The sequence below is a fragment of the Daucus carota genome, chromosome 1, assembly GCF_001625215.2.
Source record: "Daucus carota subsp. sativus chromosome 1, DH1 v3.0, whole genome shotgun sequence".
Classification (NCBI taxonomy): Eukaryota; Viridiplantae; Streptophyta; class Magnoliopsida; order Apiales; family Apiaceae; genus Daucus; species Daucus carota.
Window position 1 is genome coordinate 54697554 of NC_030381.2, and position 68634 is coordinate 54766187.

A 68634-nucleotide genomic window follows, 5' to 3' on the forward strand; every position below is an offset into this window, starting at 1 on the left:
AAAAAATGTGAATCCATATTTTAACAAAAAAAATCATTTATGATAATAAAATTCAGTAGGTTAGAGCTTAGATATTTGTCAAGTGATAATGGACCAAAAAAAAATTAATTTAAACATTTTTAATAAAAAAAAGCTTTGAAAGATAATATGATATTAAATATATATTGTGAAAATATAAGATTAGAAATTTGAGATAGGAAAAGAGGTCACAGCAACAAAACAAATTAAAGCTCTGGACGGTTGGGCCTCATCTTCTAGAGGAATTTTGAGTCGTCCAGTTATGTTCGGCCTGTGTGGTTAACTCGTTAACAAATGAGGCCTTAAACTCTTGAGCAAGGCCGGTCTAGGTTAGGTTAGGTTTGTATAATATTATATATATAATCGGCGATCGGATCATCTCTGTCTTCACAACACACACAGGTTTGTTTATTATCCCCTCAATTGAATTCCTTATGTGATTTTCAATCTTAAAATTATTGTTTGAAACGTTTGTTATGCTTCCTGCAGATTAAAATTCATTCTGTTGAGAGTATGGAGAAACTTGATGGATCTGAACCTGATGATTTTAGCTTAGCTATAGTTGAGTGTCTTGAATCTGTCTATGATGGATTTGAATCTGATGATTATGTGGCGGTGAAAGAAGAAGGACGAGAAGTAACTGAGTGGCCAGGATCATTAAGCAGCTTATCCATTGCATCAGATCAGTACATCAATGCAAGATGCGAGCCTGTTATCGAGATATTAGATGCTAAAATTTATACACATGACAATGTAAGCCTTGATGTTTATGGTGATATCAGAATTTTTGATTTGAAAGAAGGCAGCACCAATGATTTCATAGTTTATGAGCGAGATCTATTTGATTCTCCCCAACACATTAGCCCTCTTAACAGATTCTTACAATTATCAAGTCCCGGAGAAATCCCCTTTTATGATGACCCTCACCTGGCTGTTGATATAAAAAATGTCCGCAATGATGCTGTTATTGCTTGTGGTCAAAAGCCTTTATTCAAAACAACCCATCACCCCTTCAAATCTGGTGATTTTGAAAACTTATATACCCTTCAATTTCAAGGCGATGCAGGTGCTTTTGTTGAAGTACAGTGTCTTGCTTTTACATTTGGGGTATATGCTGAAGTGGAAATAGTTCTGTTAAGAGATAGTGTTGAAGATGAAGGGGAGGAGGATGGAAAAGGGGTTGAAGTCTTCGGTCTGATTTGTGCCAAGTGTGACCCACTGATTCTACCTAAAAACTGCTACACTAATAATCTGTTTAACGTGATTCAAGAGGAGAGGGAATGGGTTGCGTTGGGAACTGAAATCGGGTTGTCCAAAAGCCTTTTGCCTGTGCCAGCATATTCACCACTTGAAATCTCACTTGACTTGAGAGGGAATGATGGAATAATCGTTAACGGTACTGCATCTTTTGAAGCTTCTAATTATAGTGGAAAGAAGTACATTCGAGGACTAAATGGATTCTATGTGTGGGTGCATGTTGACTGGTGCGAACCATCACTACTAACCAGGCTTAGCTGTAACGAAGACAGAATTGATGGCTTTTGTTCTGTGGTATGTTTTTTGTTAATGTGCTGCTTGTATTTCGTCGATAAGTCTTTATCATCTGTGTTCTTAGTGCTTTTAACTCTATATTTGCAATCATGCCGTAACATATCGTAACATACATATCAGTATTATGTATGTTGTCACGAATATGTGTACTATTTATATTCGTTTATCATTGCTGTAACATACATATCAGCATTATTGTATGTTGTCACGAATATGTGTACTATTTATATTCGTTTATCATTGCTATATATTGACTCTATATTTGTCTTTTTTCCCTCTTTCCATTTTGTACTATTTATGTGTTTGTTTGTACATATATCATTTTTTTTGGTGAGTTGGGATTTTGATTTTTGTAGTGGTTTTGATTTTTGTAGTGGTTTTGATTTTGTTTAATTTAATTCGTTTACAAATATAATATATTGATTGAATGGAGCTTCTGGGTTTAGCTGATAAGAGATTGATTAATTTAGCCGACTTGCTTATGCTTTTAGTATGTCTTCTTCTGTTGTTGATTTGGTTTTAGTATGAGTTTGGTTTCGTAAAGTTTAATTGATATGTTTAGGTATGTTTTTGTTTATTCGTTGTAATGATGTGGAGAGTTTGATGCCTGCTTTTAGATGAGTTCAAGCATTTAATTATAATTTAGTTTTAACACTTCTTTTATTGATTAATATCTACAATGGAGTTAGTGACTTGCTATAATCAATTCAGCTTGTACGACATCAATGTGGTCTGGAGTTTTGGTGCCTGTAAAATTGTTTTCTGTTTTTGTGCCCATTGTACGGTAGTGATTAATGTATTGTTGGAGTTTTTAGGAGGATTTCGTAGGAATGGTGTAAATTATGTGCCTTTTTCTGGTTAAAACAAATGAACACAGAACATATGATATATGTGTAGAGATAAAGTTTATATATTTGAGACTTGAATACAATGAGTGTACCTGATTTGATTTGGTTGTAAAGAATATTGTTTGCTGGAGTAAATGTTAGGTTTTTTTCCTTAAAAGGTTTTGTGGCCATACAAGCTTAACATGTACAGTATTCTTTTATGAAAGCATTCTGGCTGTGTTGAATGGTGTCTGGACATGACTACCCAGTTGTGTCAGATCCTGACCTGTAATAGTCATGGTTCTATTTTATGGCAATTTCCTCTTCCATAAATGCACTCATTTATATTATAAATTGATACATTTTTTTTCTCATTTTATTCTATTATGGTATTTGTGATGCTATTTAATATAATTCATTTAACTCTTTTTTTCAGCCTCACTGGCCTAGCTTATATGCTTCACAACTTTTAGAGGTGTTCTCATTGTTTATCTCCCGGCCAAATGAGGAGGAGGTGAATTTATATGGGTCTGTTAACATTTTGGATTCGAGGGGCTGGTGCAGTATCTTCAGTTGTAGTAAGAAAGAGGCATATTGCTTATCGCGGGGTTCCAATTTCTTACCTGTGCGAGGGCCAACACGAGCTATTACACCAGGGTATTTTTTTTCCATGGAAATTGATCTCAGGGACGTTGATGGACATGTGAACATCCAAGGATATGTCGCATCATCTCCTCTAATTGGTGAACGTCAAAGGCCTTGGTTTGATAGGCGACTTCGTTCAGTTGTTAAGAGTGTCAACGAGAAGAGTTTTGCTGCTGTTAATTATACCTTGTTCTCGTTTGCTGTTCTGGCAATTATTGAAGTCCGTCTCGTATTTCATCGCGGATCTTTTGCTCATGTCAAAATTTATGGTGACATTACTGCCTCCCTTGGAAAGCTTTTGTACTCGACAACTTATGATGTAGAGTTCTTTCAAAGGGTACTGTTTACAAGGAAGAAAGAAAACTTTTTAGAAGTGGAGGATAATTTAAAACTTTCAACAAATCACGTAGCGGTGCCAATGGATTCCTCCCTGCTTACTAAAGTAAACCTGTCTTTACAAACTAGTGTACACACTCATCATCTTGCGGGGCTCGTGAAATTCCAGATCGGAGAACCTTGTAAGGTCATTAAGAGTGATTTTGTTGACATTTGTATTGATGTCAAATGGAAAGGTCTTCCATATGTTTGACATGAATTTTGATTACATGATCTGCTGTTAAATATCCTCCTGTGGATTTCTTGTGAAATGGCTATATTGCTCTTTAATGAATCTTATGTATATATGCATGTGTTAGACACAATGATACTACGGAAGTCACTTGGATTAGGATACAGGATTTGGGCATTATGTATCCCTAATTTATTATGACGATGAAATTGTTTTTTCTTCAGTTTTAAGGTTACCGGTGTTTTTGGCTGTAGAATTGATAAATATATAGTTCATGAATTGTTTGGATTTTATGGACTGATTAGCTATTGATCTTGATTGCTTGCATGTTGATTAGTTATTAATGTTAATACCTTAATGGAGGGAAGTTTGAATCTGTCTTTGTGGACTTGGTTAAGTACAGTAATTGAATCAATAGTAAGACGTTGTTGCTTATACTTGCTGGTTTACAATTTGTTTTGTATGTCATCTATTCTTTCTATATCTACTTGCACAACATGGGCTTTCTTCGAGATGATTTATTTACTTCATTAGCCATGTATCAGCTACATGTCCTCAACTTCTCATATTAAACCTAGTAAACCTGCTCCGCTTCCGTAACTGTTACTATTACTTTACTCCATGCATATCACTGCAGACATAAAGTATGTTTCTTTTTTTATCATTTCCTCTTGCTAAACAACTCAATCTGAATTGTGTTTTGCCTTGTATCAACATATCGTAAATGAGATGAAAACAGGTTATAAGATGAAATACAGGTTCTTAATTACCTGAAAAATAGCCAGACAGGTTGAAGGTTTGGACGGAAACAAAAAAGATGGATCTTGTATTTTAAAAGCTTATCCTCTCCCTCCCTCTCTCTCTGTCCCTCCCCCCTCCCTCCCTCCTCTCTTCCCCCCTCTCTCTCACACACACACTGCTATTACTGCAGCGACACTGCGTAGATCCACCAATGGAAAGAGGATAAGCGCCCCCCCCCCCCCCCCCCCCCCCCCCCCCCGGTTCTCTCTCACACACACTGCTATTACTGCAGCGTACATCCACCAATGCAAAGAGGATAATCGTATAATCTCTTCTGTACCATATGTTCTAGTCTTTAGTTTAAGTTCTGGTGTTACAATGTTTGATATACCAATTTGTTGTCTTACTGGTAATTGTATATAGAGTAAACTTCAAAGTTGTGACCAAAATTTACACTGAGTTTTAAAAAGTTGGTCAGAGTTCCAAATTCTCAAAAAGATGGCCAAACTTTGGCTCCACTTTTTAAAAATGTGGCTCCCGTTAAATGTCACTAACGGGAGCCCAACGGTGAAAAGCGGACCAAAGTCTGGCCACTTTTCTGAGAATTTGGAACGAATAGAAGGGTAAAAATGAGTTTCAAATTCTCAAAAAAGTGGCCAAACTTTGGTCCGCTTTTCAAAAATGTGGCTCCCGTTAGGCCCCCGTTAGTGACATTTAACGGGAGCCACACTTTTAAAAAGTGAAGCTAAAGTTTGGCCATCTTTTTGAGAATTTTAAACTCTCGCCAACGTTTTGAAAATCGATGTAAACTCTGGCCACAACTCTGAAGTTTACTCTTGTATATGATATCCTATCCTAATTTTGTGTAATTATTATCCCACTGTTGTCTGTTGGTAGACAATGTTAGTGTTTAAATGTATTACATTCTGTTTGGTTTCCCAAAAACATTTCAACGCTTCAGAGTAATGCTCTCTAAAATTGTCCCGATTTCAAGGAAATTGCTGCTGCAAAATGTTTACACAGCATATGCTTAGTTGCTTGATATATATAATTAGAAGATAAGTAACAGGAAAAACAAATTTTAATGCTGCTTACATGATAATTATCAGTCATTGGTGTTCCATTATATATATTCTTAACTCTGACTAAACATTAGGTATAACATGTCTACCTGTGGATCTAATGATTTCTTTCTTGAAGACGTCATAGGTGTTTCCTTTGTAGCAACGTAAAACTTGCAGGTATATTATGAGAGCATGACCAGCAGAGAAGGTTACTCTCTGTATTAAATCTTTTTATTTAAGTTCTATTTGAATATTAACAACAGTGCTCTGATTGCACTCGCAGTTCTGATTAATAGTTCTAAATTTTCTTTATAACACTTGTTTTACCTTTTCTTTATATTAAGGTTTGGCTCTGCTAGAGCAGTGAATCTCCGGTATATCAGTGACTGCGTGCACTCAAAATCCGAATGCAGGCTTCAGCAGGATTCGTTAGCGCGAGTGCTCTTGGAATGGCATGTGGCCCTGCACTTGCTGGTCTCCTTCAAATTAATTTTAGGTTTTACAAGCTCACCATCAATCAAAACACACTACCCGGATCCGTGGGATGGTTGGTTTATTTGGTATGGCTGTGGATATCATTTAGAGAGCCTGCTTTCCCGACTGAGGAGAATGATACTGCAGAAGCTAATGCTGGTCTGTACATAGTTTCAGTTTGCTACCTAGTGTAATTTATAAATAACAGATGTTATATCTTTTGAGAGCAACCCGAATAATTATTAATTAACTAATGTGGGTTACAGGCCTCCAGAAGCTACCACTATTTAGGTTTGCAACTAAGTAATACTAAGGATTTGCCGCAGTATGTCCAAGATCCTAAATCACGATGTCTGTAGTATCACAATTATTGTATGCCTTTTTGGAAGCTGAAAGTTATTTAAATAACAGACATAGGTCATTACTACAGGTCCAACAGAGGGTGAAGAGGTTGAAAAGGGTCTTGTTTAGCCATTGATCTTGAGTTTGGATCAAGCTGCTGGAGGTCAGAAATTTGGATCAGAATTTAGATCAGTTGGTGATCTAAATTTGGATTTTTATCACAACTGCTGGAGATGGCCTGATTACCGTTAAACTTCAAATTGTGATGGTAATTATCATATCCTCATATCATTCATATACTACATGACTACTAATTTAATAAGACTTCTAAGTTCTAACTCCTAACACAATATACTATGATGTTATTAGGTTCAACTGTTGATATACTTCATGCTTAAGTATGTGATGGAAATTTTACTCTCTGAATCGAGTATTACACCACATACTACTTCAGTTGGTCTACCAGCGAAGTTGCAATATTTCTTGCATGCCTTGGGTTAAAAGTTCTTCCAGTTAATATTGTTGTTGGGAGCTAGAAGACAGGTATATTTTAGAGAATCAAATGCACTACATCTGCTCATCAAATCATATGCCAATCACTAGTCTTTAGTAGTATCATGTGTGTTTCTTCCATCTAAAAGAAAAATGAAAGCAAGTTGTATACTCCCTCCGTCTCCTTTTAGTAGTGACTATTTTTGCACAATTCTAAGATGTATAAATTAACACTTTATATTTTAACTCTAAAACTATATATATTAATTTTATCCACTTTAAAATGCGTGTCAAAAGTCAATTGAACTACTAAAAGAGGACATGAGGGGTTGCACCAACCTTAATCACTTTCTTGTGCATTCTCTAGTTTTTAGGCATTGTAACTGTTTATTTGTAATTTTACTGTAACTAAGATAATTTAAGGCTGTGACTGCCAGTTTGCAACTTTGTATACTTCTGTAAGTGTAGCTGTGGCGAGTATGAAGTATGAAGTTAATTCATGGGCTGAAATTTATGGCTGTTTCTCAAGCTCATACCATACCACTATACCAGACAGCAGCACTATTCTACCTTAATTTGATGGCAATAGACATAAGTAGCTTTAGTTGGAAGAACCGAATTACCGAAGGACTAACTTATGCTTTAACCAAGTCTTGCGTGCAGGCAAATTTTTTTTTTTTTTTGACAAAAAAAAAAAAAAAAAAAAAAAAAAAAAAAAAAAAAAATTTGCCTGCACGCAAGACTTGGTTAAAGCATAAGTTAGTCCTTTGGTCTTTTTACTTTTTAGGCATAATCCTAAGCTTTTCCACATTTTCGTGCCGTATTCATTGTCACAATAATTTCGAAATGGAAAACTACCGTTTTCAAACTTTTTTCAATATATTCAAAATTTAAAAAGATAACTTATATTTCAGAAAATTATAAAAATAAAACGGAGTTATGCGACTTGCACGTCTCTCACTTCTCTTTTATAAGTATATTGATATAGTGATGATTAGAACATAAAATAGGAAGTAGAATAAATAGTTATTGATTTATATTAAAAATCATATTCTAATTAAAAAACATCTTTTATTTGATTTAGAAAAAACTAAATTCATATTCTAAATACAAAACCCACTTCTATTTGATTTTTATAAATTTCCTTTTATTTGCTTAGAAAATATAAATAATATGGGACGAATTCAATTTACACAATCCTCTTTTATTTAATTTAGATTATTAAAAGTATAATTCTAAATTATATTGAAATATTAATATTTATTATAATTATGTAACTTTAATTGTTTATCAAACAACAAGATATAATAGTTCATATTTATTTTGAAGTATTTAGACTATATAAAAAATAAAATCATATTCTAATCACAAAACATACATCTATTTGTTTTTTTACAAACTTCCTTTTATTTTGTTTATAACATAAATGAATCGTAATATTATCCTGCTTTCAAAAAAGATATGTGTGATGTTTTATCGAATTTAAAATTCCAGAAAATAAATTAGAAATAACTTATTCGTATTTTTGTGTAGGAAAAAATCTATAAATAAACTTTTGATTTATAAGCGGAATATGAGAAGTTGAAATTTCTAATTTTCTTGTGCTAATTTTATTTTTGAAATTTTGATTTTCAAACATATAAAGGATCACTTAAAAAAACAAATTTATCATATTTTATTATTATATTTTTAATTTTTATACCTGATAAATTATGAATATCAAAAAATTAAAATTATTTTCGCTTATAAATAAATATTTATTTTAAAATAAACTGAAGAGTTCCATGATTTTCAACTTCTCGTGTTAGAAATTTAATTATAAACTCCTGAGCAAAGCGGGCAGAGGTTTGGTTTGGTAATAGATCCGGCGGAGCAAACTGGTGCTGTAGGGCGGCGGTTGGATTATCTTAATCTTCACAACACACAGGTTTGTTTATTATCTCTCTTAATTGAATCTCCGTATGTGATTTTGTTTATTATCTCGCTCAATTGAATCTCTGTATTTGATTGGCTGAAAATGTTTTCAATCCGATGATAATTTTTTGAAAACTTTATTATGTTGCGTGTAGATTAGAGTATGGAAAAACCTGCTGGATCTGAATCTGATGATTTGAACTTTGGTTTATTACTATCTGATGTACTTGAACGTCATGGTTCAAGCTTAGATTTACTTGAATCTGATGATGATGATTCTGTGGTTGTGGAAGGAGGACGACAGGACCTAACTGAGTTAGGATCAACCAGCGTAGATAATAAAAGCCTATCCAAAACCATTACATTAGATCCATTGGTTGAGCAGTACAGCCATGTAAGATGTGAGGCTGTTATCGAAATATTAGAGGCCAAAGTTGTTTATAACGACAATATAAGCCTTGATGTGTATGGTGATATCAGAATTTTGGATTTGAAACAAGGCAGGGAGTTCATAGTTTATGAGCGAGATCAATTTGATTCTCCCCAAGGCATTAGTACTATCAACAGTTTGTTACAATTATCGAGTCCGGGAGAAATCCCCACTTTTGATGACCCTCACCTAGCTGTTGACATAAAAAATGTCCACACCGGAGCTGTTATTGCTCGTGGTCAAAAACCTTTATCTAAAACAACCCATGAACCCTTTGATTCTAATGATTTTGAGAAGTTATATACCCTTCAATTTCAAGGCGATGCAGGTGATTTTGTTGAATTACAGTGTGTGGCTTTTACATTTGGGGTATATGCTCAAGTGGAAATAGTTCTGTTTAGAGATAGTGATGCTTCTCATAGTATGTATTTAATTGAAGATGAAGAAGGGAAGGATGGTAAAGGGGTTGAAGTCTTTGGTCTGATTTGTGGTGAGTGTGACCCATTGATTCTACCTAAAACATGCTATACTAATCATCTATTTAACGTGATACAAGAGGAGAGTGAATGGGTCACGTTGGGAACTGAAATCGCATTGTCCAAGAGCCTTGTGGCTGTGCCAGCCTATTCACCACTTAAAATCTCAATGGATTTGAGGGGGTATGATGGAATAATTGTTCAGGGTACTCAATCTTTTGAACCTACTAATTATGATGGTGGAAAGAAGTGCATTCAAGGACTGAATGGATTTTATGTGCGGGTGCATGTTAAATGGTGCGAACCATCACTCCTAAACAAGCCTTGGTGTGATGATGACAGAATTGCACGCTTTTGTTCTATGGTATGTTTTTCTGTTTATGTTCTTGTATTTCGTCGATAAGTCTTTATCATGTGTGTTTTTAGTGCTTTTGACTCTATATTTGCAATCCTACCGTAACATATCGTAACATATCAGCATTATTGCATGTTGTCACGAACATGTGTAATATTTATATTTGTTTATAAATAGTACACATAAATGTACTATTTTCTATTTATATTTGTTTATCATTGCTTTTGACTCTATAATTGTCTTTTTTTCCTCTTTCCATTTTGTACTATTTATGTGTTTGTTTGAACATATATAATTTTTTTAGTGAGTTGGGATTTTTATTTCTGTGGTGGTTTTGATTTGGTTTAATTTAATTCGTATACAAATATGATATATTGGTTGAATGGAGCTTCTGGCTTTAGCTGATAACAGATTGATTAATTTAGCCTACTTACTTATGCTTTTAGTATGTGTTCTGTTTTTGATTTGGTTTTAGTATGAGATTAGTTTCATAAAGTTTAATTTATATTGTTTAGGTATGTTTTTGTGAAATTTTTGTAATGATGTGGAGAGTTTGATGCCTGCTTTTGGATGAGTTTAAGCATTTAAGGATAAATTTAGTTTTAACACTTCTTTTATTGATTAATATCTGTGATGGAATTAGTGACTTTCTAGAAACACTTTAGCTTATACGACATCAATGCGGTCTGGAGTTATGGTGACTGTAATATTGTTTTCTGTTTTTGTGCGCATTGTACTGTAGTGATTAATGTATTGTTGGAGTTTTTAGGAGGATTAGGAATGATGTAAATTATGTGCCTTTTATTGGTCAAATTAAATGAACACAAAACTTATGATATATGTGTAGGGATAAAGTTCATATATTTGAGACTTGAATACAATGTGTGTACCTGATTTGATTTCGTTGTAAAGGATATTGTTTGCTGGAGGAAATGTTATATTTTTTTTCTTAAAAGTTTTTGTGGCCGTACAAGCTTAACAGGTATTCCTTTATGAAAGCATTTTGATTGTGTTGAAAGGTGTCAGCTAACATGAATTATGCCCAAGGCTAGATTTTGAAATTCATTACTGGACATGACTGACTACCCAGTTGTGTCAGATGCTGACCTGTAATAGTCATGGTTCTATTTTATGGCATTAACAATTTCCTCTTCCATAAATGCATTAATTTATATTTTAAAAAGATACATTATTTTTCTCAATTTATTCTATTATGGTATTTATGATGCTATCTAATATAATTCCTTTTGGTCTTTTTTTCAGACTCATGAGCCTAGCTTATATGCTTCACAACTTTTAGAGGTGTTCTCTTTGTTTATCTCCCACCCAAATGAGCAGGAGGTGAATTTATATGGATCTGTTAAGATTTTGGACTCGAAGGGCTGGTGCAGCATCTTCAATCGTAGTGAGGATGAGGCATATTGCTTGGCGCAGGGTTCCAACTTCTTACCTTTGAAAGAGCCCAAACGAGCTATTACACCAGGGGATTTTTTTTCCATAGAAATTGATCTCAGGGACGTTGATGGACATGTGAACATCAAAGGATTTGTCAAATCATCTCCTGAAATTAATGAACGTCAAAGGCCTTGGTTTGATGAGCCACTTCGTTCAGTTGTGAGGAGTGCCAACGAGAAGAGTTTTGCTGTTATTGATTATATCTTGTTCTCGTTTGCTGTTCTGGCAATTATTGAAGTCCGTTTCGTATTTCATCACAAATATTTTGATCATGTCAAAATTTATGGTGACATTACCACCTATACTGCACAGGGGTTTCGAAGAGTACTCTTTACTAGGAAGAAAGAAAACTTTTTAAAAATAAAGGATGACTTAAAACTTTTGACAAAACACGTGGTGGTGCCAATGCGATCCCCCCTGCTTACTAAAGTCGACCTGTCTTTACGAACTAGTGGACAAACTTTTCAGCTTAAGAAGCGCATGAAATTCCAGATTGGAGAACCTTGTAAGATCATTCAAAGGGATTGTGTTAGCATGTTTATTGATGTCAAGTGGAAAGGTCTTCCATATGTTTGACATGGATTTTGATTACACGATCTGCTGTTAAATATCCTCTTGTGGATTTCTTGTGAAATGGCTTGTGTTATAGAAACAATGATAGTATGGAAGTCGCTGGGATCAGGATACCGGATTGGGCATTATGCATCCCTAATTTATAACGAAGATGAAATTGTTTTTTCTTCAGTTTCAAGGTTCCTGGTGTTTTTTGCTGTCTTATAGATTTTAGAATTGATAATTATATAGTTGATGACGTTTGGATTATATAGACTGATTAGCAATTGATCTTGATAGCATGCATGTTAATTAGTTATGAATGTTAATACCTTAATGGAGGGAAGTTTGGATCTGTCTTTGTGGACCTGGTTAAGTACAATAATTGAATCAATAGTAAGACATTGTTGCTTATACTTGCTGGTTCACAATTTGTTTATATGTCATCTATTCTTTCTATATCTGCTAGCACAACATGGGGTTTCTTCGAGATTATTTTATTTACATCATTAGCCATGTATCCTATTAGCCTGCTCCGCTTCCGTAACTGTTACTATTACCTTACACCATACATATCACTGCATACATAAAGTATTTTGCTTTTCATCATGTCCTCTTGCCAAACAACTCGATCTGAATTGTGTTTTGCCTTGTACCAACATACGTAAACAAGATAAAAACAAGTTATAAGAAGAAATACAGTTTCTTATCTTACCTGAAAATTAGGCAGAAGGTTTGGACACAGACAAAAAAAGACGGATCTTGTATTTTGAAAGCTTATCCTACGTTTTGGGAAATAATTGTCCCCCCCCCCCCCCCCCCCCCCCCCCTCTCATATCAATCATTAAAGCTTTAGTTCCTTATATCTGGCTTATGCTTGCATAATTTTTTGTGGGGTTCTCTTTAATGTGGATACTGTTTTGTTTGTATAATTATAACAACTCAAGCAAGTTCCAAGTTGTACGTCGCCTTTCTTAGCTGTTAATATATATATATGAAAATGTGATTTATGTATGTATGACATATTGATTCATGGTGATACCATAAACTGATTGCTTTGTCATGTTTAAATCTCATATGATGTTGATGAGATTGTAATTTTATAGATTGAAAGATGTTAGATGTCACCCTGAGCTTTAGAAAGAGGTTGGATCCAATATTGTAAGGCACCACTCATATTCATCCAAGATTGCTTTAGAGGAATACATTGTTGAAGCACGCATGATTATCAACATTTATTATATATCACTTGAGCATTTTGGCTGACCTTTCAATTTCTTCGATCCCAATATTTATGATCAGTAATTATCAGGAGTTCAAGAATTAGAATAGGTCAACAGGTTGTATCATTGCTTTCGGATTGGTAATATTTGAGGAGTTCCATCAGTGATTTCAAACTTTAGTAACTCATAATCTTGAAAGCTTAGAGGCAGCAAACTGAGCCTAACAGTTAATGATCTATTTTAGAGTTCCTCAAATTGCATCATTTAAATATGGATTCAGAAACATTGTGTGCAGGAAATAATTAGCCTATCTTTCATCTATATATTTATATCCTTTCAGGTTCTTCAGCATTGAGGCTAATTATGAATATTGAATGATGAAAGCTTCTTTACTTTGTTCAGAACTTAATAATTTGATTATTTCATCATCGTTGTGCATCTGTTTATTTAGCATCAGAAATTTAACTGAAGTACTCCAACTGAAGTACTCTACTGTTGACTAGAAGAAATGATTCTGCTCTTCTTAATGTTCCTCCAAGTGTACTTACTTTGACTAGTAGCAGTGATCCTTGCTACAGCGATGCTTATCATTTGACAGATTCTAATGACGGAAGGATCCCTCTGCACCTTAAGGTTAAACATCCTTCTATGACTCTTCTATTGCCCATTGAAATATTTTTGTATTTATTCAGTACATATTAAGGATTAAATAAAGGTAATTTCCAAAAACAGGATACCTCCAGCTAATAATGAAAAGCTCTAGACTCAAAGGGAAGGTCAGAGAAGAGTGTTGTTAACAAATGACCTAGACGAACAATTACAGGCTATGTTGCATATATTTATGATAAATAACTAGAAGATTTGCCTTAAGATCTTTTATAAGGTAATAGCTTCTACCTTTTAATTTATAGTTGACAAGATTCCAGTAATTGATAAAATCATCAGAACTGTTTCAGGTATTAAATATGACAGAAATTGAACTAATTAGCCGTGTGGATATCAAAGTAGGTTTATCTGGTCCGCTGGTTTACATGGATGGATAGCTTCAAGCAGTTCGCCAGCTGCGGAGTCTTGCTTCACAGGTTAGAATGAAACTCATTTCATATATGACTTCAGATGTTGTCAATTTTCTGCTTTGATTATTCAAGTTCTTAACTTTTGACATTATCGAACAAATATTGCATGGAACTGTAAGACGGAATAAATTATTAATTTCTTCTTATCTATTTATATATTAAAGAAGAACCAAGGGCATATAAATCCATGTGACACATAATATACAATCATGTCATGCTTTAATATTTATGCTGCACACATAATATACAATCATGTCATGCTTTAATATATATGCTGCAGCCTTCCATCATCACAACCAATCGACTTAATGAAACAGATCACTACAAGAAAAACACAGGTTTGAATATCCAGCCGAAAGGGTCGAAGAAATTATTAAAATTAGAGTATGAAAAAAGAAATGGAAGAGGACGACTAAGGATGTGGTAGCTGAGTGTTTTGCGTGGGATAGAGGAAGAAGAATTTGACAGGAAAAAAGATGATAAGGTAATTTTGTTCTTGTCAATTATGTTTGAGGATATATGCTATTGTTTTGCGTATTGTGACCGGTACCAAGTTGAGAATCCTAAGAATTGAGTTGTATAATTAATCTCATATACCTATTTGCATCAATATAATTGTCGGTAGTTGTGTTTTAACACTTGAAATGTATGAGCAGATATATAAATTGAATTAATTCTTAGATTAGCAAAGCAGTTTATACCAGTGGAGTGCAACTCTATTATAAGAAGTAAGAGTTCTAAATTTTAAATGAAAATCCAATATCTGTAAAATTATATAAAGATTTTTGGTTTCAGTTTTTGTTGAATAAAGAGCTTCGTCATTATTTCCACGCCATAGTTAATCAAATTTTAGATGTAGAAGAGGAACTTTTTGGCAAACCTCTTATGGATGTTGTATATGTGTAAATACAGTGGAAAAATTGTGTTATCTTTGGTTTCACAAATAAAGTCAAATGATGTTGTATTTGTATTTATTAATACAAATAAAGACCTTTTTCTTTGTAATACACAAATGCAAGTGAGCTTTTAATAAGAGAAAGTGGCAGTGTTACATTTATGTATTAGAGACAGCAACTCAATGGTCCATTTTCTTAAATATTCCCATTTTTAGTTCACTTAGATCATTTACATCAGATTGTTTAAGCGAATTATGTAGGAAATTGGGGAGAAATAAACATCTGTTAAGATTTTAATCATTATATATTCTCTACGTATCGGTCACCGGGTAAAAAGTTTGGGAATCAAACTAAATGATATATTATTTCTAGCACAGAGAATTATCCGAACACTGGACTTGCTAATATACAAGTAGGTATCCGTAACATTTAAGAAAATTCTCCGGTCAGGACTGAAATGAAGAGCCAAAGTGTGAGCAGTAACCCATGGAAAGATCATACAGTGTCTCAAGAAACGCTTCAATAGGAAGTGGAACATATGAATGTGAGATAAGGGAGTCATACTTTCCTGAATCCACTCTCTTTTTTGTAGCTATACTTCCCTCTCTACCTGAAGGATATGATACTTGAGCAAGTTGTATTAGTTCAATTTCCTTTAACAAAGTATAGATCTCTTTCTTTGATCAACTGACTCGACTAAAGTGAAGCTTATTGCTGCCTTGAGTAGGTAAGGCAGTCCGGGCCTCCGGGGTGCAACTATATGGTGGCCAAAAGTAGATAATAGCAATAGCAAGAGCTTTAATCAGGGACCCAAAGATCCTTTTGCTTGATGAGGCTATATGTGCATTAGATGCACAATCTGAAAAGATGGTGCAAGAAACTCTGGATCAGGCTTCAGTTGGAAGAAGAACGATAGTCATTGCTCACCGGCTTGCTGTGTCCATAGAGCTGGTAACATAGCAATTCTTCAGTCTGGAAGGCCTACCGGAGAATGGTTCAAATGCAAAAAACAAACCAGGATGACAAATCTAGCACTTACTACAACTCAGAAGGAGCTACAAACATTCTAAAAAAAGAAACATGAAATTATCAAAGGTTGCAAGGAACAAGTAGTCACCAAAGATTTGTCTCAATTCGAGATTGTATTTTTAACCGTTAACATGATCCTGTTTAAATTATAAGTATGATTTATTATATTTATATAATGAAATTATTATTACGAAATATATATATCCCATATAAAATGCAGTATAGGATTGAAAATAAAAATTATTTTATAAAGAATATTTTAACTCTTAATCTATTAAGCATTTGAATTATATTAATCAATTAGAATACATGGATTAGGAAGGTATAATTTTAAACTAAGAAAATTAATTAAATTAAAATTTAATGTTATTTTATATAGAATAAATTATTCATTTAAAATCTGATTTAAATTGAATGCCCGTGTACACGCTAGTATTAATTATATTTATCATTTATCACAAATCTGTAAGTTTCTTTTCTTTTTGTGGTTTAATTAGTTTCTCAATTTTTAATCGTTTCAATAATAGAATTAAGTATTTTCAATTGTTTCGATATATAACAATAATGTAAATTCTTTTTTACAGGTATCTAAAGATTACGCAAATATTCAGGAGGTAGGTTAAAAGCAAACATTTTCATCTCAATTTAGTAACCCACGTGCAACTTATAAATCTATATCAATATGCAACATCACATGATGTATAAACGAATTTGTTATAAAAAACCTATATCAATATGCAACATCACATGATATATAAACAAATCTATTATAAAATACTCCCACCATTCCATTTTAATTGTCATCTTTGGGTTTGTGCCGGTCAAATTGACCAAAGTTTGACTCAAATTTATTAATATTATATCAAGTGAAAAAATAAAAAAAATATGTAATCTGAAATAATTTTTAATCTACTTTAAGATGTAATTTTTTGTTTTTTAAAATAATGAAAGAGTTATGAGACAGAGGAAGTAAAAAGAATATTCAATGAAAATACTAGTTTTATAATAATGCTGGAATACTCGGGTTCAAAACTATGAAACGAGACTAACCGGGCGTTGGATTAGGTCAGAGAAAATCGACAATTATAAAATAGAAATAAATTGAAATTCTCACTGGGCTTCAAAGCCCAGATAAACATAACCTAGCCTAATTCTGAAAGCCAATCTTTGCCGCAGCTATTCTCCTCTTTGTTTGATTTCGACAGCGAGCAGTAGTTTATGGCTTCAAGTTCACGGGCCAAGGCGACAAGAAAAATGGATGTGCGTGCACGGAATAAAGAATTTGATCCCAACGGTCTAGGGAAAGAAGATCGCTTCGTCTTTAACCTGAGGTGTGCTGATTCTCATATCACCTATAATTTCATTGTTTTTATCATTGAGTTGCGATGTCGTGCTGCTTTTGGGGGGAGCAAATTTACAGGAGAAGAATTAGATAATAAATTGTGTTTAGGAGATGAACATTCTTATGAAAAACCATTTATGATAGTAACACTCTATTCTGATGGTAAATATAAGGTTGATTTTTTAATTTATAAGCCGAATATTTATATTGTTGGTTTTTGCATTGGTAGCGAGTGGTATTTGGTTAAGGATTTTTTTAGGGTAACAAATTACAATTTTACACAATCGGAGATCTTATGGTATGATTCTAGCTATGATTCATTTCCTGCCAAATCCTCCTTCTCTGTATTTCAAGACTCAATTATAAAAGTATTTAAAAATCATGATGCGGATTCATTTCGGATTATATGCTTGATTCTCTGTGAAACAATGAGATCGGATGAAATCTTGCGAGTAATATCGGAATCTTTGGACACGAGCAAGGGAGGGGAAACAGATATTAGTATGAGACATTGGAATATTATGTTGAATTGGAGTGATATAAGTGGGTTATGGTACTTGTATGATCTAGGATTTCACTGGGACCCATTAAAGTTATATTCTGAAGTAGGTGTTGAGACCGTCGAAGAGTGTTCAGATTCATTAGGATTGGCAAAAAAAATGGATCACAAATTTGTGTATTATATTGAGAATTTAAGGCAGTTGGACAACGATAAACGTAAAGAAAAACAAAGAAGAGGTATCGACAACATCATGGGATTTGTAACCAGGAATGAGTGGACTATTGTTTAAGCCTCATGAGTTTTGTTTTGGTGTCGTGTGTTGAATTTCAAATCATAAATATTGCCGTCATAAGCTTGTTCATGTTTATCAGTTTCTGTCTACCTTCTTATTTGAGATGAGTTTGCAAAGTTTCGAAATTAGTGTGGTTTCTTCTTCATGCACAAGTGTAACATAGAATAGTTTTAAACGGGACTTTGTTAAAATATGGTGGAGGATATGGAGTCAGAGAAATAATGACAATAGATGGTGACTTTAATTATTTTGTGTGTTTGGTTGGAAAGGTGACGATTGTTTTAAGCAAATCCAGAATCGAACTTGAGGGAAGCTTTGAAGACACTGAGGAACATCTGAGTCCAGTTTCGGTACTAGATTTACTGTTTAGCGAGGATGTCACCAGCCCCAGCAGCAAGATGAACCATCTTGGTAGGTCTTAAAGAAATTAAAATCAGCAATTCTTCCCGACATTCTGTTTTATTTTCAAGGTGCATCAAATATGTTTAAACTCAAACTAAAGAAAGAACCAATATGCAGCTAAGCCTCAAGGAGGACCCGATCATGTGACGTTTGAAGAAAAACCAGTTAAAGTCGATCTTAAACTCAATATATGTAGCTGCATACGAACAGTTTTGCAAGCTTCTGAATTAAACTGCAAGGAGCTTTCAGAGAACTTGCGCTCATCAGGCCAACTTCTCAACTTATTTTCAGTCCATAGAAGGGATCTTTTTGCAGATTTTCTAAACGACGTCTTACAGGAGGTAAGCCAACAGAATGCAGAATGCATCAGATGGTCATCGTTTATAAGACCCGACACTCAAGCCTTCGGAGTACTTGGCAAAGATGAAAGAAGTTCACTGGTATCTTGTTCCATCAATACTACCACGTAAACTCGAACACATTGTCCGAAAAGACATGGAAAAACCTCAGTGCTGGTGACTTGCTATAAACAATTCAGCTTGTACGACATCAATGTGGTCTGGAGTTTTGGTGCCTGTAAAATTGTTTTCTGTTTTTGTGCCCATTGTACAGCGTGATTAATGTATTCTTGGAGCCTGTTCTCGTTTGCTGTTAGTGTGGTCAAGTATTAGAGCATCTCCAGCAGATTAGCTATGAGATCCTAAGCTATTATTTTAAGGAATATGCACAAAAATTCACTACAGCAGAGTCCCTACTCATTCCCTAAATGTTAGGATCCAATTTCCATTCCTCATAAGTAGGGAATCCCTAACCCATTACTCGTTTCATTTTTAATGATTAAATATTCAACTCTCATCTTTTGCACACTCTTTCCCACATATTTTATGTTATCTTTTTGTTAAAAGAATTTGAATTTAATATTATAATAATAATAGGAAAGACAAATAAGGATCATTGTTGGAGTTGTCAATCAATATAGGATCCCTATTATTTAGAATTTGAATTGTTTATTATATATTTAGGGAACCTCTTTGGGACGCTGCTGGAGATGCTCTTACATGCACAACATCGATGGATCCACTGTACACAACATCTCTTTATCAACATCTAACATGCTCATAAAGATAAAAAGACTTGTAAATTGTAATATACTGGTAGATAAGGTGAAACACACACACTTATATGGGCTAATGGTTAAATGAATTGAAAAGGGTCAGTCACGGGAAGTGTTTTTACAAGAAAAAGACAGAGTGTTCCTGAATCAAGGTCTGCCATTTTCTTTAAATAATGCAACCAGGATGAGTAATAACAAACAGGCACACAGTTTGTAAAACCAGTCATAATCCAATCACTATTTTTCATACTGTAAATCTTGTTTTGGAATGCAGCATTTAGTTGGCCTGTCAATGAAAGTGACTGTTTGTATGAAAATGATGAGTATAGTGTTGAATATTAATTTTTGTTTTATTTTTGCATGAAAAATGAGAATGACTTGGCCAAGTTATATGTATGGAGTACAAGTTTGGATCAATGAATGTGTTAAATTTAGTGCCAGAAATGTAAATTCCATATCAGGAGACATGAAATTCAGACATTAAAATGATTGCACAAAGATTTATGACATTGTTTGTAGTTTCTAGCAAAGGTGACTTTTAGTTTGCATTATTATATATCAGCTGCTGTTTCCTCTTGCATTCTTTCCTGTTCATTTTCTCAGTTGCTCATGTCACAGTCTTTCTTCTGTATATATCATCTCAGTGGCTCTTTCAGGTGCTCTCTCTCCCTCCCTCCCTCTCTCTCTCTCTCTCTCTCTCCCCTCTCTCTCTCTCTCTCTCCCTCCCTCCCTCCCTCCCTCCCTCCCTCTCTCTCTCTTTCTCTCCCTCTCTCCCTCCCTCTCTCCCTCCCTCTTTCACACTTTGATCTCATTCTTGAAACTAAACAATAGTACTACTGCATTGTTTATTTTGATTTGCAACTTTCAGGCTTGGAAGTAAAATAAATTCAGCATCATTACCTGTCTCCTGTCAGCTATGCAAAAAACTATAGGGAAACGGACTACGATCACCGAGAAGACGCAGCTTAACTGCAAATGGAAGCTTATTGGTATTTGCAACAATCCCCAGGCTCTTGCTCCAACTCACAAGCTGCTGTCCAATGTAAAGCATGAGAACAAACAAGTCACTGGTAAACATCTCAATATCTTTAGTTATATGCATGTTTATCTATTCCTTTTTTGTTGATCGAGCACACTCACACGCCCACCTTGTCTTTGACTGTTCGAATCCACAACCTCCAGTAGAGAGGATCAGTCGGATACCACTAGACTAAGAGGCCTTTGATTGAACTATCTTTGATTTGTTTCAATTTATTGTAAGTTCTAGATTTTGATTTTTTGAGCACAGGGTCTCGAAGGGGAAGTACTGATACGCCAAATCTTAGTAGTAGACCAACTGTGGATGATGAATTGCACAAGTCTAGGAAGCTTTTGGATGCATTTGATATTTTGAATTCGAACAGTGATCTTTTCTTGAAACTTCTACAAGATCCGAATTCTTTATTGATGAAACATATCGAAAGCCAAAAGGATATGCAAGAAAAGACAGCAAGAACTACTACCTGTCAGGAGAACAATCTTCCGGAATCTGGCTCTGGTAGTGCCCTTCATAAGTATCAGAAGCCTCAACATACTGTTCGCAAGTCCTTATTTGATATAATGAACGAGCAAGAATGTGCATCGAAGGACGATGAGATCATAAGTACTTCAAATTCAGCTATTGCTCCCAAGGCAAGCCAGAAAGACCACAGAAGACGCGAGTTAGGGAAGCATAGAGAGGAAGGGCCGAGCAGTGCAGCTCAGATGGCGACCAGCAGTGAATGTGCCACTGTTAGCCGCTCTAACCAAAGGGATTCAGAGGCAAAGAGACGCCTTTCAAGAAGGCTAAAAAATGTGGGGAAGAGTGAAAGTGTATCAGGCAAAGAAACCCCAAGATTGACATTGAAGAGAATACTGTCTTCACCAAAACATGGCTTCGTGGCCTCTTCTTGTCCGAAGATGGAGACAGAGGACAACAGTTTGCAGCCTAAAAATGAAGATGATTCAACAAAACTTGCAAAGATACACGAAACTGGCTTTTTAACTAAAGATTTGAGCTCCAATGGTAAAATCAACAATCACTTTATCTTCTTACTATGCTTCTAGATTCCAATGTATGGCCTTTGAGATAGTTCAATATACTGGTCATTTGCAGATTGTCAGAAGAATCTGAAAGTGAACGATACGATACAGTCAGTATCTGCAAATCTCTCAGAGATGCCGTCTAAGGACAGCAACGTTCACTCTACTGATGCTGAAGAAAGCACCAGTACAACCAGACAGCGAAAGCAATACCAATATTTGAAATGCTCAACACAGGTATGCTAGTTTAACTTTGCAATTGATCTTACTAGATAAAAATTGTCGTATAACTTCTCTGCTTGCTTGATTGTCCTGCATTTTTCGTGTTCTAGGATATAAATTTGGAGAATCAGATCTTGACATCGTCAGCAGAAGTACCCTCCTCAAATCATATTAGCAAATACAGAATCGAACTTGAGGGAAGCTTTGAAGAAACAGAGGAACATCTAAGTCCAGTTTCGGTACTAGATTCACTGTTTAGCGAGGATGTCACCAGCCCCAGTAGCAAGATGAACCATCCTGGTAGGTCTTAAAGAAATTAAAATCAGCAATTCTTCTTGACATTCTATGTTTGAACTCAAACTAAAGAAAGAACCAATGTGCAGCTAAACCTCAAGGAGAACCTGATCATGCTACGTTTGAAGAAAAACCAGTTAAAGTCGATCAAGTTGATCCTAAACTCAATATATGTAGCTGCATACGAACAGTTTTGCAAGCTTCTGAATTAAACTGGAAGGAGCTTTCAGAGAACTCGCGCTCATCAGGCCAACTTCTCAACTTATTTTCAGTCCATAGAAGGGATCTTTTTGCAGATTTTCTAAACGACGTCTTACAGGAGGTAAGCCAACAGAATGTAGAATGCATCAGATGGTCATCGTTTATTAGACCCGACACTCAAGCCTTTGGAGTACTTGGCAAAGATGTGGTTGAAGAGGTGATGAAAGAAGTTCACTGGTATCTTGTTCCATCAATACTACCACGTAAACTCGAACACATTGTCCGAAAAGACATGGAAAAACCTCAGTGTTGGAGTGGCAGGAGGCATGATACTGAAGAAATTGTCATTCAGATTGTTGATGATGTATTAGATGAATCAGTAATGGAAACCATTTCAGCTATTGGAGAGTATGACTACTTCTTGTAACTCAGACAATTTTCTATTGATCTTCACAGTTACATTGGAAATTTCTGATAATAAAATTATCAGACATATTAATAAATAATGGCTTAGAAGGTACCAATGTACTCTAGTTATCTGTTAAAAATTAATTAGAATAAAATACATACATTCTGTACTCGAGTGTCATTTAAGTAAGAACAGTTTTTAGCGCAAGAACAATTGTCCACTCATAGAGAAGTGCTGAACAATATAGCATATATAAATACAGCAATTGCCTGTATAAGCTAGCAAGATTGACACTTGATCTGTGTGTATAACATAGCACTAAACAAAATTTATTAGCTTTGTCAAAAAGGGTAGTAACTTGAACAGGACTACAGGTAACGAGAAATTCATACATAGCAACTCAGAATACTACTAGGGATGCAAAAGCTGCGTAAATGAGAGGAAACAGCATACTTAGCAAGATTCGAGCTACAAAAGAATGCATATGTGATGGTAGTTACATTTGAGTATGAATACACATTCTGATCATGGCAGTAGACGGAAACTTAGACTAGGCATACTCAAGAGCCTCGTTTTCTGATCAAGATGCAGTGGAGGTATTATGACAACAAATGTACAAAAGCAGGCTTTCATCTTTGGTCTGATCATGTCATCCACAGTTTCGAGTAACTTTTTGAAGTGCTTGTCTTATTATCTTTGTAGATGGCGTTGATCGATTCACCTGCAGTAACATCTTTGAAGCTTAGTGCAACGTAGAAGCACTTAAAGTCAAGTACTTAAAAAAAGTTAAGAATACTAGCTTTTGTTTCATGACTTCTACTTCTTTCTCAAACACTTTAATCACTTATACGTCTTAACTTGCTTCTGACTTCTACTTCACTTATTTACTTTAAGCAAAAAACACTTATTTTAAACTCACCCAAACAGCCCCTGTAATATGTAAAGAATTTTTACTTAATGTATATGGTAACTGGAAGCAAACCTTAGATTTAATAGTCATGGAGAGGTTTCCATCAATATTAGAAGACTGAACCGAATGAAAATCCAAATGAAGATTGCTTGTTGCACCCATGATTTCAACAAATAGATCCTCTCTCCAAGGGCATAGAATCTCTATCGTAATATCCTTCCCTGTCTTGGAGATGGTCACATCTTCAGTTAAAATATCCTCCTGTTGAAATGGTCTTATAGCTTTCACTTCTTTAATGCCAGAAGCCTTCCTCTTCTTTAGCGCCTGCTTCAGGGATTTATCTACTCTCTTGTCGCCGTAGTTATCAGAAGTGCTTTCTATTATGTCACAACTTCTTTTTCTCCTTGCTGCTTCTATGTCTTGCAGTTCCTTTTGAGATTCCAACTTCTCAACCTTTTTCTCGAGATTCTTAAGGTAATCTATTGTGTCATCAAGCAATGTAACATTATCAACCTACATGAACAAATAGATATGTTACAGAATGAGCATTAGGAACAGTTGAAAGTGCATCTGAAGAAGCTACCTACATAAACAAATAGATATGTGACAATATGAGCATTTGAAACAGTTAAGAAAGCATGTGAGGAAGTTTACTCTTTCACGAGATTTTTTTTGTTTAAATAAAATAATCCCATTTCAAGCATCTAGTTACCTTGCCAGCTGAAGGTACAATTGATCCAAGAATCGCAAATTTTTCCTGCATCTTTTCTCTTTTTCTTCTCTCTTCTAGTACATGATTTTCATCAATCTCATCGGCCTCTAGTCTCCTTGCCTTCCCTCCCTTGTCATTATTCTCCTGCATCTCAAGCAAGTGATTGCTATGCATTATAGGAACATCATAAATTACTCTTTTTAGCAATCTTTGTGAAGTTCCACCTGTAGACTTGTGACTACCCGATAATCTGCCTTTCTTCCATCTAACAAAGCACGTATCCTTAATGCTGCTTTTGAAACATGGTCCCATAATTAATTGATGGGAAGTCTTTAAAAGGGTTGACACGATTCCTTGATAGTGGATATCATCATTTAGAACCTCAACTGAGGTCAGCTCCATATCTTTGGAGTCTTCATGATCAAGTAAATGGTTCTCTTTCATCTCATTTTCATGTTGAAGAGGGACGCTTTTCTCAGGACTCGCGAAGGTTTGTGATACACAATCACTAGAATCTTCAGAATTGAGGACACCGTTACTGATCTCATCATCCATTAACTGCCAACTTTGTACACGAGAGGCACCCTCGTGTTTAGCTGTTAATGATTCCCTTGCCTGGCAATTTGGCTCAAAATCTTCTGAACTACTATTCGGGGAGCAAGTATTGGGTTTTTGCCATTTAGTATCCGGATTCATATTGGCTTTGGAATTCTTCTCATTTGGCTGTGCACGGATGTTGTTACTCCCACTTCTTGCAGTTTTGGGGACATACGCTGAATTATTGGAAACAACTGTGCCTGGTGTCTCCAAAAAAGAAGTCATGTGCTGAATAACACTTAGATCCTCTGAAACCTTGAACATGGATATAATGTGGGAGCAATATCAGACATGATGGAAACTTCAATGTGCCAAATGATATATATCAGCTACTTAAACTTGGTCTAAAACAAATTATGTTTAACTTACCAGATCAGTTGTACCTAGCTCAATCACACCACCTGAATATGGAAAGCATACAACTGTCTGAAACACAAAAAAACGCATCACTGAATAAATATTACTCTTGTGGGGAACATTATCTTAAAAAGACATGTTAAAGCAAGTACCTGAATCGATGCACTCTGAGAAACGTCATAGAATCCAGAGACAAAAGAAAAAAGATGTTCTTAGTATATAGAAAATTTCGAACAGATTTTAAAGAAAATTAGCAGAATGTGGCCTAAGATCACAGCATACCTTTGCAAGCAGAGCACGACTGAACACTTTGCTGTCTGCATATCGTGCATTGCACAACCAAATGGTTTGATTTTTTGCTAGTGATCTTCCAGGCAAGCTGATTAACGACAGAATTGCCATTATATTTAATAAAACAATCGAATTGTACAAACATTAAGCAGCTTACTTCAGCATCTATTACTCAGTTTCAAAAGTAAGCTACCTTTAAGATGCTTGCCACAACTTTTTAAAACCAAATTTGTACTAAAAAAACAAGCTGGTCAACATGAGCTTCTTAGATAATAATAGTTCATTTAGACATATTCAGTTTATTAGTTTGTAACTCATTTTCCAAACACAGCAGCTAGTCCTGTTTTGAAACTAGTTTGTTCTTGTATCAAGAAATTAGAAGTATACTTAAATTTCAAGAAGATGAAAGTGTGAATTACCCTTCGCCAATATTGAAGACAAACGACATGCAGACCAAGAAATACCACTCAGTATCAGTGAGATCTTCAGGTGATAATGCAGCAGTAGGCCTTGCAGATTGTGGATTTGTTTCAGCATCTAAGAGAGACTCGTAAAGTTCCCTCAATTGCTCAGTCCTTTGTAATCCAAGCTGGTCAGCATCTAATTGTTCTGATTGAACTGTTTTTCTTGTCTTTATATCACCATTGTAGTATCCATCATCCCACGCTAATGCCCTGCATAATTTTCATCCACACGTTATTGTAAAAACATCAGATTTCGTTAAATATACACATGATCTAACCAAGCCATCTACTAACACTTTAAGATTTTAGAGATTAGTCAACTTAATATGATATCAGACCTCAGCTAAAACTGAAAATCTCAAGTTTGAACCCCAATAGTCAAAAGTCTCAAACATACTTCAGACACTGAAGTTAAATATTGACCCAGAATATGGGATCTTACTGATATCTTCTTCAATTTCAAAAAGATGGAATCTCGAGCGAAGGGGAGTGTTAAAGCTATGATCCAATGAAGCCCTCTCCTAACAACTTAACCTTTTACGAAAGTTTTTATCTTGACAACTATCCATGGGGATCTGCATTCTGTCTAATCTTGCTTACAAGTCAACATTTCTTGCTAATTTACCAAAAGTAACACTTGCAAATGCAGTCAACACCATCACCTCAGTATCACTAAACAGAAGTAAAACACACCTACCATAATTGGACTACCAATCTGAACTTATATACTTGCAGAAGGCAAGAACAATCAGATCATCAATGTGAGAGAAAATTGAAAAGTTGCAAGTCAACAGATGTAAAGAAACACAAATTGCAAAAGAACCATCTAACTTAATCTATAAAGAAGTATCAAGAATGACCAATAACTTCTTGGTCAGATAGTATCTCTCTCGCTCCACTTACGAGTGTGTTTAATTATTAATAAAAACATCAAGAATCATGAAAACAAGTCAAACACCCAAACCCACCTCCCAAAATCATGAAACTCTACAACCAAACAAAAAGAACCAATCTTTACATAAAAAAAAATAGACAACAACTTGATCTGAAGCATACCCATTCTGTTCAGCAGAACTGGACCAAAAAATAGCATAGCTCCACTGCTTATTCTTAACAGCAAGAGCAAGCTGATTCCTCAACCTCCCTGCCATTCTTTTTCTTCTCTGGCTGCTCAACAGCACAGCCACAAAGTCCTAAACTTTGTCAGATATAAGATGTAGTTGTCCAATATAAAATATAGGTTGCTTAATATGATGACACAACTTCATCCAACCAAAGTGTAGAAAGATTTAGCATGTGTACAAATTTTAGTACCAAACATAAAGTATTGTGTGAAAATGTATAAAAGTTGCTGTTTGGAAAGTACAATAATATATTGGTTTGACTGTTAAGGGAAACATGTGATGCATGTAATCATTTGAGTTGAGTGCAGTAGATTTGTGTGTTACTGCAGCTAGGACAAGATGTTATATTTAGACAAATTCTTTGCATATTAATTGGATTGAAAGGTGTGTCATTATTCATGTGGAGACTAGGCAAATGTTTATGGGTTTTGGTCAATTTGTATGATTATTTTGATATTTTGACTAAACTCAGAAAATATTTTTTGTGTGAAACTTGTTTCTTTTTATATTTAGAAAGTTCTATGACAGCCTTGTTAAGCTTGTTAGTTACGTGGAAACAATTTATTTATTCTAAAGTTAAATATCATATAAGCTTGGTGTATTTTATTAATAAAAAATTCAAATATTGATAATATATTATTTTTAAAATATAGCCGGTGCATCTTATTATCAAAATAGTAGAAAATACTCATATCTGTTATCCAAACAGTAGAACAACACTGGATTTTTCAATGTATTGACTGGTTATATTTTAAATAATATATTATTAATATCTTACCTTGTTATAAATAAGATATATTATTTAAATATGATAATAAATGATGTGAAATGTTGTTATAGATCTCTAAATTTGATGGATAAAATGATTGAATAAAAGAAAATATCCTTTTTTACATAAATTTTATATTCTATATATATATTTATTTATTCATTATTTTTAGAAAATGATCTAAAATTTTGTCCGGAGAAAAGCTTGTCAGCATTCGAGTTACGATTTGAAAATTTCAAATATAAAAGTATATTATAGACGTGCACGTTGAACATACTATAGCCGCACATAGGACAATAAATACATGAGTAGTTGTGCCTAACTCATACGAAGAGTAGGTATATTTATTTATTTTTATGTACCGCATTTCAGATCTATTTGCTGTCACGACAACTAGTGTCCATGTTCATGGCTGCTTTTACGTTTATATTCGCAATTTTTTTACTACGCATTTTGCATTCAGATCATTGTCGTGGTCAATGTAACCGACAAATTTATATTCCCTTTTTCTTATTTATAAGAAGTTGATAATTTTAAAGATTATTGCTTCATTTTTTCCTCAAAAAAAAAAGATTATTGCTTCATTTGTTCCAAATATTTATTAGATTTAGACGAAGAGTGAAACTAAAATGTATATTGGAGAATGTTATTCAAATATATTATTGTTCATTTTGTAAATGGCAAAAATTATGAACATCCGTCTTGATCGTTGATAATATCTAAGAATTTTAGAAAAATTTGATATTTGTAAGACATAGTGTTGAGCTTCCACGTGAATCGAAGAATATAATTTAAATATATTTTTACCAGTGTTCATAATCATTGGCAAAAATTTGAAATTCAATATATAGATACAATCACTCACAATTAGTCAATTTCAGTCATTTCAAAATATAGCGCTACGATCGGAAACTCAATTTTTAGCTTTTTATATTTTTCTTGCACATATTTTATTGCCATTAATAAATCATTTCTTCAAAGGTTTGACCATTAGATGAATATTCAGCGATCAGGATTAAAACAAAGCTTTAACATGTTCACCGTTTTGCCCCATCCACCACTAAAAAAACATTGTTTATGAGAAAAATGGATTTCTCCTGTCCATTGCTAAAAAACTGCTGAACATACTAAAATTTTGTTTTAATCCTTTTAACAGATCCCACGACCTGAACTCATCTTCAAATACCCAAATTGTTGTCGCCGTCAGATTTTAAAACGGCGTCTACGTACGTCACAGACTCACAGGTGCCCCATTTACAATGGCCCGCTTATCCCCGTCTCCGGTCTCCCAGCTAAAATGACTTGAAGAACTACAATTATCTCATTGGGCCATAACGGTTAAGAACTAAAAAAGAACCGAAAACAGGCCAATTTCCTCTAAACTAAATAAAAATATTTGTTCCTGACATTAAAATTGAAAATATTTGTTTTGATGTTTGCTAAAAAGAAAAAGTCAAAAAATAAATTACCTACTTATATATAATAAGCGTAAGGGAGATAATTTGGTCGCATGGTCCTCTGGTCCAAAAGTTTACCATCCATTGGATCTTATATTGAACAAATAAGCACCGTTAGATTGGAACAAAATTAAATTCTGTTCTAGAAGGTAAGCATGTTTATAATTCCTTTTCTTAATCCAAAACAAATTCTGTCTTTCACATGTATATGATTTTTTTAATCCAAAATAAATATTTCTTACCAGTTTTATTCGTAGAATCATATAAATTGCACCGTCATAAAAAAAAATTTATCGAATATATTTTAAAAATAATAAGCCGGATATTTTAATCCAAAATAAATATTTCCTACCAGTTTTAATTGTAGAATCATATAACTTGCACCGTCACAAAATTATTTTTATCTAATATATTTTAAGATTAGTAGGCCAAATTTAAATCATATTATAATTATAATAATTCTAATATAAAATACATTTATAAATATAATCTAATGAGAAGTTGACGTCACATATTCTACTCAATATATATTAAAATTTGATAGAAAAATTTTAATACTTTGACATGATAAAAGGAATGGCTTGATTACAATAGTTTATTTGAAGCCATTAATGACTGTGACGGTATATTTTATACTGCATCGCCACCGTCGGATGATCCAACATGTGTGACCAATTTTTTTATTTTTTTTTACAGAAACAAGTCTGAAAAGTAGAACCTATATATTTTTACAATAGTTTTGACTTACAAACAAATCATAATTTCAAATTTTATTTAATTGAAAATTTTAATTTATTATTTATTAATTAAATTCTATCTCACCATTTACAATTTACAATATAATTAAAAAGCTTATAAATAATTAAAAAGCTCCCGTGCCTTGCATCGGATCGTATATTGAACAAATAAGCATCGTTAGATTAGAACAAAATTAACTTCTGTTCCATAAGACAACTGATATCTACTTGCATGTTTATAATTCCTTAACTGAATCCAAAACAAATTTTGTCTTTCACGTGTTTATGATTTTTTTAATCCAAAATAAATATTTTCTACCAGTTTTATTTGTAGAATCATATAAATAGCACCGTCACAAAATTATTTTTATCTAATATATTTTAAAATTAATAAGCCGGATTTATGTGAGGAACGAATACAAAAACTTTTTCTTAATCCAAAACAAATTCTACCATCTTATTGCATGTTTATGATTCATCTTCTTAATTCAAAATAAATTATGTTTATGAATTTTGATCTCGAACCATTAAAATTTTTAGAAAAATATTTAAATCACATTATAATAATTCTAATATAAAATACATTTATAAATATAATTTAATAGGAGTTGGCGTCACATATTCTACTTAAAATAATTTAAAATTTGATAGAAAGAATTTAATACTTTGGCATGATACATACAATTTTAATTTATTATTTATAAATTAATTTTTTCACACCATTTAAAATATATTTAAAAAGTTTATAACTAATTAAAAAGCTCCCGTGCCTTGCACGGGCTATAAGCTAGTATTAACTAATGCACCCAACAAAAATAGTTCCATATTATCAGACTTCATACTATTCTTTACAACAGAGTAGAATAGAATTTAGACAAAATCAAATGATTATAACCAAAAAGGATTTGAGAGGTATAAGATACCACCCGGGAACAAAAATAAACACATGACCGTTTATGATTTAATTTGTGATGCACACGAGCCGACAAGCCATGAACCTTACAGTTAATGGAGTTGAATCCTATTATGAGCAGACGTTGTCAATAATGAAAGTGGGCGAACTAACATTGTACACACATTCCATCTTAAGGGGAATAAATTACTTGCACCAACTTTCGATGCCATACAAATTACATCTGAAGACATAAATCTCACAAATGAGTTCTAATATGAACCATGTTTTAGAAGATCAAATCTGAACCCCAAACTGAAGATAAAGTGCACATACAAAAAAAAGGCATGAAATACATTGCGGAACTGTTCCCCATTTGCATGGAAACATTAGTGATACAGGTGTGCACCTGATGTGAAGATTCATTGTGATAGATAGATATCACATTATTCCTGCTTTGAAGTTGTGACTATACTTGATGAACTGACTAAACAACAAACTGACAAAGGTACATCTTCAATTGTACGATTGAAGAGCACACGCAAACTGAATCACAAGTACCATTGAGCATTCAGTAAAGAAGCTCCTGAAATACTGGATCCACACTTTCTCCCCAATTCCCATGGTACAACTCGAGAAGCTTCTCAGCAGGTGTCACGCCTGCAACAAACGTAAGCTATTGAGAAAACTTTAATAACCTAAGCAGTGATTGATTCTACAAGTTGTAAAGACATCATTCTTGCTTCGTTAGTGTGAAAAGACGTCATCCTTGCTTCGATAGTGTGAAGAAGCTTTGAGCATTGCATCTCCATAGTCCATACTCCATACTATTCAAGTACATTGTTGTTTTTCTAGTATACATTTATAAGTACCAATAGTACACATCAACAATTTGGTGTACATCTCTTCAATTTCAATTCACAAAATCCCAGAGGACTTGTCACAGTTTGGAAAGAAAACATGTTTTGCCACTCAAGCATAAGCATTTGCCAAATATGGGTGTTACTAGAGGGCATTATCTATACCAGGTCACCAAGCCCCAACAACAATAAAAATTTGTTCTACATGTTCATTTTATTTTTATTCTTTTGTCCAACTAAAACTAATAAGTTTATCAATGGGAAAAGGAAGTTAATGATGACAACATGTAAAAGAAAAAAGAGTAGCATATCTACCAAGGAATTCAAAAGTACCTGTTCTAGCCACCTCTGCCACTTCATTCAAGAACCCTGTTTCCTTAAAGCCTCTCCTTTCCAAGCCATCCTACCAATGACAGCAATAATAGATGATGAGGTGCTATTCATCAATTTGGACGTTTAATGCACCAATATCCAAGTTACCTTCGCTAATTGCATGACATCTTGGGCAACATGCTTCAATAATCCATCTCGGAATGGTGTTTTTAAACCAGTTACCGGGACCTACTAAATACTTGTGGTATTAGATTGCCGCAATAATAAATATATTCATCAATCATGCACCAGTACAAAACAGCTTAAGTGCTTACTACTGACATGGAAATTAACATAGGCAAGTGTACACATATATACTTCCTCTATTGTAGGTATTAACTAAAGCTGAAAGGGCAGAGCCTAAAGTGAAAAGGCCTCCTGAACTTGTATGTGACGTATCAAAAGAAAAAAGAAAATTATATCTAATTCTCTTTAAACAGTTGACGGGTTTGCTCCGCAGCGGCCTCCTTGTTTTGACCAAAAACAAATCTATAAACAAAACATGTGATGCTTGAGAAAATTGAAAGAAACGCAACGGTAACAATGGGTTACATAAACCACCCTTTTTAAAACTAAGAGTAGGCTCTCCAACCTCACACCTTAGTATAGACATATTTATTAGGCAGAATGACAGATGCCTGCTTGCAACACATTAGCATCAGCATATGCTATCAACTAAGATGCATCTCTTTCCACCGCAGAGACCATAATTTAACAATAAAGTAATGTTCTTTTTTTCCTAGTTGGAGTAACGTATTTCAGAAAGAACTAGTAAAAAATTGACCCAATATCAGTACCACCACTAAATCTTAAATCTTCTAAATTACCTTATTTCTCAGCATCTCTCTTTCTTCCATTGTCCAGTCGGCTATCATATCCAAAACCTTTTGCAACGAGACTTCATCGTATAATATACCTACCTAAAATTCCATAATTTCTCAAATGATTGTACAAAACAAAATATGTGAACTATTATAATCAGGAAAGTAAATACTGCTGGAAGAATGCCATCATGACACTCTGCAATAATATGGAAACTTAAGAAGTTCGTAACAAAGATTTGGACCACAGAAAAATTTAGTTGGTGGAGAGACATGTTTGAAAAAGAAGTGGTGCCTCAACAAGCAAAAGCTTCTTAGTATAGAAGTAGTGTGATCTAATGGGAGCTACGGCAATCAATAATCATTCACAAGACAGTTCACTTTTCAATTGATGTAAAAGTTGTTGCCAGAAGGATAATTCAGTGGATGTGTGGATTAAAAAATGGGATAAGAGCAGTGTTGTAAAAAGCGGGAATCGGAGTTAGTCGGTGAAGGCACCGTCTAGCGATTAATCGGATAATCGGAGATTAATCGGAGTGATTAATCGGATCATTAATCGTAATCAATTTAATATAATTTTTTAAAATTATATATATTAATATAATTATATATAGTATAAATTTATAGTCATATAAAATCAAAAATCAAAAGATTAATGATTTCTTATGACACAAAACATGCCTATGTATACGTATACAAGTCTAGTGATCTCATATATAAACTTGAATTTGATTGAATCTGCTAAGGAAGATATTGCAAATTTATGTAATTAGAGTTTAGGAGTTAATATTGAAAGAGTGAAAGGTAATAAAAACAACTTTAATTTTTGTGTTTTGTCATTTCCGCGCTTTTTGTTTTATTTAAAATTAAATTTAAAATTTTGAAATTTTTTTACTTTTTATTTTGAATTTTTTTAAATTCACCGATTTTTGACCGACTTTTTCCGATTAATCCCGATTTTGACCGATTTTCAGAAAAAACGATTTTTTCACTGATTAACGCTTAATCGAGACGGTGGCCGACCGAACAGCGATTAATCGGCGATTAATCCCGATTAATCGCCGACTTTTAGAACACTGGATAAGAGCAATAAGAAGTGTCATGTACTATACATGTGAATCATTATCAACAGTAATCATGTTGGCAAAAAACTTCATTAATATAATTTTCCGAGTATCAGCAGGCTTGTGGGGAAACAATTCGGTTCATAAATATATTTACGTTCAGCAAGGTAGAGGTTCTCTTCTCTGTTTCACTTTTACTGTTGTAAATTGGTGATTCACTCTCCCAACCATTATGCTAACTGCTACCACCTGAAAATCTCAAAGTTGTTTAAACTAAAGTACCTACAACACCTGAATACGATTCTTTTCCCTATCCCAATCTGGCTACCTAAACCTGATCACCAGGGAAGCACAAGGATACACTTTGACTACAACTTCCACCAATAAAATTTAGATTTATGAGAATAGTATCAATCAAATATTATTTTTTTATAAACCATCCTCTACATAGGTTCTTAAAGAAACAAGGACCAGTTTGTTATTAGATGTACCCCATATTGTCAAACAAACTGGTCCTCTTGAGAACCAGCAGTTCATACAGCTGACAAAAAATCTGGCATTTTTAATATTTGGTATCTAATCAGGATTAAGTTATTGGAGGAACACATTCTAAGAATATATGACAATACAACGAACAAATATGCAGGTATCATACCCAAAACGCAGGCAATGCACATAACCTCCTCCAAGGTCCGCCATCAGCACCCCTCATTTCCAAGTATCTCTTAAGCCTGACCTGAATTTTACATAATAAAGAGAAAGCAAAAGTTCATAGCCAATCTGAAGAAGCCATATCACATAAATAAAAATGACTGTGACATGGAGACACCGGAAACAAACTTTAGGTTGTTCATAGTTATATCATATTAATAATTCTCAAGCATCATTTTAGAACCTCTGGAAATATTGTTGTCAAATGATTCTCCCAATCATTGAGGTTAGGATATTCACCAGGAATAGGAGCAAGTTTTCCAGCCAAAAAGTCCTGCACAAAGGATGAAATAACACTTATTTAGCTTCTTATGAAGATGAGGGTGATGGGATAGCATGGTGGTAACTGGTAAAGGCTTTTCTATCCTGTCACATTTGATTCTCCCTCACTCAAAAATTATCACTGGATAGATACTACTTATAGCTTGCAAGCTTTACTAAAAAAAAGAGACAGACAGAGAGAGAGAGAATCTTCTTGTGAAGATAAAGAACTCCAAAAACAATGCAGTTGAGAACAAGCACTCTAGCAAGAGATAGGGGCAAACCCTGAAGGATAGTCCAGCACAATCAATATATTTCTTCTTGCGGTATACGAAGTACATTGGGACGTCAAGAGCATAATCAACATACTGCTCAAACCTGTTAAAATAGTAATTCCATATATAACTGTATCAGCAATTTATACACTGCAAAATGAAGCAGAAAAGACATAATACACAATAAGATTATGTTTCGAGTGTACCAGAAGATCACCCAGGTCAACACACTTCCCCTATTGTAAATTTTTTAGTAGTACAGATTCCTAGAAAACACAGCCCTAAAATAGTTTTGGAAACCTATTTCTTTGCAATATAAAAGTAGGTTACATTTCTCGATACTATACATGCCCATTGCTAGTATAGGAATTGCAATAAGGTGGCACAAATTCTCTTCAGAAATATTAACTCGTTCATGCTTTATCATATCAAGTCAATGCACAACAGTAACATGGCTCTGAAGTGCATATTCATGACCAGATACAAAACATGACACATACAATAACATTTTTAGCTTCTGCTCACAAGTAGCATTTTTAACAGGCCTTCTGATTTTACGAATGAATAAAAAGATGGTACCAACCGAGATTGAAAGATACACAGTTTTTCCTAAATATTTAACCCAGGACTTTGGCCCAGGGAGAAGGTCCCTAGACACTCTGATGTATCCAACGTACATGTGAGTGGAGATCATTCTTGATTCTTCTAACTTAATAGTTCTGTATATTCAGACTAGTAATTTGTAGGGTAATTTACTCAAGTGAAGGATTAAAACCAGTAATACTTCCAAGTGATTTTTCTTTTTTTAAGGAGTTGCAGGAATAACAAGCTACATAAAATTAACAATCCAAAAACCAAAACTCTTTTTCCTGGAAAGAGTTGAAGGAATATCTAGCAGAACAATATTGGTATCTAGAAAAACAGAACGCTGCTTTCTCATCCCCATGATCTCCCTTATTTTAGTTTTTGATCTAAGACGCCACTAATAACTGTTATTTATCTTTTCTTACTCTGCTTGTAGCAAATTATGTATCAAATAATAATGCACTTACATCTTAACAAGACAATCAATATAAATTACCCAAAGGAATTGTCAAACACAAAGGGAAGCATTCCAGCTCGATTGTTATCTGTGTCTGTCCATATTTGACTGATAAAACAGAGACAGGAGTTACAAGGGGGGAAGCAAATGGACTACTGGAAAAACATATTTTTTTAAAAACAACTATAGGCCCGTCTATGCAAACCTTCTCATGCTGAGGTAACCATTAGGCTTTCCTTCCGTAAAAGGTGAATTAGCAAACAATGCTGTTGCAATCTGTTTGGTCATACCACAGGTTAGGCCTCGTACTATCATGTAATCAAAGATATCTTAAGTAAAAAGATACAGGTTTTCTCACAGGCTGTAATGCAAGACCAGCACGAAATTTCCTGATCATGTCAGCTTCAGAACTGAAGTCCAAATTAACCTGTCAATAGTGAAAGGAAATTCCATCACTGCATGTAGTAATAAAGCTTTAGGAAAAATGAAAATGTCATCAGTTGAGCTTTCTAAGCTTCTCCTTTGAGCATAAGTAATTGGAAATTTAGTCAAATACTTGGAGCAGCAGAAGTGATGAAGGGTACTCTTACCTGAACCGTACAAGTCCTGAACATCATATCGAGTCCGAGTGTACCAACTTTGGGCATATAATTCCTCATAATTTCATATCTTCCCTGAGCCAAAATACAATGTTATTACGCTCTTTTTAACAATTACTGATTTCCAGCAAAATGAGTATGTGAATCATTATATTTGGTGAATCCAGTATGATGAAACGTTTGTATAAGATGAAACATATGGGTATGGTAGGTTTTTTTTAATAATAATATATATATTTAACATATTTTAGTTAAAAAATATGCACAGCTGTTTTATTATAATCGTTTGTAGCTTGTGTATTTCTATAAATTTATAGATAATTTTATGATACAGAGTATTTGCGTAATTGCGTCCCACTTAATAACTGGTTCTTGATATTTAAAATTGACAACATTGAGCTTTTAAATTTATAATCTTTGGGCCTGTAAATGTTGAGCGGAAAGTGGAAAGGGACAAACAAGTTGTAACCCTTTTACTAATAATAGATCTGGAGACTGCACATTTATTTTTAGCGACACACATAATAACCTATATAGATACATTTATAAACACACAGAACGAAGATCTGTGCCATCTAAAACAAGAAGAATCCTGCACGTTATGATGGATCTTCACTAACAGCGATCTGAGTCGCGAACCGTAGTGATTTGGGTCGTGTTTGTTCCGCGGTCGGGGAAAGAAGATCTGGATCACTGTACGTGGCCATGTTCCACGTTCCTTGTTTCCATGGACTACATATTGTAATTGTTAAATTATGACATTCCTATTGGAAAAGCAAGTCCCATGACAGACAATAGTTTCCTTTTGTAAGCCATAATTAGATTATGAGCTTACACACATATAGTACAGTAGGCCACTGGAAAAGAGCTAATATGTCAAATTTAATCGGAGTATACCTTCGGCATTACAGGTATGTCTTTTCTTTCCCATTTTGGCTGGAAACCAATCCCTAGAAATCCGATCCCCATCTCTTCTGCTACGGCTTTCACCTATTACAAATAGTACATAAGTGCAATACAATATTTCAGTTTGATAGAACTAGTATCTGCATTAATTAATATGTAATCTTTGTTTGTTGGGGTAGCAATGAAATTTTAGCAGCAAAAAGAGGAACAGAATGCCAGTATAAGTTAGTGGATCCACAATAGTTTAGAGACCTATGCAGGAGGTTCTTAACAAGATGGAAGACTGGACACTTAAATTTGAGCTTCCTTATTGATGAAAAGTTTGCAGCTTATAAGAAAAAGCGGAGTGACTATGTAACCAAAAATAGAGACATCATAAATACTTCAATTCCACCAAAAAAGCATGTCAATCCATGTGGGAAGGAGGGGAGTTTGGCGAGAAAAAACAACTAAATGCCACTATAACACTGTGACAAGAAGGGTAAGAGACAAATATACTGGATGTTCATAACAAGCATTAGGGTTCCTCATCCTTAATAATCCTGAGGCTTCATGATTGTTGTGACAGCAAGTCTAGTAGATATGATGATGGTTCAGCTAGCTGACGACTTGACAAGATAAAACTACTATACTAATTATATCTAGATGTACTATTCCTCGAACAAACAAAATATCTAACAATCTTTCAATAAAGCTTTACAACTCAGTACATACACAAATCTAGATGTTGTATTCCTAAAAATAATTTAGCTAAAAGAACATGCCTCTAGACTGATAATGAATACAAAAAAATAATTTTGAGAAGCAGATTGCACGATGAGACATGCAACTTGTTCAAAAGAATAAGACGTATTTGCTCAGATTTGAAATTGTGACAGACCTGGTAAAGGTGGGAATTGACCTCAGCACAAGTTTGATGCAGAGTTTCAAGGGGTGCACCACTAAGCTCAAATTGACCACCAGGTTCCAGCGATATGCTTTGCTTCCCCTGCTCAATAATGAATATAGACTTTAATGTTAAAACAGAAATTAAACCAGCGAAACAGGAAAAAAAAATGACAGCAGAAATTTTAAAATAAAGATGTGCCGTGAAATTGCAGTAAATCCTGGACACAAGCAAACAATCCGTAACTATAGAGATACTACATTATGATGAGAAATAAACAGACAAATTAAGGGTTAAAATAATGAACCACCTGCTTGAGTCCAATAATGTAGTCGCCTTCCATTATTTTATCCCAATCAAATCTTTCAGAAATACCATAAAGCAATTCCGATATCTGTTCATACTTCATAGGTCGCAATGTTTCAGACTCAAATCCAAACTTCTCGTGTTCAGTTCCTATTCTGCAATAACAAATTGTACAAATTTTCATAACAATTTAAGGTAAGAGTTTTGCAAGCCAGCAAAGAGATATAATGAAGAAGACTTCTTGTAGGATGAAGGGGAATTGATACATTAATAGCTCTAAAATTGTAAACCAAAAACAGAATCCATCATTAATTGCCCCTTCGTAAAATAATCCTGCCAAGTTCATTCTTGTCAAAGTATTGTGGAACTCTGAAACTATTTAATGCATAATTCATAATCATACTAGCCAACTTCAATAAGGACATGTTTAATACATTCGACTCTGATTTATTTTGCACATCAATTACTTGAGCAATCACATATAAGATAAAAAAAACACAATGATGGGATGATTACAACCCTTCAACTTGTATAAACATTTTTTAAATACAAGTTATGCAATCAATATCTAGTACCAATAAGAGCTAAAAGTTGAACCTCCACTCTTCTTTGGGCTTGCATCCAGAAGCTAGATATGCCACTAGATCCTCTTTTGTCAAAGGTTCTGTAGCAACCACAGCATCTTCTGTAGGAGGACTAGCAGCAACAATCACATGTTGCCCACGTTTTCTACCTAATCTGATGCCCTCCGAACGTAAATTTTGTAATGGGTTTCGCTCGTCACATGTCAAAGAAGCAAAGCTAACACAAGATCCTTTTATTCGGGATGCCTCCATATTGTTTGCAATGCCATAGACATTCTGACCAGCTCTATGCTGTAGGCTCTCAGATGGAATGCAGTATGACGAACCCATTGATAAAGTTGCCATAGCAATCCTGCCAAAATATCACATTAGTTTGTCAACAAACAGGCATATCCATCGCACTATCAATAAGAGTTTTAATTACAAGAATTCCGCGTTACAGAGAAACAATACATTCAGCAAGACTCATGACAATTTTCTCCGCAGCTCATTAATCTATCCTCATCATCTACTCAGTTTCTATAAATCTATCAGTCTCTGGTAACAAAATGTAATTATTCATACCTATATCATAGTCAACAGTCAACACAACAAAATCTAATTTAGGGAAAAAACAAGAAAATATATTAATGGTAAACTACCTTATATGATTTCGTAATCAACAAGACAATATCTATATATTCACATCTACAATGAAATGTCATTTGAAAGGCACTCCCATGTAAATCCAGAAAACTTTTACTATACAAATCTAAACCACATAAAATCATCGCTGATATACAAAACAAAAAAAATGCACTACACAATTCAAACACTAACATTTTTTCCTCGCTAAAAACAAGATACAAAGACCGGTTTCAACTCTACGACTCAAAAACCACATAAATCCAAACCTCAAACCTAAAATACACATATACGGCTATAAGCATGCCAACACACAACACATACCACTCAAATTCAAAACAATCTAACATCCACTCCTATAATTCTAACACTAACGTCTATATCACTTATATCCGAACCAACCGAACATCCACTCTCATAATTCAAAACTATCTCCTCCAGAGAATTCACACCGCACTGTAATTTCCCCACTCTAATACTACCTTCTCTCTTCGAAACAGTCAAACATACACTCTTCCAATTCCAACACTATCTAATCTCCCCTTCATAATCTCCTCACACTACCTACTCCACACAAATTCACTCCGCTTCATAATCTCAAAACAGAATCAAAATCACACAAAACACACACACAGTAATTCACAACAGTTTCAAAATTAAGCTCATAACACAAACAAAACACACACACACATAATTCATAACAAATTCAACTCAACACTCAAAATTCACACAAAACTAAACCTAGAAACCGCATATACATACAGCATATAGATACAAAACACGCAATCGAAATGAGAGTTGAGAAAGTGAATGGCTGAACTTACAGAGAATCGAAATAAAATAATCGAATCGAATCGAGAAGAAGAAAAATTGAATTGCGAAATCAATGAAGTGACGAAAGAGAGGAGATAATAGAGAGAATTCACCTTTATTTAATCGAAAAGAGGGAATAAATATGGTTGGCTTTGCGAGGCCCGAGGCAGAAAGGTGAAATTATTTTTTTATTGTGAGGGTGGTGGTGAAGCGGAGCTTTTTAGTGGGGAAGTGTTGGAAAGGAGAGGCGGCGAGGGTGTTGGTAGGGTGGGGGTGAGGGTATGATTGCTATGGTGGGGTTGGGTGACGTCAGCTCTTACATGTAATTCAACTTGGTAAATATACTTAAAAAATATAAATAAATAATATTCTCCATCACTTTTAAGTGAAGAATTGTACTCTGAAGATATGGATTGGGAAACTCACTTTTATTTGATTTAAAATATTAAATATATAAATTTTATTTTATATTTAAATATCATATATAAATATTTTTTTATTATTGTATCATTTTAATCATTTATTTAAATAATAAGATTTAACCATTCGTATATATTATACATTATTATACTAAACATCCAAATTATCCCTTACTTATTATATTATATAAAAAAAATATAATATGTATTTCTATGTATTCAATATTTACTATAACAACAAGCATTTTATACTAAGAAATTAAGTAAAAATCTTATTTTTCTTTATCATCTCTACATGATAGAGTTTTATAAAGTTCATTTTTTTATTATTTATTTTAGAGACATATATGTTTCGAAAGTAAAATATCATAAGATATATTATTCTACAGAACATGTTTCACTTGCCATACGAGATCTTCGTTGGGGAAAATATTCTTCCTGTATCTATATATAGGAAACGGGTCCTATTATAAATGTTATCTTTATCTTTTGTACATAATTTAAGATATATAATTATTCTTTTAACAGAAATAAAAACTGTTTTTATTTATAAAATTTTTAGAATAAAAAATTTCTTTTCATGCATCACGTTACGTGTATAACAGGACGTGGAGGCTGAGCGAAGGGGTCATTTGTTAAATCTGAATCATTTATTCTGAACGACAGAAATCTGAATGAATGAATTATCTGGATGGTGAATAAAAATTGTTGTTTGTTATCAATTTTATCTGGATGACAAAATTTATGAGTTTGATATTTTTTGTCAAATAAATTTAATTTATTAATTATTATTTTTTTAATTTGATTAACTATATACATACACATTAATTATTTTATTATAATAAAATATATACTTAATTTTATTAGAAGAATATTTGAATATAAATATAAATTATTTGATGAATTTTTATGTTATTATTTTCCCAAGTATACAAATTATTTGAATAATTATTTATTTATTAATATAAAAAATACTACATGTTAACAATTCAAAATAGTTTAATAATGTCAAAGAAAAACAATTTTTGTACGCTAAATAGAGGGATTTCAAGTGATCTCTGTATTCTTAATGGTTAAGCTACATTTTTATGTTCCAGTCGTCCAGCAAGTTTTTGGTTTCGTCCAGACACAGGATGTAGTAAACAAATAGTCTTAACCATACAATTTTACTCATCCAGTTCAAACGGATTGGTTAAGTTGTTATCAAATGACCCCGAAGTCTCTTATCCAGAAAAGAAGTAAATGGCTTATTTTTTGACTTTTCTCTTCTCTAAATTCAGATTTTAAGCCTGCTAATACAAACATACTACGATACTGCACTTGTATTGTGTTACATGCAGCCAGGGCATCGCCGTGCCAACACACTGGTCTCTCCCTTGTGCCTTTACATGTATTATATTGCTTATAGTTAAGTTTTAATTGATGTCTTATGTTCTCAAGTCTGTCAATGGGCTTCCTGAGATTATAAAAGAAAGAAACAGTTTTGCTTGTTAATATTGTTATATACTTATTCCACAGTTTTTGTTTCAAAATATCCATACAAGATTAAAGACACTATAGCATCTCTGCTAACCTCATGTTAAACATAATAATATCAGTTCAAGGAAGTGAAACTTTTCATCACTATAAATAGTACATAAAATGCTGAAGACTGCTAACGATGTCGACTGCGTAGATTATATCTTCTGGTAGTCGTGGAGGATACAATCGAATTCTCTCCGACTTCCTCTGGAATCACAAAGTCAGGGTCTTCCAATAGGCCGACGTCTTCTGGCAAGTCGGAATCAATCCATGCAGACCATTCTTCGTCGCTGTCCATATCATGTGACAAGTCTTTCTGCTTCTGCATGACATTGAACTTCTCTACTAGTGTTAGCAGCATCTCATGGTTCAGTGTCTCGTAGTCCCTGCATATTTAGTAATATATATCAGGTACTTATCGTTTTGACGGGCAGAACCAGGATTTCAAAACAGCCGGACTAGAATAATAGAAAGTTAAATTTTGTAGATAAGTCGGGTTCAGACTGACTTTTAAATAAAAGTCATTATATGAAGGTCCATGGGCGGACCGTAAGAGGGGCTGGGGGCCCCAGCCCGGGTGGAATTTGAGCCCATTCATTATTATTTATATAGGTGTTAAGTCCAGCCCAGGTGAAAAATCATAACAGTCCAGCTGATTAGCCCGATCTATCATTTTCTATGCTTCTTTAACATGGTTGTATACAAGACTAAGGGGTCATTTGGCAAATCTGAATGATTTATATCTGAAAGATTAATATATCTGAAAGATTAATATATCTGATTGATCTGAATAAATCTGAAATCTGAATGAATAATATTATTTGATAAATATTTTTTCATAATATCTGAATGAAATATTTTTCCAATTTTACCCGGACGATTGAATAAGGTTATTTGTCAATTTTTGGTACATTATATTTGAATAAAATTTATTAACACCAAATATATGTTATAAATTCTAATAACTTACGATATATATTATAAATCTATATATTGTGTTTTTATATTTTATTAAAAACAAAATATATATTATAAATTCTAATAATCTACCATATATATGATGCATATATATAATATATAACTATTATATATTGGGTCTTGCAAGTATTATAAATATATATTATAAATTATCTCTTCGCTAGCTCAGTAGGTTGGTTCGACGCAATAAAACAGGGGTTATAGTTTGGGGTTTAACAAGTAATATACGCATGTATGGATGAATCAGCCTGAGTTTTCAGGAGGAGCGATTCAGCACTCAGAGATTCACTCAGCCCCGCTCCAGATGGCACCCAAACACTCTAAATCGTATGAATCGGTCAGATCAGAGATATTAAGCTAGATTAAGCATTAAACAAATGGCCCCTAAAAGAAACAAAACAACCCTCATTTGCCTTCTTTTATATATTTTTCTAGATTTAATATTGATTTGTTTTTTAAATTTATTTATTAATTTCTAATAGCAACTTCCCTCGTTATGCTTTAATAGCTACTCTTCTCATTATGTCAAAGCACCTGAAGTATATAAAGTGATTTTTAAGTCATTATTCCCTCTGTCATGAGTTATATATGTTTACTGTTTACACGTATTTTGAGACTCTTATACAGTGTAGTTTCATAATATTTTTTTTAATTTTTTCTTGAATAAAAGTTTAAACATCAAAGTTTTATTCAGAAAAAAGATTAAATAAATATTATGGAGTTATGCTTTGAAGGAGTCTTAAAAAGTGTGCCAAAAATTGCTACACAATGAATTCTTTAGGTTATTTATACATATTTTATCGCTTGTAATTTTTTTATACTCCAGCCCGGGCAGGAAAAAAATCCTGGGTCCGCCCCTGTGAAGGTCAGTCAAGATTTTAGCCTAGACAGAAAGGAACTTAATTTATGATAAAGGTTGTGAATATATATCTCGGCTCACCTGTATTTATAAATTGCATGTAGAAGCTGAACTAAAGCAAGAAGCATAAACACCAGCCTGACCGAATTTGTCACTGATTCACGACGATCAATGCTATTTGTCCAGTACTTCAGTATGATGAATTCAATCAAGAATGCAGCACATAGCCCTGCACAAATTAAACAGTTAAATGACTAATTACAGGGTAAATACGCAACTAGGTTCAACATTTTATTCAAATTATGAAGATGCATACCCATATAAAGCCTGGATCTCACGGTGTATGTTTGCTTGGTACTGGTGAACATGTAGATGATAAAAATTGCTATCGAGTACACAATGAATGTTTTGATTAGTCGGGATTCGAGCAGAATAGCATTATGCAGAGCAAAGAGCTTGTCTATTGCAAGAAACATGGTTGCTTGCTTAGATTCAAAGGCTTCCTGTAAAGCAAAAATACCACTACCATTACATAACATATAGATGAACAGGGGCAGATCTATAGTAAGAGACACGAGTAGACACGTGTCCCTCCTAATTTATTTATTTTTTGACATTTTTTCACCGTTCTAAATTTTATAAATTGTTGAAGTGTCCCAGAAAATGTGAAAACATATAGGTGTTTTCCAAAAATTCGTTTGGTGTTCTCTTAAGATTTCAATCCTAGATCCGCCTCTATAGATGAATGTGCATTATCAGAATAGTATATCTAACAAGCAACTTACCTGAGCTGCCAAGATTTTCTCCGAATTCTGGACCAAATGGTCGTGAGTTTGACCTAGTTGTTTTTGTCGATTCAGAAGCTCTTCTTGCTGCTTATGACCAAATTCAGCTAACTGTTGCATAATAACCCTGCAAAATAAATTAAGAAAATGACTTGATTAGCACTGCCATTCTTAAGATTTTCAAATATAGTGCACTTTCCACGAACTTACTTGCTTTCCTGAAGTGCCTGAGACATAAAATCATTCAGTCTGCGAAGACCTTCAACAGCTGCTGATTGTCCGGCCAGAAGTTCATTTTGCTTATCAAGAGTAACTTCTGTTACATTCCCAATGTCTTCGGCTGTGGTTTGCAAACTACTCAATTGCGACGACATTGAATCCCCAACCTTAATGATGTGACTTCGTATTTCTACCGTTTTATTTCCCAAGTGACTAATGTCCTGATCTAGTTTGTTGTGAGAATTATAAAGCATTGTCATTCCTTCTTCCAATGTTTCAAGCATCTTTCCTTGCCCTTCACGAAGTTCTCCTTGAGAAGTTGCTATCCCCGCAGATAGCTCATAAATTGATTCAGAGTTGGTTAACACAAGATCCACATGATTTCCTACATTTTTCAAGGTATGAGCCACTTGGTTGGTATGAAGATCAACCAACGATAAAGATTCTTTGATTTGATTTGAGCTCTCTATCAGTCCGTTTGCTCGCTCTTCTATATTCCCAATCCTGTCCTCTGTATCCTCTGCAATATTCTTTAAGTCATTTACCAACCTCTCCATTTGACGCTTGAATGCATCAGCCCTGGCATAAAAAGAAAGACGCGATACTATTAATTTCTTTAGAAAAATTTAATAAAGTTTAAATTATTCCCCAGTCACGAACCACAAAACAAAGGAGACAGATGCTTACTGTAATTGATGACAAATAGAGGTGGTTTCAAGAAAAAACTCGAGAAAGACCTTATGAGCACTCTCATCTAATTTTTTACGACAACTAATCATGGAAGATTTCACATCACAGTAGGGAAAATCAGGCCTTCCAGAATCCCTTTGAAAGCAATCACTGAGATGCCAGGCAAATCTAGCCCGCATCTCTTCACCAGCAAGAATCTCCGAACACCCTGCAAACAATTTTTTATAAGCATTCTGCCAGCAAGAATTCGAGGACACCACCATTCTCCTCGCGTTCTCCACCAATTTCATTCCTTTCTGATTATTCAGAGGCTCCATAGAAAATTCTGCTATCATATCCTTCGAATTGGCCTCAGTTTCTCGGTACTGATATTTCTCATGAGCCTCTCTAGAGGAGAACCACCAACCGGCCACTGGCTGATAGTTGTGCAAAAGCAAGATAAAGGCCAATGCAAATTCAATATAAAGCCGTCGCATTTCAGTTCCTTTCCTAGTTATCATACTACTAGCCTGTAATCAACAAAAAAACAGACTGATTTGCGAAAATGGTATATAAAAAATTATAAAACTGATTCTTAAAACTCTTGTAATAGTAAGCAATCTTTCAATTATTAATCATAGAACGAAAGGCAATCATCGTTTTTTCAAGAATGGGAATAACATAAGAAGCCATAAAGACAGGCAATAACAGGAAACAGAAGGCTCTAATACTCTTCAGTTTCTTAACTTTTTTACACGTACTTTTTAAGAATTTTAACAAAATGAAAATTAAAACTTTTAAAAATGCCTGCAAAAAAGTCGGAAGAGACTAACATATAAAAACAGAAGATCGGAGTATTAATTTTCATTTTCTGACAGTTTTACGGAACTCCAGTCATGACTTAAATTACCACAGAAACGCACATAAATCGCGATATCAGAACGATACGAGCAAAATCATGATCAAATAACAGAATTAATGTAAACAAAAAATTCCCAGGAAGCAAGTGTAAAGAATTCACTGTACTTCGTCAAAATCCATTTTGTTCTCAAATTAAAAACCTCTAACCACCTTGAAACCTTAAAAAAACCTATTAATTCGGGAAAAAAAACTGAACATGATTTTATCTAGAATCTGTACCTTGTTTATAAGATTGTCCCTTTTGGTTTGATAAGAGGGGAAGATAAATCTATTGACTTGTCACGACTTGCCTACGTAACAACCTCTTGGTCCAATGATATCAGTTCCGTTTACCGGATGTCGAGGTATGTCGCTCCGTTTACGGGATGTCGATGGATGTGTTCCAGAGTGTGCTTGACTATAAGAAAAAAATAGGAGTATTGCTTTTTAATCATGGCTTGGATGTGTAATGTATGGATGTATATATAGGTGTTTATGGAGCAAGAATTTAGAAGGCCAAAACTTAGGCGCCAAGTTGTGTTGCATGCTACAAAGAAAGTGGTTTGGACACGTGTATAATACCTTCCTAAATCATTATTTTATTTAGATTTTTGAAATCGTTCTGAATAGATTATAATTCGAGTCCGATAATTGCATTATGGGATCAAAATCTGCAAAAAAGGAAATATAAAACTAGGAGATACCATAACAAAGTGGAAGCAGAGCGATGGAGAAAAATATCGTGGTATATTGGTAAGTTAAAAATGTAGCGGCTTATTGTATCTCGAGATACAACTCATCATCTACGAGTATGTAGACCTGATAAAAAAATAATAATAATGTATTACCCGAGTTAAATTTTGGAAGAGAAAAAAAAAGAGAGCCAAACAGTTAGGAGGGAAGATGAAAATATTGACTTTTGATTGGAACTAAATTGTGTAACTGACAATTGAAGTCTGGTAACAAGGACCACGGTGTTCATTAATTGGTTTTTGACTTGATAATCTTATTAATTATTTGAAAATAATTTTTGATAAGACAAAAAAACTTGTCTGATAATTGAAATTCTCAGGTTTCGGCAGAGAAAGATGTTTCCTCAAAAAATTTGGCCTTCAAATTTATTAATATCACATCACCGAAAGAATTGTTGTTATAACACTCTCGTGTTTTAACTCGTATAAAATATAATTCAATAATTTATTTTTAAAAAATTATTTTTAAATAAAAATTTGGATATTAAATTATTTTTTTTGAGAAATAAATATATCATCACTTAACAGACTCAACAGACTCCTTCCTCTTATCGCTTAACAAATATATGATCACTTAAATAAAACATACATACACTTCAAGAGTTCAAGTAGTTTCAGTTATCTGTTTAAACTGCAGAAACTCTGAGATAGTTAAGTTCAAATGTAAGATTCAAGGGCACCACAAACTGAGAATCACGCGATAAATTCTCTTGAAACATTTCAGTGGAGGAGCTCCTGGTAAACTGGATCAATGCTTTCTTTCCACTTTCCATAATACAACTCCAGAAGTTTCTCTGCAGGTGTTACACCTGTTAGAAGCCATGGACAACAAAATCAATTACTAGGCACCGACTGATTCTATGATGGATAGGCACAACATATTTACGCGAAAAAGATGGACCATTAGGAGCCTTGGACAACCAATCAATCAGGCATTAACTGAATTCAATTAAAAGTTTGCATGGTTTATCCTCTGTTGTCTCGGGACAACCGGGTTCGGCTCTGTCTCATCCCGAGAAGTATTAGAACAGATACTCATTTGTAAGGCATATAAGCCTAAATTGTCAAAAAAAAAAAAAAAAACTTGCATGGTTTTGATTGTGTTAATACCTGTTTCAGCCACTTCTGCCACTTCATTCAGAATCGCTGTTTCATTAAGGCCTCTCCTTTCCAAGCCATCCTACCCGAAAGAGCAATCAGATATGGAGATATATGGACAAGTTTATGCACTAGTATCATGTTACCTTTGCTAGTTGCACGACTTCTTTGGCGACGTCCCTCAGTAATCCTCCTCGGAATGGTGTTTTTAGTCCAGTCACCGGGGCCTGCAAAGAGTTATGCTATTAGTTTACCTCCATAACATTGAATTGGTGACAAATAACCCGAAATTAGCACCAACATTGAGCCTGGAATTAACTAATTACCTGCATTCTCAGCATTTCTCTTTCTTCCGCTGTCCAGTCAGCTATCATGTCCAGAACCTTTTGCAGAGAGACCTCATCGTATAATATACCGACCTGAAGTTTGTTGTTTAGTAAATGGTTTGCAGAACAGAATTATGAAAATGATGATAACAGGAAAGCTGATATATTACCCAAAACGCAGGCAAAGCACATGAACTCCTCCAAGGTCCTCCATCAGCACCCCTCATCTCCAGGTATCGTTTAAGCCTGACCTCGGGAAATAAGGTTGTCAGATGATTCTCCCAATCATTGATATTGGGGTATTCACCAAGAACTGGAGCAAGTTTTCCGGCCAAAAAGTCCTACACAAAGTATCAAACAAGTAACATAGATCTTCTTATGAAAACGAGTAACTTAGAAATGAAAACGAATACAGTTGAGAACTAGAAGGAACAGGTGGAAACCCGGAAGGATAGTCCGGTACAGTCAATATACTTCTGCTTCCGGTAGACAAAGTACATTGGGACATCGAGAGCATATTCGACGTACTGCTCAAACCTGTCTCAATCAGTCATTGCAGTAGAATTTTATCAACTAGTTTATATTGCCTATGAACCATGACTGCAAAATTTTATCAACTAGTTTCAGGTATTGACATATCTAAACAAGATTCACAAAGATATACCCGAAGGAATCCTCAAACACGAAGGGAAGCATTCCAGCTCTATTTTCATCAGTCTGAGTCATTCTTTGGCTGATGAAGCAGAGGAGTTACAATAGGTAGAGAGTAAAAGAAATACTGAGAAAAGAAATTTTTATAGGCTACAACTAGAGGCCAGCTTATGCAGACCATCTCACACTGAGGTAACCACTTGGTTTCCCGTCTGTGAAAGGCGAATTTGCCATCAACGCTGTTGCAATCTGTTCGTTCATACCACAAGTAAGTTTCTACCTATAAATCATTGCAAGTAAAAAGATAAAATTTTCTCACAGGCTGTAACGCAAGACTAGCACGGAATTTCCTAACCATGTCAGCTTCAGAACTGAAGTCCAGATTAACCTATTTAAGGTAAAGGGGGATTCTGTCAAATATTTTGCCATTTGGAGTTGGATAATGATGAAGGGTAGTAAACTCACCTGAACAGCACAAGTCCTGAGCATCATATCTAGTCCAAGTGTTCCCACTTTGGGCATGTAATTCCTCATAATCTCGAATCTTTTCTGCAGATAAAAGTTTCAGCATTATAAGTACACTGCTCTTAATATTCGCTGAATTATGGCCTTCTAATCGACAAAAGCAAGTACTATGACTGGCAGCAATTTTCTCTTCATAGCGATAGTTAGAATACTAGCTTATACCTTAGGCATAAGAGGTATGTCATTCATTCCCCATTTAGGGTTGAAGCCAATTCCGAGAAAGCTGATTCCCATCTCTTCTGCTACAGATTTAACCTGTTAAGAGTAAAATGAACTAAATGCCACTATAAGATAGTAAATGAAACAAAGTTATGATACACACTGGATGTTAAGCTCGTGAAAGACCTGATAAAGGTGGGAATTAATCTCAGCACAAGTTTGATGTAAATTTTCAAGGGGTGCACCACTAAGCTCGAACTGACAACCAGGTTCGAATGACATACGTTGATTTTCCTGCTCAACAATCAACATAGACATTTAGTACACCAAAAAATTCAATCCCGCCAAGCGTTTTTTTTAAAAGCTTGACTACAATTCATACAGATATCTACTTAGAGTCAGGAAAAATGTATTACCCGCTCGAGTCCAATAATGAGGTCACCTTCCATGATCTTATCCCATCCAAATCTCTCAGAAATACGATACAGCAACTCAGATATCTGATCATGATTCATTGGGCGCAATGTTTCAGATTGAAACCCAAATTTCTCGTGTTCAGTACCTATTCTGCAACACACAGTGTACAAGTTCAGCACTGCAGGTTAGAACATATCAGTTTCACCTCAAATGTCACGAAGAAAAAAGAGCATAAATTTTCAATGTGAACAACTTGAATAAGCATAATTTTCTTTAATCTAGTACCAACAAGAACTAAAACACACACCTCCATTTTTCCTTAGGCTTGCAACCAGAAGCTAGATACTCCACAAGATCCTCTTTCGTCAAAGGCTCTGCAGCAACCGCGACATCTTCTGTAGGAGGACTCGAAGCAACAACTACATGTCGTCCTCGTCTGCTACTTACACCAATGCCATTAACAAATAAATTCCGCATTGTCATTCGTAGATCACATGACAAAGAAGCAAAGCCAAGACATGATCTTTTCATTCCTGATGCATCCACATTGTTTGCATAGACAGTCTCACCAGCTTTACATCTCAGGCTCTGGTATGAAATGCAGTGTGAGGAACACATTGCCATTGTTAATTCTGCCAACATGAATAATTTTATCATCAAAGAATTTAAAATTCGATCCACAGAGACTAATAAATTATTAATTTAAACGAAGCAGATCAAATATATTCTAAAAATCCCTGATTTATTAAAAAAACCGACTAATTTCAAAAAATATTTTAGCGATTTACCGATTACACTCCGATCACCAATTACACTCCGATCAGACTAAAAAACCTTGACTTATTGAAAAAAATCTCCGATAAAAATTCTAAAGACCCTAGATCGGTAGGTCAACTGATTTAGATCGGTAGGTCAACTGATTAGTTCTCATTCCCGATTTGTACGAAATCTTAATTAAATAATGGTTGACCAGATGATTGGGTAATAATACTGAAGCTCAAGTACACAGTTGGTACGGTAGGATGTAATACATAGAATCAGTAACCAAAGCAAACTTATAAAATCTCATAACATGAAGTTAAGAAGAACAGAAATGCATGCTGATAAGCAAGAGTAACAGACAAGTCGAAAATTTATCGAAAAACTTAAATCTTACCGGAAAATTAAAAATCATAAAAATGCAGATCTAAAATTCTAGAAGTAAGAATCATGTAAAAGAAGGAGCTGGGGGATCATGGGCTACTAGCCGGAATCGAAAGCTCTCGATCTTTTATTGTCGGAAAATTGGAATGACTAGAAATTTAAGAACAAAAGGATGGAGAGAAGTGTCTTCAGTTTAAGACTTGAGCTGCAAACTTGGAAGTTACAGTGTTGAAGCTGTAGATCTACCCTTTCAACTGCAAATGAAAAAGGTGACATGAAATGACAAGTTACATTAAAGCCGACAGCCGTACTAAGATGGAATTATTACAATATATTTATCAAAATATTTGTATTAGAAGATGAATTTTGATCCTAAAATAGCATCACGTCCAGATGTATGATTCTGAATTATCTTTGTTACCCCATTCACGTTACTCTCTTTTCCTATCTTCAACTTTACCTAGCGAACAATAGACAAAAAACGACCTCAGATGAAAAATAACGTTACTAGAAAATCAAATCAAACCAAACATACCAGATGTATCCGCTCGTTTGGAGGAATAATAAGCTAAAGTATAAGTGCTACTAACTATATCTCCCTTGCTTTTTATCCCGGAAACAACTTAAGAAATATGATGGATATGGGAGTGTATTCGATTATCAGAAAATAAAGCTAAGAGATATACCCTACCTGTGTTCATAAACTTCCGTCACAAACTTGGTGGCTTCTCTTACTGCTCCAGAAAATTGTTTACCTAGTTTAATTTATGATCCCATATATAATTTTATTTTTTTGTGATGCACACCATCACGCAAGATCGATAATTTAATTCAACGCCACGTGTAAAATAAATATGATACGTGTAAACACGCAGCTAGCTATGCATGATACTTGTCAGTTGTCAGAGCCGCGAAGCCGCAAAATAAGCTAGTTGCTTGACACCAGTGTTGTGCCATTTGGGTGCAATGGTGATTGGTGCAAATGTGCAGTGTTTATAAGCTATTTGCAGCAAGTATTACCAGAAAATTAACTGTCTAAGTAGTTATGATTCACTTAGACGGGTTATGACTCACTTAGAAGGGTCGGACAATGCTATCCCCGCTTCAAGTTCCAAACCATAAAAAATATCAAGGTCTTACCTTAATTGGGCAAGCATCTGGGTGGAAAGGTCAGTATAAGATAACCAATTTGCTTGCAACAACATTATGAATGCACAAGATAGATCAAACAAATAGGGAAAATTCTGCATTTCAGTTTTCGACTAACATAAAATACAATTCTACTATACATAACTACATAACACTGATGGCATCAAGAGTTTTCACTTGCTGAACAGTTCTTTTTTTTTTTTCTCTCTTTCTTCTATTACAGTGCATATTTTGTTTTTACAAAGTTACTTTCTCTCCCCTATTTATTACTTATACAAAGGGGAGTCAATATTGGGCTTTTAGAATCAAGAATCAGATTGTTGCACTATACATGTCGTAGATATCACCACTTAAAATCAAGAATTCAGTTGGAGTACTATACATCGCGTACCGATCACCAAAAGTCATCATCAAATGCTACTGAAGAAGATGAGGATGGATCGGCCTCTTCCTCCAACTCCATTTCCAACTCTGGCTCGCCAAATTCGGGAGAATCAATATCAGCTAGGTTCTTCAGATCTACAATAGAAAGCTCGTCTAGGCGCTTCACGACTAAATCAGCAGCCCCAAGTTCGTACACAGGATGCTTGCTGGCAACAGCGACACACTTCATTCTTGCATCATGAGCTGCCTCTACAGTTTGATTTGAGTTTCCAAACACAATACATCGCTCGGGTAGAAACTGTAAAAGCTGTGCTGCATACATGTACATTTCTGGATCGGGCTTTCCTCTATACACATCCTCTGCTGTTACAATCACGCTGAAAACACCTTCAATCCCAATCGCTCCAATTGCATTCTCGAGAGTTTTCCTTGGTCGGGTGGATACCAAGGCAATTGGTATCTTGTAATGTATCAAAACATTGACAAACTCTTGAGAACCAGGTCGAAATCTGTATATTCCTCCCTGCAAAGCTTTATAAATCTTCTCCTTTCTTGAGGCCATTCTCTTTAGCTGAGAGGGATCTCTCGACCAACATAGAACCTCAGAAATTGCCTGCTCATTCTTCATACCTTCAATTCTCCGAGTGATGAAAGTTGGTGGTGGTGATTTTCCTTCTTCTTGAGAAAGAGCCAACCAAGCCTGCTTCTCAAGGTCGGGATTTTCTTCAATTAAAACTCCTTCCCATTCAAATATAGCACCTAACCACCCACAACCCATCCTTTCTTGTCGAAGCAATGGATTCTGAAGTGCAGCATTATCAGCCTTATTTTCTGGAGGCCACATTCCCGGTTTACGATCAACACCACTATCAGTCCCAATATTAAAATTCCTAGGCAACCGCTCCTCATCCTTGTAAGAATAAGCTTCTTGAGCCAATCCCATAGCTTGAGATTTGACCAGCGCCATTCTCGTCAGTGGACGAGCAGGCCCCACTCCTCGAGAAGTAGAACAAACTAACCTTTGACCAATAAATTCAGTCCGAGGAATCCTCACTATATTAACTACCTTCCGTCTACCTCCAGTATCCTTACTATAATGCAGTCCAAATACCGGACGGTGCCTCAAAAGAGACGTTGCACCAATGGACTCAACAACCATCTTCTCCGAATCAAAACAACCCACAAGCTTTAAGCTATGATTAACTATCTATACTTTTCTCAAATCCAAATTATTCTCAATAACACCAAAAGAAGATCCCTAAAACTCAACCCAATGTTCTTATTAATAAAAATTAAACTAACTTTACTTCAACTACCTCATATCAATCACTTAAACTTGACCCAAATCTAACTTAAGCAAACATATATAAAAAAAACTACCAAGAAAATTCACAAATATCCAACCCCACAAACCCATATCACCTTTTCCCAATCTGCATCACTTCAAACATAGCCACAAAACGATGAAAAGATAATAAAGATCACAACTTGTTCCAAAACCCAACAAAATCAACAATTTAATTGGATAAAAAGATTACAAAGATCACAACTGTATCCAAAACCAACAAAATTAACAATTAAATTTGCAGCGATTATGATAAAGATCACAACTTTATGCAAAACCCAACAAGATTAACAACTTAAATTGGGTGAAAAGATAATAAAGATCACAACTTGATGCAAAAGCCAACAAAATCAACAACCTTAATTGGGTGAAAAGATGATAAAGAACACAACTTTATGCAAACCCATCAAACTTAACAGCTTTAATTGCATAATTTATTACATCAATCAAAATTTATATACAAAATGAAAATCTAAAAATTAGATGGAATATGTGGTGTCATAAAGATTGGGAATAATCAAGAAAAGGAAAAGAACCTGTGGGTGAAAACGAATTGGGAAGTGAATTGAGACAGCGAACGGGAAGATATTACTACTTAATCCTTGTACAGTATGATGGTATGTATGGATGTCAGCATTAATTGCTCACATCATTTTCATTCATGTGTACGGAGACCTGTATTCATTGGAAGTTGGAACCATTCGTTCTCGCTGTACCTGCTATGTTGAAAAAAAAATATTCACATGATGCATATTGAACTTTTTAATTTATTCATTTTTATTTTTATTGATAATTTTGTAAGAGTAAATGAAGTTTCATTCTTTACTTTTGGTACGAGGTGTTAATTTTTAATCTAATAATAAAGGCATTATGTTAATTATCTTTTTATGAATCATCATTAGTTACATGTATTTACCAAGAAACAATTTTTTTATTTATATAATCAAATCTCATAAGTGAAATAATTCAAAATATAATATAAAATATACAAAGAGTATGAAAGATGAATATGAAAATAAATTTAAGGACTTACATTGTTTATATTCATATTATTAGATTAGATGAATCGTTTAAAATATCTATAATTTTTAATTACAAATGTATTTTTGTATTTGTGATAAGTCATTTTTTTTTAAAAATGTATAGATTATGATGTATAGTACTGAATACTCCCTCCATCCCAAATTAGATGAGCTAGTTGACTTTGGTCACATAACTATACCTTAAGATGCATTGACCGTCTAGTTCCCAAATTTATTTTTTTAATTTTTAGTTTATAAACGAAAATTTCATATTTAAATTTTTATTTGCAACAATAAAATTTTAAAAAATAAGTAATGTAGCTATGCTGTCAATAGACTTTAAGGCACGTGCCTAAAGTCAACGAGTTCATCTAATTTGGGATGAAGGAATATTTGTTTGGTATTTTTTTTGACAGAATTTGTTTGATGCTTTTAATAATATATATTTTATTAAAATATTTTTTGCAAACATTTGCTGTTATTAGCGCAGTCCTTAATGTACAAATTTCAGAAGACAAATTACCTTTTTAAAAAACTGGACTTGGAATTTATTATAATATCATGTAAATTAATGAAAATTTTAATCTTTTTCATATAAAATTATAAAAATTATATATTGTGAAATGGAGGTATATTTAATATTTTAATCTAATATTAATTTTGGGAAATGACTTGTCACAAATACAAAATTGAAGTTTAAATCAAAAATTTATAGCTATTTTAAACTATTTACCTATGTAATATACCTAAAATGAAGCTAATGTCAATTCATAAAAAGTAATTAAAAATAGTACATTTTTTATTAGACTAAAAATTAAAATTTCATATAACCAAACGTAAGGAATGGAACTTAATTTACTTTTACAAATTATCAATAAAAATAAAAGTGAATAAAAGAAAATACACATAATGAGAATATGTTTTTAAAATAACAATGGTACGAGAACAAATGTCTTTCAAATAAACAAAATGAGAACGGTCTGCGCGAATCAGAACGGGGTGAGTAAATGCTCACATTAATGCTACTCAGTACTCATGTACATGTATACAATCACACATGGATTAAACAGTAATTTCCCTGAACTGCACTAAGCAATTTTGAATTGCATTTAGCAACATCCTTAATAAAGATTATTCTTCCAAACAAGTAACTTATATATATTAAATAAGTTTTTCTTTTATTATTAATCATTAATCATTAATTACTATTAATTTATTATTTTATTTTGTGGCTTGTGTAGTTGTATCATTGTATGTATGTATGCAGCAGACAGAGAAGGCTTCTGGAGATGGTGGCGTATTTTAAATTCTACTCTCAAACTAGTCGGTCAGGCTGTGAACAATAACGACGATAATAATAATAGTTTAAACAAAAATCATTTGAAATTTCCTTAAATTAATTTATTAAGTTCGAAAATCAGAGATGGTACCGGGGCACTTCGGAGGCCGGGAGTTCTATCCCCGACCCCGATCCCGAATTCAATACCCCTTCCGAGTTCCGATCCCGCCCCGAATCCCGAACGGAGATTATTTTTCTCCCCGATCCACGCTCCGAACGGGGATCCGCGGGGTTTCTGGGAATTTATCTTTTAATAAAAACATAATAACTTTATAATATATAATATATTTTTTAATTAAAAAAACTACTAACTCCTAAAATAATATTATTTTATATTTTCAAAATCATATTAAAATTGATTTATAATATAAATAAACAACATTTAAAATTATAAAATATATTACATTATAATATATTTATGATCATTCAATAAATATAAAGATTATTTTTTACTTTTAATTATATTATAAAGGTTATCTATTTTTAATAATATATTTAGTATAATATATATAAATATATTATTATTTATATATATATAATATAATCGGGGTCGGGGATCAGGGCGGGGAGACACCAATCCCCGACCCCACCCCGATCCCCGAATTTTTTATAAAACTTTTTCTTATCCCCGCCCCGCCTCCGAAAAATTCTCCGAATCCCCGACCCGAATGTGGTGGGGATCGGGATCGAGCGGAGAAGGATAAATGCTCATCCCTATCCAAAATGCTATTAGAATCTGTCGAGTAATGATATTAAATTATTTATATAATCAAATCGCTAATTTGGTTAAACCTCGAAATTTTTCCTTAAAATTCTAAAAATTTTCCAATACAATCATTGTGTAATTTTAGGTAAAAGCGAAAAAAAATAAAAATATTTTTTATGATCAAAATATTTCGGTAATTTCAGTACGGTATTAGGTTAACCAAACCGATTGCTCCGGTAGTGCTGCTATTCTGAGTATATAAATTAAGTTTGTGCAGTCCTGCTGTATAATTTATCTTGTTACTCCCTGCAGTTCAATTCTATATTATTTTACTTTTATACCTCTCATTCAATTATATAATTTCTAAAGTAGTAGAAGTTTTTAATATAAAAATTTAAATACACTCCCTACTTCCACTAAACTTACTTCCGGTGAAAGAAGATTTTGTAGCCCAAACATCTAATAACATCATTTCGACGAGCTTTGGTTCCTGATAAATAGACCTCTGGATTTGTTGCAGTTCGGGAAGAAGCAGCTGAAACTAGTCGAATTTTAAGGTAAAAGTCATCATTTGAACTTGGAGTAAATTTTTAATACAATCGATGAATATTTATTAATGAGATGACAAATATAGCACAATTTTGAAGACTATAACGCAATGCAAAAACCTAATGCAGCATATCGGAGCAGATCCCACAGAATGTGGTTTTGCATGGTGCACATTCAAGGACAGGCCCGCCAATATTACCGTGGTGACATTTTCCGCAACGACGAAACTTCTTATTGAGTACAAATGTGAGGCTGTGATGATGGAGATGGTCTTTAATAATATCAGTAGCACCAAACTTGACATGTGAGAAGTTGAGATAACATGATTTATCATAACATCTGAGATGAAACGAAAGATCACAATCATCGCAGTGATAGAACCAAAGGTTTGTGTCCAAATCTTGAGAACAGAACTCACAGTGAAACTCATGTTCGTGATCCTCAACCATGCCAGGATCAAAAATCAAGCGGAGGGGGTGAGGATCCCACCGATGTTTCACTCGACTTGGCTTCATAATACATCCTGCACATAAATGGAAAATGAAAAAGAATTATTACAAATCGAGAACTTTTAGTTATATATGTTTAGCTTTTTCTTTTTGTTTTCGTTTTCAGTTTGGAATAACTTAGATTACTCACAAGCAAAGCACTTTGGAATATAGTCCTTAGAGTGCACATCAGGTTCTTTATCATGCAAGCGATTTAAGATACCTTGATTTTTCTTAAATCTATCATAACTATAAGCTTAGCAGATAAAGAAGCCGATGTGTAATACAATTTTTTTTTTTTTTTTTTTGCCAGAATGTGTAATACAATTAATGCAAGAATCTAATAGAGGAACTGGGGATGACAGACCATTGATGTGAATTTGTTATGTTTATTTTAACAAATTTCTTTTGCTAAGAGATATCAACAATTTGTCGCAGCACCTAATATGACCGTATTTTTTTACTCCTCTCTCCCAAAAAAACCCTAATTCTCTCTAGCCTCTCTATTGTCGTAGTCGCCTGGGGCTTCCATCGGTTTTCACCGGTGGAAAGCCCCGAATCAATTAACTACTTTATTTTATTCTTAGTTTTTGAATAATACTTCTTCTCGAGAAACTTAGATCCAGAGCCATCGGAGATTTCGTTATCTCTCTTCCAAGCGGGTGAGTTGCAGTCCGATTTTTCTTGTTTTTGTGGTTCTGCTCCAGATCTATTCTCGGGGGATTCTTAGATCTAAAACCATCGGAGATTTCGCTGGCTTTCTCCTCTATTTCAAGTGGGTGGATTTTCAGTCGGATTCCTCTTGTTTCTGTGGTTTCATCTAAGGTTGTTTTCTCTCCCTGGTGAGAGCTTTGTTTTTCGCTTCTTAATTGTAAGCGGGGTTTGATTTGGTGATGAAAGTTTGTATGGAATCGTAGTTCTGGTCGATAGCTCAAACGAGAGCTCTATCGGGGCATGATGAAGAGGGTACCAGTAATTCAACGAGAATGCATGAAGCGGGTACTTGTATTTGTACATACATTTTCTTCAAAATATCGTTTAACTCTTTGTGAGAACAGGCGATTGCAATTTAGTGTTTGTTCGACTCGATCATTGGTGTAGATGCCGTATGGCTTTTTTTTATTATTAGATTAACACCTTTGTTCCAAAAAAAAAAACAATTTGTCGCAGCACCTCTGCTCTACCTCTCACAGATTATGATTTTGCACGGTGCACATTCAAGACAGGCTCGCCAACAGTTCCTAAATTCACATTTTCCACAAGAACGAGCCTTCCTGTTTCATACATACTCCCTCCTGTTTCATAATATAGGAGATATCGTGTCAAAAAGTCAAACATCATTAAGTAAAATGGGAGAGAGATCTTTGCACAGGTGCGAATCAATTATATATAGTTTAGAATCTATTATTAATAATTTAATTTTTAATATTGCTTTATTATTTATTAAGTATTATTGGATATCATAATTTTTGTAATGAACAATTCTATGATAATAAATTAAAATTTGGTTAAATCATATTAACCGTTTGATTATATTTTCTCTTAAAATTTTGGTTTATAATATTTTTATATATAGTAATCGGTAGTATAAATAATAAATATTTTTATTATCTATCTATAAAAAAATTTCTAATATTCTTAGTGATAATATATTTTTTGATTAATTTTAATTCATATTTTTTCATATTTTATATTTCTTTGTTTGTAAGGAAAATTATCTTTCTTTTTATAGATTTCATGTTTGACTTGAAATAGATAATTAAAAAGAGTTACATATTTCATAGTTAAGAAAAGTTACGTGATGATTTAGGCTTGTTTTCAAGTAAATTAAATGCATTATAACTAAGAAAGATATTATTTATATAATTGTTTTTCTTTATTTTTTAAGAAAGACAAGGAAAGAGTAATGTGAGAATGATCAAAAATATGTGATCACCAATTTTGAGTAACATAAAAATTAGAATCACCAATTTGTGAACTATGGACCAAATTGCATGATTTTAATATTTACTTATGTGAAAAAATATTTAAAATTTTATACATCAACATTTCAAAATAAATAAATTATTAGATTGTCATATGTCAAATAAAATAAAAAAAAAATTCTAGTTAATTGTAATATTATATTATATCTAAAACAAATATATATATAACTATAAATGTTATTATAAAAGTATAAATTAATAGTAAACCGTGTATTTGCAAGGGACTAATATAGTAAGTACATCACAGTTTCAAAGATTATAACGCAAGGCCAAATCCTAATAATACACGGACCGCATTCCAGAGCAGTACGCACAGAATATGGTTTTGCATGGTGCACATTCAAGGACAGGCCCGCTATTCTGACCGTCGTGACATTTTCCGCAAAGACGAAACCTCTTATTGAGTACAAACGTGAGGCTGTGAGGATGGAGATGGTCTTTAATAATATCAGTAGCTCCATACTTGACATGTGAGAAGTTGAGATAACATGATTCATCATAACATCTGAGATGAAACGAAAGATCACAATCGTCGCAGTGATAGAACCAAAGGTTCGTGTCCAAATCTTGAGAACAGAACTCACATTGAAACTCATGTTCGTGATCCTCAACCATGCCAGGATCATAAATCAAGCGGAGGGGGTGAGGATCCCACCGATGTTTCACTCGACTTGGCTTCATAATACATCCTGCACATAAATGGAAATCACAACCTTCGCAACCGTGCCTTGGAATTAAAAGCCCTCCACAAGCTTTGCAATAAGTAGTATAATGACTATTGAAGTGAAGTGGGTGAGGGTGGGAGTCGTGTTTGATCATTTTGGGTAGGGCTGAGCATGCTATATGTTGTTTAATAGGTCCAAGATCCCATAACCACGAGTTTCTTGGCAGATCTCTGCGGAAATATATACCATTGCCCAAATATTGACACCAATCACAACGAAAAAGCTCGTATGATGGAATTATTTGGTGGTCTGTGGTGGGTAATTCACCGCAGAATTTATGCAGAAAATATTGGCAAGGAACACAAGCATAGAAAACATGGCCATCATTTCGGATGGGTCTGGCACAGCCATCGCACATCAATAATAAATCTTTCTCATCGTGTAACTCATCGTGTGTAACAAGCTGCAGAGGATGTGTCACATGAGCCCAATCTTTAAGACGAGTGCTACATCCTTCCTCGTTCTTTGGACCATTCATCTCCTTGATAAATTGCTCAAACAATAAATTTACAGAGGATTCAGTAGCTGCTGGGAGGTGCACAAGTTCGGGATATTCTTCGTTTTCAGAAGAGCTAAAAATACAGGAAAATATAACAAGATATAGCTAGAATTAAGGCCAAATGTAAAGAAAGAAAAAAGCATATGTATGTATTGATGCATAAGTAAAGTATTACCTCAACATCTGCCTTGATCTAGCACATTGAAAATGGGCGAAATATCTGCATTTGGAACAATAGTACAGCCAATTTAATTCACCCAGCTTTCCATTGCAGAGTCTGCAATGCTGTGCAAATTTGTGATGAATTTGTGGCAAAGAAAATGAGAGCATAAGAGGGTGTTTTTTGTGGAAATGAAAGAGGAAAGAGGTAGGAGCATCCGCGCAGCTCTTGTGAATCCAAAACGGACAATCCACACATTTATATGACATGTCTTTAATACTATCCTCCGCATTGCAAGCATCACATTTGAATGAAGATGGACGTTGGATTAGGGCTAGTTGGTGTTGAGTGTGAGATTGATGCTTAATTTTACGGCTTATGAAATAATCAACTTGGAACATGGCACATTTAAGACAAACACAGAATACAAAACCAGGACTGCAGTAAATCCATGGCATTTGTTTCATACACATGTTACAGGTATAAAATTCAGCTGGACGTTTGGACAAAAATTGCTCCCATGTTTGTTGACGATGGATATTGACACGGAGGTCAAGGAACTCTTCTCGGTTTCTTAGGCTTTGAATTCTACGGGGTGACTCTGCACATGTTTTGTGGAGTAAGAATTTATTACATTTTCCATCAACATCCTTATGATCAGTACTTGTGATGCCCGTGATGCTGCTGCTGCGGCTGCAACTGAAAACAAATGACTTACATGAGACGATCTCTTCGTTGCAGGCATTACACATATCACCCCCTCTAGCAACGTAATCTTCATTCAGGATCAGTGGATGCTCGTGGCTGAAATGATCCATTCCTGTATCTCTTTTTTCTTTTGGTTTTGATTTTTGTATAGTGGAATAATAGATGGGTCTATTTCCTATATTCAGATCTCTAAGAAGTTACTTATAATGATATATGTTTTGCTTTCTCCTTTTTCTTTTTCTTTTTCCTTTTGGAATAACTTGGATTACTCGCAAGCAAGCAGTTTGGAATATAGTCCTTTGAGTACACATCAGTTTATTTATCATGCAAGCGAATTAAGATACTTAGATCTTTCTTAAATCTATCATAACTAGAAGCTAAGAATCTAATACAGGAACTCGAAATGACACACAACTGATATGAATCTGTTATGCAGATCTCAACAAATTTCTTTGGCTAAGAGATAACAACAATTTGTCGCAGCAGCTCTGATAGAATACGGTTCTGCACGGTGCACATTCAAGGACAGGCTCGCCAAGAGTCCCTCTGTCACATTTTCCACAACGACGAGCCTTCTTGTTTAATGCATACTGGCCTTTAACCCGTGCGAAGCACGGGCGGGTATATAGTTCGTAATTTGTTATTTATAATTTAAACTTTAACATCATTTTATAGTATTTTAGTATTAATGGATTGAATTTATTTCTTTTTGTATAGATTGAATTTTAATTAAATTATAGTATTCAATTGACTATATTTCTCCCAATTACTTGAAAATGGACAAACCCTAATGTGTGTGTGTTAGGATTTTAGTACATTTAATCCGAATTTAGTACACGTAGATTTAAAAATAAAAAATTCAAAAAATTCGAATTTTTTTCAAATATAGCCAATCGTATAATACCTTTGAAAAGATTTAGTAATCTAATCAATCGAATTTCAAAGTAATTTTGTAATCTTGGTTTTTTTGACAACAATAACTTTTAGGATTAGAGTTAGAATGGGTTATGTAATAGTTCGTGTTTATATTGAAATAGAACACGTAAAAATTAAAAATAGTTATATGAAGGTTCTTGTTAAAAGAAAGATATTTAAAATTGTATATTTATAATTTTATTTATAACATTATTATAATTTTTTTTAATGAAATATTATATGATAATGGATTGTTATGAGTGTTTTTAGTATTTGAAACTATTTAACAATATAATATTAATAGACTCCACATTTGTAGACTTGTAGTACCAAAAGGAGAGTACCACCAAAAAATAATAGACTCCACATTTGTAAACTTATAGTACCAAAAAGAGAGTACCAAACCAAAAAATATAACTAAAACCTTGGATTACAAATTATACTCATGTTGACTTATTATAGTATAGATGTAAAGCCGTGTGGATGGAATTGGTTTATAACAATATCAGCAGCACCAAACTTGATCTGTGAGAATTAGAGATTACATGAATATTCATAGCATGAGATGAAACGAAAGACCACAGTCATTGCAGTGGTAGAACCAAAAGTTCGTGTCCATCTCATGTGAATACATCACATATCAATATATCATTATATACACAACTAGGCCCCACAGCTGAGCCCTGCCGACCAACACATTTCTGACCGTCATTGGTCGGTTTTGAGACAATCCACGTGTATGACACGTTAACGGTGGGCCATATTTATCTGATACAATCCATGTGTATAAGGACATGGCAACACATTTTCGACCAAAAGAATCGGTCTGTTATATTCCTCATTTCGGACCGATACGTCGTTCCCGACTCGGTTTAAAGGGACCGACGTGGTCGGTCGGTGGTCGGAAATGACCTCAAAACCGACCGATTTTGTTCATTTCCGACCGATTTCGGCAATCGGAAATGCCCGCTTTTCTTGTAGTGCATAATTATGTGCATTAAGCATGAAATTTCAGTAAAAGAAAATATCAAAATGATTTTTTAGAAAAAAAACATGTTTCAAAAATAAATAAATATGTATATACATATGTTTATAAAAAAATGTTACAGATTTGAAATAATTCAAAAATTTCTTCACAAATTTTACATAAAAATCAATGATCGAACGCATGTTAATTAGATTTGGAAATTTAATTGTATCATCTTTAATATTTCATCACACGAATTAAACATGACATGACATGGAATAATAAGAATATTTTTTAGTGTCTATCAATTATCATGTATAAATAAAAATAAAAATAAAAATGAGAATACATGAAAGAATACACAAAATATATGAAATTTACAGGTTTAATATTCATCATAGATTATTATTTTATTTTTAAAGGAAGTGTCTTATAAAATTGCATAAAGTAAAAATTTGATTAATTAATAATCGATTTATTAATAATTCATGATAAATCAATATTTGACTCGTAAACTTTTTTACTACATAACAATGATAGTACGTATTTTTTACTTCGATTAATTAATAATTTTATAGATTAGTTAAATTTATTTGTCGTGATGTTAGTTTATAAAACTTTAATTGTATAAAATAAAAGTATACATGTAAAATATACAATATAAATGTTATATATCTATCTATTTAAATAACATATACATATTTATTTATGTCCGCAATCTAAGAGCTAGGTAAACCTAATCACGTCACTAATAATTTCATATAGTGTTCAGTTTGTCATGTCATCTACAAAATTTTCGAATTTAATTTTAATTAAATGAGGTGAACTTGCACATTAACATTTTTAATTAAAACAATTTAGAATAACATGTCACTGATGTTATCAAAATTTTCAGATTTTAGCACTATTTTTCATTTATAAGCAATATAAAATAAGGTTTCTCGTCATATTTATTTAAATTATGTTATATAGCATACTAATCTAACTAATTTATTCCTCTTATATATTTATAAATGAGATTTCCAAAAAAAATTCTTAAGAAATAATACCCGTGGAGTAAATGCGGCTTGTTAAATTACAAATAATTACACTGTGAAAGGTTTTAAATATAATAATCTTTTAAATTTTATAATTACAAAAAAAAAATGAATAAATTTATTGTACAATACATATCTTGTAAATTAATGATAATTTTTACAATTATTCAGCTCCTCAGCTTGGATAAAGTAGCTTGTAAAATCTGAGCTTATCTCATTTATAATACAAGTGATTTAGGAATTGATACGAGTTTTATCATATTCAAAAATTTGTTATTATATTTTCAATTATTATATATATTAAAAATGTTATTATATTCATACTCATACTCGTACTCGTCTACGCCTTTCAGTTGATAAAATTATTTTTAAAAATTAGCACATTAAATTTTCATTTTTACAAAATTCAAATTAAATTAAAGAGTGTAAAACTAACATACAAAATATTTGTTATCACTATAAAACTTTAGTCAAACAATAATGATAACCGAGAAACCATGATTTTTTTCGTGACAAAATGCAAATTCATTCCATTAAATTAAAACAAATCTAATCGGGATAAATCTCTAACTGACAATGACAATGCAATCAGGTTGATAAACAATAAAATGAGCTAAACAAATAGCCGTATTGTTTCCGGACTGCTTAACGCACTAAATCCAAGGATTCTTGAAACTGAAAATGAATACAAAGCTTTCTCGAGTAATCCAGCCTACATCAACCCCGAAAATGGTAGCTTCACCTTCACAATAGTTCTATGGCTGTTGCGGTGTTCAGGCGACTCAGTTGTAAAAACTAAGCAATCAGGAACAAAAGTCCTCGAATAATGAACAACTATAATTTGTGAAAGGTGAGCACATGTGATCCCCACCGTTCCAAGCATACCCCAGCTATCTACATACGGGGAGCCGGCTATAGACATGCCAAAAGTATTAATGATGCGATAAGCCAGATCTCCCAAAACTCCCAAAATGGATGATCAAGAAGGTTCTTGAACAGAGTGATGTGAATAGCTTGTGCAGGCTTATGATCTCGAAATGAATGGTGCAGCAGCATATTGTCAAAGTGTGGGAAAGGGCCGGGAGATTTGAGGATGTGCAGAGACTCGAAGAGGGTGGAGTTGATGTTAAAGTGTGGGATTGTAATAGAGGGGAAGAGTTTGTGTTGGTTTTAAAGAAGCATGTCTCTACTGATTGTTATGTTTTTTGTGGTAATTGGAGGAGTCAGTTTGTTTCTCCAAGGGGACTTAATAAGGGTGATGAGATTGGCCTCTTCTGGTGCAATTATTCTCATAGCTTCTTCTTTTCGGTCCTTCCTCGCGCTCCTGCTCAGCCTTCTGTTTGATCAATGTGTCTTTCTACTCATCAAGAAGCCAGTTTGTAATCTAGAGGGGTTTTTAAAATTTTAGCCAGACAGTGTCTGAATCTCCTGGTGCAATGTGTCTAGCAGTTTCTTCTTCCATTCTTGCTCTCGAGTCTGGATTAGTGATCAGCCTTATAGTCTCCTTTTAATTATAGCTATGTCGATAAAGGACTGTTATAGGTTTAGCAAGAAATTAAGTAGAAGTACTATGTTTAGAACTTGAGTAATGTTTGGAACCTTCTTTCTAGAGTCTCTGTTAGTTTGGTTATGGAACTTTCTGTTTTCTTTAATAGTATCATGTTATGTTATGTTTAATCTTTGTATTTTAAATTACTGCAGTTTTTTCAATAATATTGCTATTGCCAGTCGCCAGATTTGCTGCTATATTTCAGACACAGCAGAATCAAATGGGGTATATCCTCAAAAATCAAATTAACATATTAAAATATTATTATAATATTATTAAATATTT

General features: G+C 33.9%; 9 protein-coding genes and 1 long non-coding RNA gene across 15 annotated transcripts; 4 read left to right on the forward strand and 6 right to left on the reverse strand.

Annotated features, from left to right (window-relative positions):
- The first annotated feature begins 249 nt into the window (after positions 1-249).
- Positions 250-3832, forward strand: LOC108223716 (uncharacterized). Its single transcript, XM_017398140.2, has 3 exons — positions 250-420; positions 508-1569; positions 2833-3832. Exons 2-3 carry the CDS (start codon positions 532-534, stop codon positions 3628-3630), a joined length of 1836 nt encoding a protein of 611 aa, XP_017253629.1. The 5' UTR covers positions 250-420; positions 508-531; the 3' UTR covers positions 3631-3832.
- Positions 3833-8508: 4676 nt separating this feature from the next.
- Positions 8509-12259, forward strand: LOC108207240 (uncharacterized). Its single transcript, XM_017377703.2, has 3 exons — positions 8509-8649; positions 8792-9906; positions 11161-12259. Exons 2-3 carry the CDS (start codon positions 8800-8802, stop codon positions 11926-11928), a joined length of 1875 nt encoding a protein of 624 aa, XP_017233192.1. The 5' UTR covers positions 8509-8649; positions 8792-8799; the 3' UTR covers positions 11929-12259.
- A 480-nt stretch (positions 12260-12739) lies between these two features.
- Positions 12740-16323, forward strand: LOC108213154 (uncharacterized). Of its 2 annotated transcripts, none has more exons than XR_001805221.2 (5): positions 12740-13760; positions 13860-14010; positions 14073-14209; positions 14484-14687; positions 15827-16323. It is a non-coding gene; the product is annotated as an uncharacterized LOC108213154 (long non-coding RNA). The 2 variants fall into 2 exon arrangements; XR_001805204.2 differs by having other exon boundaries at positions 14084-14209.
- A 1046-nt stretch (positions 16324-17369) lies between these two features.
- On the forward strand, positions 17370-23136 carry LOC108227876 (uncharacterized). The gene is made up of 7 exons (XM_017403288.2): positions 17370-17459; positions 19689-20436; positions 20649-20850; positions 21069-21824; positions 21915-22078; positions 22174-22363; positions 22447-23136. The coding sequence occupies exons 3-7, from the start codon at positions 20697-20699 to the stop codon at positions 22983-22985; spliced, it is 1803 nt and encodes a 600-aa protein (XP_017258777.1). The 5' UTR covers positions 17370-17459; positions 19689-20436; positions 20649-20696; the 3' UTR covers positions 22986-23136.
- A 200-nt stretch (positions 23137-23336) lies between these two features.
- On the reverse strand, positions 23337-27607 carry LOC108205163 (transcription factor EGL1). The gene is made up of 8 exons (XM_017374980.2): positions 27355-27607; positions 26254-26508; positions 25826-25922; positions 25696-25710; positions 25556-25612; positions 24590-25441; positions 23950-24390; positions 23337-23688 (listed from the first exon to the last, which is right to left on the reverse strand). Exons 1-8 carry the CDS (start codon positions 27447-27449, stop codon positions 23617-23619), a joined length of 1884 nt encoding a protein of 627 aa, XP_017230469.1. The 5' UTR covers positions 27450-27607; the 3' UTR covers positions 23337-23616.
- Positions 27608-31470: 3863 nt separating this feature from the next.
- On the reverse strand, positions 31471-41688 carry LOC108204353 (glutamate--cysteine ligase, chloroplastic). Of its 3 annotated transcripts, none has more exons than XM_017373740.2 (16): positions 41413-41688; positions 39978-40316; positions 39385-39535; positions 39069-39176; positions 38180-38272; positions 37274-37357; positions 37042-37110; positions 36889-36959; positions 36723-36791; positions 35651-35744; positions 35290-35379; positions 35050-35130; positions 33337-33429; positions 32618-32698; positions 32471-32540; positions 31471-31937 (listed from the first exon to the last, which is right to left on the reverse strand). In XM_017373740.2, the coding sequence occupies exons 2-16, from the start codon at positions 40307-40309 to the stop codon at positions 31849-31851; spliced, it is 1575 nt and encodes a 524-aa protein (XP_017229229.1). In that variant the 5' UTR covers positions 40310-40316; positions 41413-41688; the 3' UTR covers positions 31471-31848. The 3 variants fall into 3 exon arrangements, with proteins under 3 accessions (XP_017229229.1, XP_017229228.1, XP_063942207.1); XM_017373739.2 differs by having other exon boundaries at positions 41515-41674; XM_064086137.1 differs by lacking the exon at positions 41413-41688 and having other exon boundaries at positions 39956-40097.
- A 1727-nt stretch (positions 41689-43415) lies between these two features.
- On the reverse strand, positions 43416-46755 carry LOC108225037 (protein GAMETE EXPRESSED 1). The gene is made up of 5 exons (XM_017399842.2): positions 46174-46755; positions 45964-46090; positions 45495-45681; positions 45260-45407; positions 43416-43727 (listed from the first exon to the last, which is right to left on the reverse strand). The coding sequence occupies exons 1-5, from the start codon at positions 46737-46739 to the stop codon at positions 43475-43477; spliced, it is 1281 nt and encodes a 426-aa protein (XP_017255331.2). The 5' UTR covers positions 46740-46755; the 3' UTR covers positions 43416-43474.
- A 2296-nt stretch (positions 46756-49051) lies between these two features.
- On the reverse strand, positions 49052-56326 carry LOC108204467 (glutamate--cysteine ligase, chloroplastic). Of its 2 annotated transcripts, XM_017373926.2 has the most exons (16): positions 56237-56325; positions 52836-53076; positions 51987-52311; positions 51679-51829; positions 51449-51556; positions 51266-51358; positions 51044-51127; positions 50898-50966; positions 50757-50827; positions 50592-50660; positions 50371-50464; positions 50098-50268; positions 49928-50020; positions 49748-49828; positions 49614-49683; positions 49052-49312 (listed from the first exon to the last, which is right to left on the reverse strand). In XM_017373926.2, the coding sequence occupies exons 3-16, from the start codon at positions 52301-52303 to the stop codon at positions 49224-49226; spliced, it is 1560 nt and encodes a 519-aa protein (XP_017229415.1). In that variant the 5' UTR covers positions 52304-52311; positions 52836-53076; positions 56237-56325; the 3' UTR covers positions 49052-49223. The 2 variants fall into 2 exon arrangements, with proteins under 2 accessions (XP_017229415.1, XP_017229417.1); XM_017373928.2 differs by lacking the exon at positions 52836-53076 and having other exon boundaries at positions 56237-56326.
- Positions 54045-56242, reverse strand: LOC108204468 (5-amino-6-(5-phospho-D-ribitylamino)uracil phosphatase, chloroplastic). The gene has a single exon (XM_017373929.2). It carries the CDS (start codon positions 55512-55514, stop codon positions 54366-54368), a length of 1149 nt encoding a protein of 382 aa, XP_017229418.1. The 5' UTR covers positions 55515-56242; the 3' UTR covers positions 54045-54365.
- Positions 56327-61959: 5633 nt separating the features above from the next.
- LOC108225048 (uncharacterized) lies at positions 61960-64077 on the reverse strand. Of its 2 annotated transcripts, XM_064086142.1 has the most exons (3): positions 63892-64009; positions 63189-63774; positions 61960-63086 (listed from the first exon to the last, which is right to left on the reverse strand). In XM_064086142.1, the coding sequence occupies exons 2-3, from the start codon at positions 63644-63646 to the stop codon at positions 62066-62068; spliced, it is 1479 nt and encodes a 492-aa protein (XP_063942212.1). In that variant the 5' UTR covers positions 63647-63774; positions 63892-64009; the 3' UTR covers positions 61960-62065. The 2 variants fall into 2 exon arrangements, with proteins under 2 accessions (XP_063942212.1, XP_017255343.2); XM_017399854.2 differs by having other exon boundaries at positions 61976-63086; positions 63189-64077.
- Between the last annotated feature and the right edge of the window lie 4557 nt (positions 64078-68634).

What these genes read in the sequence shown, in the direction of transcription:
- LOC108223716 (XM_017398140.2), top strand. Translation starts at nt 532, where the DNA reads ATGGAGAAACTTGATGGATCTGAACCTGATGATTTTAGCTTAGCTATA. An exon ending in TTGATGGCTTTTGTTCTGTG is followed by an intron (nt 1,570 to 2,832) that starts GTATGTTTTTTG and finishes TCTTTTTTTCAG; the next exon opens with CCTCACTGGCCTAGCTTATA.
- LOC108207240 (XM_017377703.2), top strand. Translation starts at nt 8,800, where the DNA reads ATGGAAAAACCTGCTGGATCTGAATCTGATGATTTGAACTTTGGTTTA. An exon ending in TTGCACGCTTTTGTTCTATG is followed by an intron (nt 9,907 to 11,160) that starts GTATGTTTTTCT and finishes TCTTTTTTTCAG; the next exon opens with ACTCATGAGCCTAGCTTATA.
- LOC108227876 (XM_017403288.2), top strand. Translation starts at nt 20,697, where the DNA reads ATGCAAAAAACTATAGGGAAACGGACTACGATCACCGAGAAGACGCAG. An exon ending in TAAAGATTTGAGCTCCAATG is followed by an intron (nt 21,825 to 21,914) that starts GTAAAATCAACA and finishes GGTCATTTGCAG; the next exon opens with ATTGTCAGAAGAATCTGAAA. An exon ending in ATTTGAAATGCTCAACACAG is followed by an intron (nt 22,079 to 22,173) that starts GTATGCTAGTTT and finishes TTCGTGTTCTAG; the next exon opens with GATATAAATTTGGAGAATCA.
- LOC108205163 (XM_017374980.2), bottom strand. Translation starts at nt 27,449, where the DNA reads ATGGCAGGGAGGTTGAGGAATCAGCTTGCTCTTGCTGTTAAGAATAAG. An exon ending in GTCTTCAATATTGGCGAAGG is followed by an intron (nt 25,923 to 26,253) that starts GTAATTCACACT and finishes GTCGTTAATCAG; the next exon opens with CTTGCCTGGAAGATCACTAG. An exon ending in AGCTAGGTACAACTGATCTG is followed by an intron (nt 25,442 to 25,555) that starts GTAAGTTAAACA and finishes TCCATGTTCAAG; the next exon opens with GTTTCAGAGGATCTAAGTGT.
- LOC108204353 (XM_017373740.2), bottom strand. Translation starts at nt 40,309, where the DNA reads ATGGCAACTTTATCAATGGGTTCGTCATACTGCATTCCATCTGAGAGC. An exon ending in GTGCATTGCCTGCGTTTTGG is followed by an intron (nt 33,430 to 35,049) that starts GTATGATACCTG and finishes ATGGAATTTTAG; the next exon opens with GTAGGTATATTATACGATGA. An exon ending in GAGAGATGCTGAGAAATAAG is followed by an intron (nt 32,699 to 33,336) that starts GTAATTTAGAAG and finishes AGTATTTAGTAG; the next exon opens with GTCCCGGTAACTGGTTTAAA.
- LOC108225037 (XM_017399842.2), bottom strand. Translation starts at nt 46,739, where the DNA reads ATGGAGAGGTTGGTAAATGACTTAAAGAATATTGCAGAGGATACAGAG. An exon ending in AGAAAATCTTGGCAGCTCAG is followed by an intron (nt 45,682 to 45,963) that starts GTAAGTTGCTTG and finishes TTTGCTTTACAG; the next exon opens with GAAGCCTTTGAATCTAAGCA. An exon ending in GAGATCCAGGCTTTATATGG is followed by an intron (nt 45,408 to 45,494) that starts GTATGCATCTTC and finishes TAATTTGTGCAG; the next exon opens with GGCTATGTGCTGCATTCTTG.
- LOC108204467 (XM_017373928.2), bottom strand. Translation starts at nt 52,303, where the DNA reads ATGGCAATGTGTTCCTCACACTGCATTTCATACCAGAGCCTGAGATGT. An exon ending in TTAATTCCCACCTTTATCAG is followed by an intron (nt 51,359 to 51,448) that starts GTCTTTCACGAG and finishes TACTCTTAACAG; the next exon opens with GTTAAATCTGTAGCAGAAGA. An exon ending in CTAGTCTTGCGTTACAGCCT is followed by an intron (nt 50,828 to 50,897) that starts GTGAGAAAATTT and finishes ATGAACGAACAG; the next exon opens with ATTGCAACAGCGTTGATGGC.
- LOC108204468 (XM_017373929.2), bottom strand. Translation starts at nt 55,514, where the DNA reads ATGGTTGTTGAGTCCATTGGTGCAACGTCTCTTTTGAGGCACCGTCCG.
- LOC108225048 (XM_017399854.2), bottom strand. Translation starts at nt 63,991, where the DNA reads ATGGATCATTTCAGCCACGAGCATCCACTGATCCTGAATGAAGATTAC. An exon ending in AGATCAAGGCAGATGTTGAG is followed by an intron (nt 63,087 to 63,188) that starts GTAATACTTTAC and finishes CTGTATTTTTAG; the next exon opens with CTCTTCTGAAAACGAAGAAT.